This window comes from Schistocerca gregaria, chromosome 2, assembly GCF_023897955.1.
Source record: "Schistocerca gregaria isolate iqSchGreg1 chromosome 2, iqSchGreg1.2, whole genome shotgun sequence".
NCBI classification, from domain to species: Eukaryota; Metazoa; Arthropoda; class Insecta; order Orthoptera; family Acrididae; genus Schistocerca; species Schistocerca gregaria.
The window spans coordinates 250,208,776-250,280,864 of record NC_064921.1 but is presented as its reverse complement, the minus strand read 5'-3'; the positions used below and the strand labels follow the sequence as shown (position 1 = coordinate 250,280,864).

Below are 72,089 nucleotides of genomic sequence, written 5' to 3'. Positions count from 1 at the left end.
CTCTTCCCAACGCAATGAGTACTACAGTCATGCTGATGGCCAATGTGTGGTCCTTTCATAATTTCTGGAGTGGAGCGAAGCTGACCGTGTGTATCCTAGTGCCTTTCCTAAACAGTGTCCAACACCACGACGAGCTGCAGTCTGAGAAATGTAAGCTTGAGATGTCTGACAGCTGCTGAATGTTACTTAAAGGAAATAAAGGAGCTGAGTGTAATGGGCTGAACCTCTTATACAGCATCCCCTCCTGAAGCAATAACCACATAAATATCCTAGATGTTATTTGAGCTAATGAAACATCTAACCACCATCAAAACGTTCTCAGGCAGAAATATCCAATCATGAACATACACCTCAGGACAGTACAGCCTTAGCAAAGTGTAACACAAACAGGGTAAGTTCAATATATCTTTACTGATGTAAATTAGATTGTTAATACTTAGACAAAATAACAGTCGAGACAGCACTGAAAATACTTGAATAAAGAATGTTAAATAAATAACTGAAATGCACAGAATCCTCCGCTTCAACTGATGATTGCAGACGACTGCGAGAAGTAATTCTCAGTATTTAGCATTCCAAAAACTTCATCAGTTGTTCACTTATGATTTTGTTTTAGTCTATGGTTAGTTACCAATGATATATTCTCTCAAACTTGATAGCTTTTTAACCCTTTGATTCTACTTCTACTTGAGTAGTTGTAAAGTTCACAAATGATGACACAGCTCAGGACTACATAGCCTCCATGTGGCTGCGACAAAGTCTGCGATGCTAACACAAAATAGACTATCTACCAACAAAGCTTTAAACAGCAGATAAAATTCAGCATGTTGGAGTTCTATGCTGCCAATACATCATTCGATATTATGAAAATCTTAATAACTTAGTACACACATAAATCATTACTGGCTATAAACAAATGCATCACAGCACACACAGGTGGAGAGTGTCATTGATTACTAAATGAGAGTGTCTCTGACCTGTGCCTCAAGTAAACAAAGCTTTTAACTTTTCTGATGAAATGTTTGTCAGAGGAGAAACAATTTCAAGCGACTTCATTTTTCGAATGTTAATTCCCAATATTAAGGAGAAATAACGTTTGAGACATTCGGGATATCTGGCCAAATTACCAGCACAATTTGTGATTCTTCTGCCATGGAAACATTACGTTAGCATGATGGAGACACCTGGAAGTGAAAGATTGACAGTCTAGAGCAACTGACTGTGACGTGTGTCCCAACACACATTGCGCTCTGTGAAAGAGCTTGGAATCATATGCTAATGAAATGGTTAGCAAAGAAAACGTTAAGTTAGCTGACGAAATTATCCACCACATTCGTACTATGACATGGGATACCCGAAGAGGAAATACTATTTTATGAGATCGGTTAATGAGCTACTGCGGAGACTGTGTGATGAGCTGTTTGCTGACAGTATTTCCACAGCGTAAAAATATTACGATCGCAAACAGTATTTGACAACAAATTCTGAATACCTGCTGTTAATTCGTAACACAGACTGGACTGAACGCATTTGTTTCACACTTTTAAAATTAAACGATGGCACATCGCATTTCTTAGAGTTTGTGGTATGTCAGCAGTCAATGTATATATACACAAACTGAAAAAACATTCCAGCTGCGTATGAGGTAGTGCACTCCCATTCATCAAAGCAGACCAGCGAAAAAAAAATCCTCATGCAAGTATTTACATTAGATTATTAACGTATGTGTATGTTTAAGATCATAGGTCGTCGTGGTCAGGTAACATAATTGTGTATTGATTGTTTAAGCTCTCAGTGTCATTGTTCAACGCAACGAACGCTTTGAATGTCAGTGAGCACAAACGAGATATTGTGAGGATTACGAAAGAATGGAAGTTCAGCCCGGTACAAATATTCGTAATTTCTCGATACTATAGCAATAAAGTGACATTATCTACCAATGAGTGGCTTCATCTGTGCAGCAATTCGATGCTTATCGCAGCCTCTGCAGGTCGTGCTCTCGCGGTCGCGTTCTCGCTTCCCGAGCACCGGGCCCCGGGTTCGATTCCTGGCGGGGTCAGGGATTTTCACCTGCCTCGAGATGTCTGGGTGTGTGTGTTGTCCTTATCATTTCATTCTCATTCATGAAAGTGGCAAGATTGGGCTGAGTAAAGGTTGGTAATTTGTACGGGCGCTGATAACCACGCAGTTGAGCGCCTCCCCCCCCCCCGCCACCCCCCTCCCCAAACCAAACATAATCTTATCGCAGCAATAATCAGCAGAATTATTCAGACTGCTGCAGTATTATTAGATGAGCGTACAAGCTTTTAAAATACGTAATAATGCAAATGACAGTCGGTGTATGCACTTACAACAACATAACATTTATCATTTTATGCAGTCTATGCAATCCAGTGCGCTGTTGATGAATGCGTCATCTGGCAGCTACACATATATAACTTCTATGAGAAGTTATGGAAGCATTTGATGAAGCTTGCCCTTCAGAATCTATAGCCGACAGAAGAGATTGTCGCTAACCATTTTATGCATGTCGTTCTTCGTGAAAATATACCTGAGTCTGCCACACAAGATGTAGGCACCGAAATAACCAAGTCTATATTTCTAGATAAATACAAAATCTTCTGATGTACCATGTGCAGCAAATAAAACAACATAAAAAAGTGAAAGTTGTGTATTTTTTCTATAAAACCGACCACTTGTTAAGAAGTCAGATATTAATATGGCTCAGTAATTGAAACAACTTCTTCATAATAAACGTGTAGTAGATGACTGGACAGGCTGTGATAATACTTTGGCAATGGAAAGGCGGGATGGACTGCTATTGCCGGTAAATATAAGAGTGATTGTGGTGAATAATTCAAATTGCAGTAAGATGAACATTGACATGTCGTTACTTACACAAACTGATGGAGTTTGCGTTGGACATGTATAGGTATTTTCAAAAACATTATTTCAGTTGAAGTACTAGCTACTACAAGGCATATTTTCATAAACTGCCGCGCGGAGTGTAAGCGCGGTTTGAAGCGCCAAGTCACGGGTTGTGCGGCCTCTCCCGCCGGAGGTTCGAGTCCTCCCTCGGGCATGCCTAGGTGTGTTGTTTTTAGCATAAGTTAAAGTTAGTTTCAGTAAGCAAAAGTTAGTTTAAGTAGTGTGTAACTCTAGGGACCCATGACCTCAGGACTGTGGTCCCTTCGGAATTCACTGACATTTGAACATTCCAGAAACTGACGATGCAACATACCACACATTCCATTTAACTTATACGTACAACACCAGACCAGGCAGTAATTTGTCGGATATCACTACTGAAAATAAGCAGCAGTTACATAACTATTTCTGTCTGACCTCCTCATGAGTATTTGACTCTAACGAATTCTAGAATTCCAAAGCAGGTGGAGTAGGATAACACACGTCACATCACTTTCAAACAATATAACATGAATTTAAAACATGTGCATAAGGCAGACATAGGAACATACTTGATGTTCAACGAATTTAGATGCAGATTGCTGGAACCACACACAAGACGGGTTTTTGGTCATAGCTAAAAGACAACATTTGAAGAAAAGACAGTACTATCGAAAATTCAAGGAGTTTTTCTTAATAAAATGCAATGGAACAACATATAAAAGCACTAGTACATAAAAAATACAGCTGTGTGACCAAGGCTCACAAGGGAATGCACATAACTCTTAGAGCTGAAATAAAACTGCAGGGACGGATTCATCACTGGAAATAGAGGAGTTGATGTCAGGAACGTGTGTCCGCAAATGCGTCATTGCCACAGAAGATGATGTTAGCGACCACATACCGCGTGTTCCTTGTGCGTTGCAGGCTGTGCAATTGACGCAGCGTACTGTGAGTAGCAGAAAGTTCCGGTATTCGCGCCGGGAACAAGTCGAGATGGTTTTTGTTTATGGCCAAGCAGATGGAAGCGGCCGAGAGGCAACACGGTTATACCAAAACAAGTCTCTCAGAGACACCAACCACATCACCCAACATTTCGAGGGCTTTCTGGGCGTTTTCTGATCATGGTTCCCTTCAGACGGGATAAAGTGCAGGAAAGCGGCGGTCTGTATGCACACTAGATTCAGAAGACCGTATTCTAGAGGATATTACGTCGAACCCTGGTACAAGCTCGAGGGAAGGGACCCGCCAACACGGTGTAACCCAAAGAGGGCTTACGTGTATCTGGCATGTGACCGCTACTATCACCATCTCCTGCAGTCCATGGAGACCATTTGAACTCCGTTTGCAACTTGGATGCGCTGAAACACTTGCTGTTTTCCAGAACAATTTGTTGTTGTCAGACGCACAACGACCACTCCTGGACACATTGTTTAGGACCTTTTTTCCTCCATTTCCAGTCAGAAATCCGTCCTTGCAATTTGTCGGTTTTATTAATGTTCGCCCTGTACATACACTCCTGGAAATGGAAAAAAGAAAACATTGACACCGGTGTGTCAGACCCACCATACTTGCTCCGGACACTGCGAGAGGGCTGTACAAGCAATGATCACACGCACGGCACAGCGGACACACCAGGAACCGCGGTGTTGGCCGTCGAATGGCGCTAGCTGCGCAGCATTTGTGCACCGCCGCCGTCAGTGTCAGCCAGTTTGCCGTGGCATACGGAGCTCCATCGCAGTCTTTAATACTGGTGGCATGCCGCGACAGCGTGGACGTGAACCGTATGTGCAGTTGACGGACTTTGAGCGAGGGCGTATAGTGGGCATGCGGGAGTGAGGCCGGGTGGACGTACCGCCGAATTGCTCAACACGTGGGGCGTGAGGTCTCCACAGTACATCGATGTTGTCGCCAGTGGTCGGCGGAAGGTGCACGTGCCCGTCGACCTGGGACCGGACCGCAGCGACGCACGGATGCACGCCAAGACCGTAGGATCCTACGCAGTGCCGTAGGGGACCGCACCGCCACTTCCCAGCAAATTAGGGACACTGTTGCTCCTGGGGTATCGGCGAGGACCATTCGCAACCGTCTCCATGAACCTGGGATACGGTCCCGCACACCGTTAGGCCGTCTTCCGCTCACGCCCCAACATCGTGCAACCCATCTCCAGTGGTGTCGCGACAGGCGTGAATGGAGGAACGAATGGAGACGTGTCGTCTTCAGCGATGAGAGTCGCTTCTGCCTTGGTGCCAATGATGGTCGTATGCGTGTTTGGCGCCGTGCAGGTGAGCGCCACAATCAGGACTGCATACGACCGAGGCACACACGGCCAACACCCGGCACCATGGTGTGGGGAGCGATCTCCTACACTGGCCGTACACCTCTGGTGATCGTCGAGGGGACACTGAATAGTGCACGGTACATCCAAACCGTCATCGAACCCATCGTTCTACCATTCTTAGACCGGCAAGGGATCTTGCTGTTCCAACAGGACAATGCACGTCCGCATGTATCCCGTGCCACCCAATGTGCTGTAGAAGGTGTAAGTCAACTACCCCGGCCAGCAAGATCTCCGGATCTGTCCCCCATTGAGCATGTTTGGGACTGGATGAAGCGTCGTCTCACGCGGTCTGCACGTCCAGCACGAACGCTGATCCAACCGAGGCGCCAGGTGGAAATGGCATGTCAAGCCGCTCCACAGGACTACATCCAGCATCACTACGATCGTCTCCATGGGAGAATAGCAGCCTGCATTGCTGCGAAAGGTGGATATACACTGTACCAGTGTTGACATTGTGCATGCTCTGTTGCCTGTGTCTATGTGCCTGTGGTTCTGTCAGTGTGATCATGTGATGTATCTGACCCCAGGAATGTGTCAATAAAGTTTCGCCTTCCTGGGACAATGAATTCACGGTGTTCTTATTTCAATTTCCAGGAGTATACATGAAAACAGATGACAATAAGCTAGTTTTTAAATACACGCAGAAGGACAATATTTGCGATTATTACTTGAACACAGATGACAATAAATGAAGATTTTAAAAAAGCACGTTGGTGTACAATATTAATGATTTTTATAACCTGAAAGATGACTTTATATTGCACTTAAATATCATCAGTAGGGATAGTGTGAATGCCGCTATTGTGCAATAGTGATGTTTGAGAATGGTCATGGTCATGATGCAGGTGTAATGAGGAGTTTACTATGGGGCCCTGTCAGATGGCAAGCAGCAACTAAGGGTCAATAAGAAGGGGGAAGGAGAAAGATAGAACGCTTGTGCGATGTGGAGCATGGCGACTAGGTTTGGAACGAATGGTATGTCTCGGGACAGAATTTGTTATTGGGATGTGCGAGTTCGTTGCTGTTCTGGCAGCAGAAGATTGATAAGGCATAAAGGGCATAAAGGTGCAGGAATGCTGTAAAACGTTGGATTGGTGGTTGGTGGGTGGATATTGGGTGCTGGGTCTGGTTTTTGCGATTAATCTATTGGATCCAAAGGTGCTGCAGCTAGAGGACAAGGTGTTTGAAGTTGATGAGTTGGCATTGGATGTGAGTTATGGAAAGTAGGCGGAAATGGAAGACAAAGGGGTTGCATGCCTTTCCAGAATACAAGGGACACTGATAAGTTAGGGGACGAGGAGATCCAGGCAACGTTAACATAGATGATGAGGAAGCGAATGAGGGGTTCGTAGATGAGGATAATGGTAGAAGAATACAGACCTAGTGTGTGGCCCATTAGTAGCTTCAATCGGTTGCAAGTTCTGTGTTGGCTGGTAAGGAGGTGTGCATTCCATGTCGGTTTTCTGTCGAGTCATAGTCGTTAATACTATGTTAGTAAGAAGGGTGAGTTAGTTGTAGCTGGAGAGATGAAAGTCTGGGCGGTGGACACGGCGATCCGACTAAAGGTTGTGGCTTACCTTTTCTGTGGATTTAATTGGAGTTTCCACGTTTTACACCATTCGACATGGAGATTCTTGTCGCGTTGGAGGGAGACTTGGTAGAACCGAAGGGTGTGGTGAATTGTTAGATGGACAATGTCGTCAAAATATTGCAGGAGGTAGGTTGGGGCTTGTGGTTTTGTAATAAGTGCAGAGATGTAAAGGAGGAGGGACAGCACAGAGCATGTGTGAGCAGGTGTGGTTGATTGTGACAGACGAAGGAGTGTAGTGAAGGAAGGATGCTTTAAGGGGAACATCCTAGACACTCATAGGTCTGTAGCCTGAAGAGAGTCCACAATACCATACTCTATCAAGGACTTTTCAGATATCAAGGAAGACAAATATGGTGGTTTATGTTTATTTAGTTGATAGTAGATAATGTATGTAAAATAAAGGGTTTGGTCATCAATAAAATACTGGGTTCAAAAACCACAATAGCTGTTGGGGGTGGGTAGGTTGGTTGCAAGGTACTAATGGATCAATTAGGAAAGCATGGTTCCAAAGATTGTTGAAACTGACATGAGGCTGATAGGTTGATAGCGTGAGATTCGTGAGAGTGGTTTATTGAATTTCAGAGAAAGGAGGATTGTGGATGTTTTACACTGTGTAAAGGATGGTGTTGTAATGGTGGCAACACTTTCGTCATAGACTCTGGGACATTCCTGGAGATGGCGGTAGATAATAGTATTGTGACAAGGTGTTAAATGAACAATTCTTACATTCAAGTGTTTCAAAGTGATTTTTTGTTAAATTAAAAGGAGAATTAAAAGTTAAATTAAAACCATAAAAGTGAAGTTGATAGGATTTTCCTAAATTACGCTTAGTTTATTGCAAAGTATAGTTTTTCAGGAATATAGTGCCAGATTGTGTAAATGTTATTGTCCAAAATACCTGCTTAACAGGCGATAAAAAAAGGAAAATAAGTTAAGCTCATTTTAAAAGAGGTGTGGTCTTGATTTCTATCATGGATGGGTTCTTTTTCCTGGTTAATTTAGCTCAGTGTTGAATTTTATTGTCTTGCAAAGTAAACTATGAACTATTGAAAGTGACCTAAAGATTAGCTTGGTTTGAATTAGTCTTTTCCACTGAAATAATTATAGAGCTTGACCAGTGGCACTATATTAGTTAATGGGCCCCCATCATATTCTCCATATATTAGAAAGAAAATTAAACTAATACTGCTGGTAAGGAAAACTTATATATGTAGAGGAGTTTACAAAGTGTATTTATGGTATTGTTTATCTTTATTTGTGTTCTTTCATGTCAGTTAAGATAGAAGCCCCTCGCCGGTCGGTGTGGCCGAGCGGTTCTCGGCGCTTGAGTCTAAAACCGCGCGACCGCTACGGTCGCAGGTTCGAATCCTGCCTCAGGCATGGATGTGTGTGATGTCCTTAGGTTAGTTAGGTTTAAGTAGTTCTAAGTTGTAGGGGACTGATGACCTCAGACGTTAAGACCCATAGTGCTCAGATCCATTTGAACCATTTAGAAGTCCCTCATGTTCAAATTTAGTTCTGCACTTCATGCAGTAACATTTCAGTATTAGTTTAAGTAATAATCTTTAGTGTGGCTGTTATTAATGTGAGTTTGGTGCAAATTTGCATTCTATGATTGCTGGTGTGTGCATTATTGGTAACTGCTGCTAAACACAATGCAGAGTGCCCTGTGTCACTAGGAATCCTGTGTGTTAATCAAAGGGAAATATTAATGAAAGTAACTTCAACAAGCGCATATCTGTGGAAAATCGTAAGGGATTTATCATATACTGGGTGACCAAAAAGTCAGTATAAATTTGAAAACTGAATACATCGCGGAATAATGTAGATACAGAGGTAAAAATTGACACACATGCTTGGAATGACATGGGGTTTTGTTAGAACCAAGAAAATACAAAAGTTCGAAAAATGTCCGACAGATGGCGCTTCATCTGATCAGAATAGCAATAATTAGCATAACAAAGTATGACAAAGCAAAGATGATGTTCTTTACAGGAAAAGATCAACAATAGCTGTAGTCGAGGAATAATGTTGTAAACAGCACTGTAAAGCATGCCCGGAGTTATGGCGAGGCATTGGCGTCGGATGTTGTCTTTCAGCATCCCTAGAGATGTCGGTCGATAACGATACACGACTTCAGGTAACCGCAAAGCCAATAATCGCACGGACTTAGGTACGGGGATCTGGGAGCCCAAGCATGACGAAAGTGGCGGCTGAGCACTGAATCATTACCAAACGACGCGCGCAAGAGATCTTTCAAGTGTCTAGCAATATGGGGTGGGCGCCATCCTACATAAACATCGTACGTTCCAGCAGGTGTTTATCAGACAGGCTGGGGATGATGCAATTCTGTAAATCATGTAAATCCAAGTATGTGTGTCAATTTTTACCTCTGTATCTACATTATTCCGTGGTTTATTAAGTTTTCAAATATATACTGACTTTTTGATCACCCGGGATTTCCAAATTAATGTGCCTAATTGGGCTGGTGACCGTTCCTTTTTGCATTCACTTATGAATTTTACCACTTTCATTAACTCCTAAGGTTAAAGTCCGTTTAGTTTTTCTGTTAATTTCATCATATTCAGAATTATAGTCCGATACCTTCATCCATTAAATACAAGCGCGGTCAAAATTCGGAATCCTCACAGAGGGTAATATTAGCTTGTTTCACGGGAAGTTTATTACAACAGCCCAGAAAGTTGCAGTTGATGACGAGCACCAAGGACAGCGAATCTACAACCACTGGAGTGGCAATCCATCCTCTAGGAAAGTTACAGTGCATGACAAAAGAAACGATTTCAGTGTATGTGCAAACACTGAACACGTGCAAAGAAAATACATTTTTGAACATGCACACGCAAGTGTACATAATTTCATTATTGTTTCGTTTGTCGCTGTTTTTTTCTGCTGTCTTCGACGTCATGTCTGTCTAGTTCATTGAGTAGCGTTAGTGAAGCTTGCTATGCCTGAGCTAGAGTTCTTGGTGAACTGCGTATCATATCCGTGCCACTGTCTCCCCTACTGCGTGATAATACGAATTGATCTGCTCTTTGTGGCACATTTTTATGACCTCCATCAATCCTGTATGGTAAGGAGCACGCACTGAACAGCAGAATTTTAGCAGAGGACAGACAAGGGTAGTGTGGCGGTCTTTTTGGTGGATTTGTTGCATCTTCTGTTTGTCATTCCAATAAAATGCAATCCTTGCTTCGCGTTCCATACGACCTTATCTAATAGACCAATAGAAGCCAAGGGTTATACGTGACAACCTTCAATTTTCGAGGTAAGTTCAAATTTCCATAGTTAAAACAGACACAAATCTGCATGCCCAGTGGAAGTAACAATCTGTGTGGTGCTGACATCTGGTGGCTAAGTGCTAAGACAATTTCATATTTTCTTTGGAAGTCATATGGTGTAAGTGCACTTGTATCCCTTAACTACCAAGTGACTCCTTATCTTCCTAGCTGACTCTTCAACAGAAGCTATTTGATTTAAAACAATTATATTGGTTCTTTGTAATTTATTGTTATTATTTTACTTCATACACAATTTTAGAGACTTTTTGGAATAAAAAAACAAGTACACATCTGTGGAAAATGGCAAGGGATTTATCATTCTTATTAAATATTTTATTATTAATTACTGTACAAATTTATCATTGAATACGTTAGGCACATATATTAACATCTGTCACTCGCCATTTTATAAGTGTGTGATTCCATTTGGAATACAGTATACTCTCTGGATGAGATAATGTTTAAGAATGAAGGATGCATAATACTGTTCACTTCTTTTGCAGACACTGGTGAAGATAAAACATTTAGACCTGATGTAGAATCTGCTGAATCTATTGGAAATGAGTAGCGACGTCAAGAGGGAAGGAAGAGATTAAGAAAACAAGAGAATAGGGAAAGAAATAAATGATGTAGCCCTCGAAATGAAGGAAAACAACTCACAAATCTGTAAGGGAAAGTACATGAACACAAGAGGCTAATGCCGTATGTTCACAACTGCAAATTTAAATGTAATGAAAATATTAATTAAGATGAAAGAGAACAAATTTTTGATGAATATTGCAATCTAGAAAGCTGCAGTCTCCAAACATCATTCATTTTCAGTACAAGAGCCAATGTGGCACAATGAGGTGCTATGAATACAAAAAAATTAAGCAGCACTTAAAAATCTGGAAAGATTCAAATACTTTTTCTTGCTGATGTTGGGTGTAAGTAACAAACGTATTGCAAATGTTTTGTCTAAGAAATCTTCCACTGAAGTTCCACCGAAAGACTCAAGAGGACATAAAAAAAACAGGAAAAAATTCTTGATTACCATGTTCAGATTGAGTTGATTTCTTCATGGAGACGCAAACACTGTTAAGGCACTGAATCTCGAAAGGGAATTACATTTGCGTAAGGAATAAGCAGCTAAAGAAGCAAAACGCAGGGCAAAATGTCCAGAATATGACAGTTTGCAAATAGCAATAGGTTTTGACTTAACAGAAGACATTCCATACACCTGTGCTTGCATGCAGCAGAGCGTGTTAAGCAAAACAACTGTGGCCCTTCAGTTTTTGAATACACGATTTATTATTTGAAGTTGCAACAATGTTCATTATGTACGAGAGCCAAGCTGCTCGTGGATCCCAAAAAATTGCCCCTTGTCTCTTACACTATATAAGCAGGTTGCCAGCAGCAGTTAAACACATTACGGCTTTTAGTGACAACGTTGGAGTTAAAATAGGTATAAGTAAATAGAAGTCACAAAATCATGATTTCTAGTCAGTCCTGTATGAAATGTGATCAAGATTTTGGAATTGAGTAGGTTTCGAGGAAAACTCGTTCCATTTTTGTACCTGATGAGTAGGAATTGCTTATTTACAAGGTCAGCAGGAGGTGCAAGGTAGAAAAACTCTGTGATTCCATTTCGAAAGAAGTCACACTTTATCTTGTTTTGCAAAGAATCTCTCAGTGAAGAGGTGAAAGATTTTCAAATTGTTAATAACAAGAAAGCACATCGTTGCGCACAAATATCAGTGTCTTCCCTAATACAGAAATATATCCTGAAAAGTTGATGATAACCATTAACCCGAACGATTATCTCTCACTCATAATTAATTTTAAACATTGAGTGGGGTAGCACTGAAAAAAAAAGAAAAACCCTTTCTCTTTTTCAGTATCTTCGCTTTAGTGTTCTCCATGTGTAAACTGAAATTCAGCAATCAGCTTGAGTTTATAAGTCTAGCGGTAACGTATATTATTTGGTACAGACAGCGAAATCGGTTGCCTGTTTCATCGCGTGTTTCGCATTACATGTAATAATTAAGTCGAATACTCCACGTGTTTCTAGGTATTGCGTATTTTCCTTTCAATTGATTTATCAGATTTTTTAAATTCATAGCGTTTCTATTACATGCGTGAATTCGTTAGTTTTCAACTATAGCATGAAACGACTTTCTAAGAGGAGTAAGACGTCTTCAGTTATTGCGTGCAATAGGTGAAGAGAATAATAGGAATGACGATAACTTTTTTGACGATTCTGACGCTGATTCTCATTTTGTGGTAGCTAGAATCACCATTAAACAGTGTGTCATACTAGTGAAAAAAACGCTTAATTGGACCAGAGCCAGTTGAGATCTGTACCACAGATAATTATTCACCGCGAAGATGGTCTATCGCAAATATAATCTCAAGTGGGTAAGTTCAAAGTCTATTGGACTAAGAAAAACACCTCAACAGAGAATTCTGAAAGGATGAATGTACTAAAAGCAAAAATCGAAATTTGACGCAAACGCCTACCAAATCTCGAATATAGGAGAATTATTTGATGCCATGTTACAGTTATACCAACTGCTCGGCTACAAAAAAAGAAGACGTGTATGAAGCGTCCTGCGTCAAAGAAAAGGAAAAGGGCATATAATCAGTGATACAAGTGCACCAAATGTGGTTAGCTAATTTGCATAAAATGTGGTAGGAAGATGTGTGTCTAGTGTGCAAAAACTCTGCGAATTCATATGTTCATTTCATTTAACTATTAACATCGTTTACATTTTCTGATTTTTTTTAAATTTATACTCATAAATATCATGACTGGTGTAACAACACTAACAGAAAGTCCAAGAAGTGTACTACATGACTACATATACCCACTATGTTTTGTGATCATTTTAAATAGCGTAATCAACGAAGTCTGTGGAAGAGCTGATTAGTATTTCATTTGCTTATAATATGAGATACTCTGTAATTATATGATTAAAAATATTAAGAGGTCCCCGAGAGCGCATGTTTCTAGTTACTCATATTTAAGAGATTTTTAGGGTTAAGGGTTAAAATATCTGAAGTATGGAGACCAGCGCAGGATGAATTTTAGCAGAAACTTCCACACCATGAAGCAGTAAGTACACCAAAACCACTTAAACAAAACTATGAAGTAGTTAGTCAGAAAGTGAACACGACAGGATTTCAGGAACACTCTCATTCGAATCATAATCATGTTTAACTGAAATATCAAGTTATTGATTGCCATTAAAGTGTTCATGTTAATGACACTGTGATCAATTACTTATATTAATACAGAATTACTTACCGAAAAATATTCAGCATCAATTGCTCCATATGTCGTAGGCAATGAAAATTAAAAGTGCAAGTAATTATTGTTTCTGTAAGTTTTTATGGAATTTTCTGGACTGTCTCAACTTTGAACGTCATGTACTCAAAACTAACATTTTGCTAGTAATACTTCTTGGCTTCTAAGGATTACATCCCAATTTAAGAAAGCCTTCGATTCAGTTATAAAACTGGCGTGATTTTCCGTATTTTGCTCATGTACCTTTCGCTTCCCGTTTCTTTGAACTCTGTTAACGTTCGTTTCTGTAGAGTCAAACATTGTAATTATAAATAGTAGTTTAACACGGTCCTCTTCTTTATTAAGGGCAGTATGGATAGCGCAAATGATCTACTTACTAAGGTATTGGTATAGTTTTTACATCGAACGAGGCGCTCAGGCTGCATGGCACAAACCAGTGACAGGTTTATGGAGATAAACAGCACTAATTGTTTCCGAAATTCACGTAGCTTGCTGGCGCAGTGCGGTATTCCAACAGAATGGACGGTAACCTCCAAGAGATTGGGATGCTCATCACACGGTTCTCGGAATATTCTTGTAGAAGATCTTTGTTAAATTGCACACAACGCAGCAATAGTTCCGTAAAGTATGCAACATTTGTGGGAATTATTTCTACGTATCTGACTTGCATATATTACAAAAGTCCTTACCGTTTTAGAAAACGAATGACTGTTAAGTTTTTAAACTCCTTTCCAGCTTCTAGGTGCATACTAAAGTGTTCAAATACAGCTTGTTCGTTTGGTAAATTACTAGTACCACCATAGAGCTATAAATCACAGCTCAAACCATCTTTGTTAGTCATGAGTACCTATATCAACTCTTTTTATAAGTTTGTTAAGACGTCGATGTCACATCGTTTTATCTGTAAACATTTCGCTATGGGTTACCACAGCTGTGTGTATTAGGACGTGCATGCAGACTAGAGTAGTTTATTTAGTATCGGGGTATCACCTTATGTATTTGGGTGGTTTATTACAATCAAGCAAGTCTACAGACCGCTGAGAAATATGCGTGATCACTATATGGAGTGCCACACCTGCAGGCACATCACACAGAGTTGCGATGTGTCGCCTATCCCTGCGCCGATGGCAGCCACCGTATAAGAAGTCAACCCTCCTGCGAGAGTGCAATTTTGTGCTGGACGTCTAGGCTGACGTTAGCATCGACAGAATCACCACGGCAGATACCTCTATTTTATTTAATTTATTTATTTATTGTTCCGTGGGACCAAATTAAGGAGAAGTCTCCATGGCCAAGGAACGAGTCAATACATAAAATTATAACACGATATTAGAAATAGATAAAATGAAATATAAAAAAACATATTCAGGTGACATGTCGTAAGTTTATATAAAGAAAATCAACAATGTGTAAGTAGGCTGTTTAGGTTTTCTTATTGGCAACGCCGCTTAGCGCTTGGTATGAAAAATCACTGGCTGTGCTGTGCGCAGTCTGTGTTTAGTTTGCATTGTTGTCTGCCATTGTAGTGTTGGGCAGCGGCAGCTGGATGATAACAGCGCGTATCGTTGCTCAGTTGGAGGTGAGCCGCCAGCAGTGGTGGACGTGGGGAGAGAGATGGCGGAGTTTTGAAATTTGTAAGAATTGGTGTCATGAACTGCTATATATATTATGACTAGTGAGGTTTTGAAATTATTGGAGGAAGCTACGACGATTTTGAGAGTTGACAGAGGTGTTATGACGTTATTATTACGATGACTATGTGTATTATGGTGTTGTGGTATGTTTATGATCAATAATCTGATGCTATATGAGTTATTTGATTATGCTACGTATCGGTTATGATGAAATATTGAAGAAGTGTCGACGAATAAGGTAAGGAATAATGAGTAGTGCTTAGGGACTCTGGTTTGTGTAAAAGGATGTTGGAAACCGAGAATCGTACTTTAAGTGTTATGAACTGTGTGTATATGCGTGAATGTATCACTATGCTGGCGAAAATTTTTTGGCCACTATTATATTTAATGGATTTTGTTTCTACAGATTTTTAACGCAAATTCTCAACCTGTGAAAATATTTTTATATGAGACTGTCACTGTAGCGGAAACTGCTGTCGTAATTTTTTCAGTAAGAAAGGTAAGCGACCACCTGCACGTAATGCGTCGTTTGCACCCAGTTGTGCGACAGCCACCTGGAAACAAGCCATTAGTGTGTGCCTTTCAGTGGCACAGGTAGAAAAAAAAGGGAGGCCATTATCCTCTCTACTGACATTCCTTTCTAGAAAGCACCGCAAATACGACACGCTCATTACTGAGAAAGATACTTACATCTGACACCTGATTATAACAAACGTCTTTCTACGAAAGTTGAGAGAATTCTACTAACTTATAAAATGTCACATGACTATTGAATGATACTTTTATGCTTTGTCCATAGTTGCTTATTTTATTTGATATCTGTTTTCCAGCTGTGTTGCAGCTTTGGTTTTATAAAATTAAATGCATTTGTTAATGTGAACAATTTCTGTCGACAGATCTATTAAATAATTATTTTATGATCCACATTCTGCGAAAAAGGAGCTCTTGGAATGGAAAGAGCAATAAGAAGCGACTAATAACAGTAACTGTATATATATAATTTTCTTTTCAAGTACTTGGTAATTTATTTCATTGAATAAGTAGTGGTGCACCATTTTAATTATATAGACATTAAGATGTGAATATACATTTCCCTTATCTGCATTGTTGTCTTTAGCGTAATATTTTTTCTGCTTGAGCTTTGTCATGTTTAGGTATAATTTATAGCATTTGCTGCTGCTGCTATGTGCCAGGCATAGTGCTACTGAATGTCACTTTGTATTACTAGGTTAAACCAATTTTATTACTGATTTATTTTTCTTGTTTGCTGCGCATTGCCTTATATTAGATGTAATATTGCTGCCTTTTTTTTGCCAATTTCCATTTTTTAACATTGCTGTTTGTGTAAATTGTTTTGTGCTGCTGCATTGCCTCATCCCTTAGTTAATCATCTGAGCTCAGTCGATTTAAGTTAGCTTAAGAGGGGGTAGCCTATATAAGAGAATGATTTGCGATGGATTGGAAGAAATGCATTGAGAAGTTATACGAAAAAAGTACAGAAATCAGGTATAGATAGGACTTTTTGGAAATAATGAAGAAGGAAGGGAGATCTCCGAGAAGTAAAGAAAGTTTTGTTTGCAATATACTGCAGTAAAACAAACCCTGTCCTTTCCTTGTGTTATCCCACTATGTGTTTGTGTACCCTTGTGTATTTATGTTCTTCCTGTCTTTATATGTTTATCTGATAAGACTTATGTTGCAGAATGTTTCTAATACTAAGCTCCATTCACTATGATGAGGAATACTGTTATCCTCAAATATAATTTGCATTAATAACATGTTATTTACTTTGTAAAGATGTTGACACATTATTTATTCTGTTTTGTTCTAATGCTCATGTGTGAAGTTGATGTTTCAAAAGTTATTCTGATCTTTTATGTATGTACTTATGTCGTAATTTTCGTAACACTGATGTATTTGCTATTTCGATTCTTTTGTAAAGCCTGTACTACTACAAATGTTATCTGTATTGTTATGTTCTTTAATGATATATTTTGTACCTTTGTTATTGTATTCTTATGTTATAAAATTGTAATTGACACCAGTTCATCAAATTAAGTAACTTGTAAATTACATTTCACTGCACACGTTTCTGTTGGTCATAGTATATGGACAATATGTGAGAAGTAGGGACTGATAGTGTTTGCACATGTGTTAATAACTCAGTAAGGGACTGGATAACAGCATTGCTGGTTCTAAGGACATTTCAAAAACAATTTTTGTGAGTGCACAAGTGGTGGTTATGGACTTTCTATATTATCTGCAAGACTCTTCAATGGTGATTGTGCGCCTGCACAGCCAAACAGATGGCAGCTGGCCATCTCTACAAGGACTACAGTGGGTCTACACCTTTGATGACCCACCAATACCATTATTTCTGCAAGGACTGCAGTGGGTCTACACTTCTGGTGGCCCACCAATACCGCAATCTGTACCAGGACTACAATGGGTCTACTCTGTGACGACCTACGTACCAATATTCTTTAAAACTTCGACTGACTCTGCCGTGGGTTTCCTCTGTTGTGGCCCATTACCTGTCTGCATGTCAAGAGTCAGCACTGTCTTTCCATTGGAAGGACAACACTACTTCTTCAAGATTGCTTAGAAATCCACTACTGCCAAGTGCAATTTCTTTTATTGCTCAGACTTTGAGAAAAACACTGCAATTTTACTGTGATGAACGATCAGGACTGTCTTTATGGACTGTGAGAAAATTTTAGCTTTTGACCAACTTTGTAACAATAAGTGTGTGCATTTGATATCTTTGTTACTGTAATGATAAAAAATTTTATCAAATCATTATTGGCCAGTGCCCAAAACAATTTGTAAAATTTTTTTGTGGGGCAATGTAAGTAGGCTGTTTAGGTTTTCTTAATGGCAACGCCGCTTAGCGCTCGGTATGAAAAATCACTGGCTGTGCTGTGCGCAGTCTGTGTTTAGTTTGCATTGTTGCCTGCCATTGTAGTGTTGGGCAGCGGCAGCTGGATACTAACAGCGCATAGCGTTGCTCAGTTGGAGGTGAGCCGCCAGCAGTGGTGGACATGGGGAGAGAGATGGCGGAGTTTTGAAATTTGTAAGAATTGGTGTCATGAACTGCTATATATATTATGACTAGTGAGCTGGCAGTAGTGGCGCTCGCTGTATTGCAGTAGCTTGAGTAACGAAGATTTTCGTGAGGTAAGTGATATGTGAAACGTATAGGTTAATGCTAGTCAGGGCCATTCTTTTGTAGGGATTTTTGGAAGTCAGATTGCGTAGCGGTAAAGATATTGTGTGTCAGTTTAAGCACAGTCGTGTATAATTGTTCAAAGAGGACGTTTCACATAGACCAGTCTTATATAATTGTTCTAAGGGGACGTTTCAAATGTAACGCTGGGATTTGCTTAATTTTTTAGCTCTTCCAGGAGCTCCTCGACAGAATAGGAGTGAGCCATGAGGAAACTCTTCAGTTTAGACTTAAAAGAGTTTGGGCTACTGCTAAGATTTTTGAGTTCTTGTGGTAGCTTATTGAAAATGGATGCAGCTGAATACTGCACTCCTTTCTGCACAAGAGTCAAGGAAGTGCATTCCACATGCAGATTGGATTTCTGCCTAGCACTTTCTGAGTGAAAGCTGCTAACTCTTGGGAATAGGCTAATATTGCTAACAACAAACGACATTAAAGAAAATATATACTGCGAGGGCTATGTCAGAATTCCCAGTCTATTGAATAGGGGTCGACAAGAGGTTCTCGAACTTACACAACATATAGCTCGAACAGCCCGTTTTTGAACCAAAAACACCCTTTTTGAATCAGAAGAATTACCCCAAAAAATAATACCATACGACATAAACGTATGAAAATATGCGAAGTAGACTATTTTTCGTGTTGAAGTGTCACTTATTTCAGATACTGTTCTAATGGTAAATAAAGCAGCATTTAGTTTCTGAACAAGATCCTGGACATGGGCTTTCCACAACAGCTTACTATCTATCCGAACGCCTAGGAACTTGAACTGTTCCGTCTCGCTTATAATATGCCCTTTCTGTCTGATCAAAATATCGGTTCTTGTTGAATTGTGAGTTAGAAACTGTAAAAACTGAGTCTTCCTGTGATTTAGCATCAAATTATTTTCCACAAGCCACGAACTTATTTCATGGACTACATTATTTGATACTGTTTCAATGTTACACATAAGATCCTTCACTATCAATCTGGTGTCATCAGCAAACAGAAATATTTTTGAATCACCTGTTATACCAGAAGACATATCATTTAAATAAATAAGAAACAGCAGTGGCCCCAGCACCGACCCCTGGGGAATGCCCCACTTAACAGTGCCCCATTGGGACTGAACATCACTACCACTCTCAATATTGCGGAGAATTACCTTCTGCTTTCTGTTCTTAAAGTAAGAGGTGAACCAATTGTAAGCTACTCCCCTTACTCCATAATGGTCCAAATTCTGCAGTAATATTTTGTGGTCAACACAGTCAAAAGCCTTCGTTAAATCAAAGAAGACACCTAGCGTTCGCAACCTTTTCTTTAATCCATCCAGAACCTCACAGAGAAAAGAGAATATAGCATTTTAAGTTGTTAAACCATTTCTAGAACCAAACTGAACATTTTACAGCAAATTATGTGAATTTAAATGCTCCAGTAACCTTGTATATACGACCTTCTCGATAAGTTTAGCAAGCACCGATGGCATGGAAATAAGTCTAAAATTGTCAACATTGTCAATGTCTCCCTTTTTATAAAGATGCCCCATCATATCCATGAGAGTTCTTGGTCTTTAGTGATTTAATTATAAACTCCATATTGGGTGGAACGCATAGCTATGGCCAAATTTTAGAAAGCGACGCAATCTGAGGCACTCTTCCCAGTACAACACACACATTTCTAAAGGTGAAGGCTTTAGACTTACCCGTGCTTCAGTTTTAGAACTGGACAGCAGCCTACTGTGCTGGAAGGAATGTGAAGTAATGGCAGTGAGAGCTATTTCCAGCAATACGCACTAGCAGGACAACGCATCTAACTTACGCTGTTCATAGTGCACCAACATTCCACTTCCGTTAAGGCCTGATCTCCTTTCACATTTGGAATGCTGTCCACTATTAATTCTAAGAGCGGTTGTCCACTTATCAGTAAAATAGAATTTCGAGAACATAGACCCTATATAAGGGAGAAAAAAAACATAAGATAGAGTATGAAGTACCCAAATGCAAATGGCGACCTTCTTTGCAGAATACAGCAGTAGTTTCGAAAATTTTACCTAATTCACATACAGAACGTTTCTGCTACCACTTTTGGAGTATTGCTCCAGTGTTTTGACTCTACATCAAGGAAGTACAACAAGATATAAAAAAATGGAATTCTCTGGAAGAATAACCATGTAGTTCTTATGAAACCGTGCTGGTTAAAAGGACGCGAACATCAAGATGGAGGAAAGACACCTCCAGTAAGAGAGACTGCAGTCACCCTAAATGAAATGCTCATACGAAGTGTAGTGAATACATACAATGAATTTCATGATACATTTATGAAATTTAAATTTTTTCTTGTGTAATTGCAATGCTATCACGCAGCAGAACACAGAGGACCGGCGAAAATGGCTATTGTCAATATGTACACTGACAGAAAGAAACCGCACCACCATGAAGGAGTTGTCAGACATGAACGAAAGTTGGCAGGTGTGTTTCAACGTCGGAAAGATGATATCTAGTAAAATTTCGTCCCAATCTCATAAGAGCTAGTCACCTTTGAGATGGGACGTGGTAACTTGATGATAGTTAAGAATGCCCTTAAGACGACAAAGATGTCATTATCAATATCTCATTGAGTTCAAACGAGGGCGGGAAATAGGGTTAAGAGAACTTCTATGTCCATTCTACGTTACTGCAGAGAACGTGACTAGAATATAGCCACTGTACATGTTTGTTGGCAGCGGTGGTCACGAGAAGGTACGGTCACAATAAGATCGGACTCCAGACGGTCACGTTCTACTTCTGAGAGGAAAGATTATCACGTTCGCATGACTGCGCATCGTGCATTCCACTGACCTTGAACCACCGGCGGTTTCGGCTGCATAGTGTCAAGCGAGAGCTCATTGGACGGCAAGGTGGAGGTCTGTTGTGTATTCTGTTGAAAGCTAGTTCTTCTTTGACGCCAATGATGGGCGTGTATTGATTAGGAGGAGGCCAGTTGAGGCCCCACAACCAACCTTTCTGCATACTAGACACAAAATCTACACCTGGTGGTATGATCTGAACTGCAATTTCCTATGACTGCTGGAGAACTCTAAAGGTTATCCCATGCACTTTGACTGCAAAACTGAATAGCATTCTAAGGGGTAAAGGGCACGACAAGATTGCGGGATTAGTACCCTAATGTTCAACCTATTCATCAAAGATGAACCAAGAGCTAGTGCTGAATTCCAGACAGTTATCCCAACGGAACACATATTTTAACGTTAGTCGGTTTCGTTTCATATGGCGCAGTCACAGGGTTTGTAGATTTTCCTTGCCAATTTTTACTCTGTACTCTACCTGCTGTAACACTGTTGTTCCTATGTAGGTGAAACTGTGTTTCCACCTTGACTCTGTCTCTCACAGACATGAACTCGAAGAATTTACCACGTTGAGTGCACGTCACGCAGTTCCTTAATTAACACGACAGACAATCCCTTCTCTGACTTTCCCATGAGACTCCACATGATATAAATTTTAACCACCATAACAGTGTCACAAAACGTTTTTGTGGTGTACATACGAACATTTAATTCTTCTTGCCGCTAAGCAGCACATTATTTCTGATGTGATTTATGCTGTCAGTGTCAGTAAACCACAACTGCAAATCAAAATGTATGTCGGTTGAACTCATCCTCCTACTAAAAAACTCTGGGCTATTGAGCATTTTAGAGTAGGTATTAACAGATGAACCATACAAGGTGTCTGTGGGAGGAGTGCGGTGGAGAACTTATAAACTCTAGCAATCTCGGACCGCCATTGCATATTAGGTGTAGAAGCATAAGGACACATCTAGAGAGGAACTTTACAGTCCAAGTTGTTGTTATGCTGAGAGGATTTAGCACATTTTTCGTGAGATAAAACTTAACGAATCAAGTGCTACAATGTTAGAGATGGGCTTAACGTTTCATTAATTTTCGGTTGTTCTTGCTATGTTAGAGAGAAACATAGCGTATTCAGCTGTTGCTGGACATAGCAATTCATTATTATGAGAGACGAAATGTGTCTGGAATATGGTAGCTCAAAAGTTAGCGGTTGTACAGGTGAACCATGCAAGATGTCTGTTGAAGGGAGGGAAGGAGACTCCCTCCTCACAAGTGCCATCCTATTCCACACCACGCAAGGTACTGCGTGTGGATGTGATGCATTCTAAGCTGATAATGTGGCGCTGGTCTGTTTAGAGTGGTACCTTAGAAGACAAAGGGGCTGGATAGGGACTTGGAGTTGTTGCTTGTGTGTGCGAAATCTTATGGGACTTAATTGCTAAGGTCATCAGTCCCTAAGCTTACACACTGCTTAACCTAAATTATCCCAAGGACAAACACACACATACACATGCCCGAGGGAGGACTCGAACCTCCGCCGGGACAAGCCGTACAGTCCATGTGTGCAGCGCCTGAGACCGCTCGGCTAATCCCGCGCGGCGAGTTGTTGCCTATGTGGGACCATGTATCGTTATGCGATGAGCCATGAGTGATACTGGCGCTTAGTTCCATGTGATCAAACTGCCTGGGCAGATGCCTTGGGTGCATGAAAAGAAGCAGAGGCTACAGAATTACGAGTCATGGTGCATGATCAGGTGTTGGCAGTAGCAGGTGGGCTGCTGCGGAGACAAACATCTTTTCTCTTAAGTGAGTGTCGTCTTGGAAAAACACAGTGCTCTTCTTGGATTGTACGCGTATCACAAGTACCTATTTTTGTTCACATTGAAATGGACCATATTCTATTTCCTGCCAATCTATACTTACTACAACACCCCTACTTCCGCAGTGTATCATACGAGTAGGGGGGGTGGGGGGTGAAAGACCACTATCACTACTGGTCAGTTTGGTGGTACCTGCTATTTTATACAGAGGGAAATTTGGCCTATTGGGAGAAATCTCACAACAATGTATGACGTCATAGTGTATTGGGAACCTAATGACATCACCAATAATGTAATAGAGGAAGTGGGTGGTGGCATTCTTTGTTCCAAAATTCTCCTAGACAACCTACTCTTGGCTTCTTTCATGAATCGAGCGTCGCCTTTCGACAGCCAAAGAGTTTAGAGTTCAGGTTAAGGTAGAGTAGTTGTAGAAAATGTACTTTGAGATGAATAATTTTCATCTGTTGTGAACAAACTGGAGGAAGTCAGGCGGAGGTTGAAGAGAATGAAAATGATGACAGATGTGGCACAGCTAGTTGCTGGGGTTTGTCACCTCTTTGTACGGCATTTATGACTACAGTGTATCGATAACAGAAAATGTCTACTGTCTACAGAGAATGTGCTTTCTTGTGGTCAATAATTTGTCATTTGACCTTCCATATGCTGTAATTATCCATCTGGGACAGTACTCTAACTATATCAAAGTCTGTTGGCCGAAGAATGGTTGCGACTTGGAGGAAAAGCCTGTTTTTGTGACATTTAGTGCTTGGTACATTATATGGCATGATTCTTATATCCCAACCAGTAGTGGACATTACAACTGAAAAGCCTGTTTTTGTGATATTTAGTGCTTGGTACATTATATGGCATGATTCTTATATCCCAACCAGTAGTGGACATTACAACTATGCCTGTCCATTTAGGTTTCGTGAAATCTCCTGAACTAGGTTCAAACTAGTCACTCATTCGTTGTTTGGGACCAAGTATGGCACTCACATGTTGGTGAGTTTCTTCTGCATTATGACCCTATGTTTGAATAAAAAAAAATAAAAGTCCTCACCAAGTTTTCCACGCAATGTAAAAAAGACATACGTCCTAGAGGGGCCGTCTCAATCATGCAGAGTCTGCTGTAGAATTATGAAGCTCATTTTATGCTAGCCTGTTATGAGCTCTTTGTGTTATGAATATCATTATAGGAGTTGACTTGTTTTCCATAGACAGAGATCTCGTGAAAAATAAGATAGCTGTGTTCGTCCATAAGGTCAAGGGGATGCAAATAACAATGCCATGTTTCTTGGCTTTTACCCTGTTACTTAGGCAACAAAATACCAGCTTACCGAGTATTGACCAACTTAATAAATATCCAGGAGATACAAAGTATAAACTTCTTTTTAATTGGACAAAATCGTCAGATGTAACAGGAGATTATTTTAATAGGTTTTACTGCAGTGCAGGAGTGGATGAGTGGTTCTCTGCTGGAGGCTGGCGGTGAAGCGGCGAAGGAGGCAGCCGATCAGTTGATAGAAAACTTTATTGATGAACACAGACAGACATGGTTCAGCATATCTGGAACAGAGAGCCTGCAGAAGTCGGGAGGTGATCCTCAAACCATAGCCCTGAGGTACGGGCGTGTCGATGCAGGTATCTCCCTAGGACAATAGCGGCGGCCCGGCTACCACAGCATTCTGGCGGATGGTGCCTAATGGCTGCAGGGTGGCGAGGCTATGTCTCTGTGCCCTGGTTGGACAATCTAACCAGCTACTCTGCCACCAACACAGACGTCATAGCTGTGACGATTACCGACAGACAGGTCATCGTTGTTTGAATCATGTTTCACCTGCTGACAGTTGAAAAAGACCCCCGGTATCGAGGCCACTTCGAAACATTTGAATCGGGATGATGCCTTAATGTAGCGTAGCTCACGGGACAGGAGTCGCGTGATATGCCCCACGTGGAAGCGCTTGTTGAGGAAGCCATGTCTGCTGATAATACTAAGATGGTAAGGGTTTAGCTGGTAACTCCGGCCTAGTTTTGGTTGCTTGGCTGCAGTCCCGGCTCCTTGTGTCTTGGCTGTTACATTATAGAGGTCTCCCAGGGTTGAAAAATTTCGTTTTATAAATAAATAGTGTGCTGTATTGTATTGGAATTCCCAGGATGCTTTTCGTGGGAGATTCTGTTTTCCAAGGCGAACCACGTCCCCACAGACAGATTACTCAATGTCCTTCAAGGAAATAATGTGCATTTTTCGGTACAAGGATCCGTGGACTGCTGAGGCCCCTGACAGACTAATAATAGAACTGTTGACAAAATTAATTTCTTTCTGGCAAAATGATCTTCAGAACAGTTTAAAAGAACTGTAATGTGTAATCATCAAAACCTTCAACACCAAAAGCTGATTTATATAGAACGCACAGATAAGCCGAAAGTACAGCGATAGGGTTGTCGTTGCTGTCAGGAGCGCTCGGCATAGTGGTGTGCTGTGTCAAGTGGCACATTTGTTTTGCCTGTGGCCTGAGAGTTTTCGCGGATTTTCTTGGCAGTGTGCAGTCAGAGGGCAGACTGTCTGCGCAGATATTTATATGAGAGCTGCTGGGGTAGAGGTGCGAAGACAGAGGACTCAATGGTATTAGCTGAGTAGACGGCGAAGGAGCACAGAGCCTGCTACAAAGCTGGCGTGCCAAAAGCCGGGACTGGGTCTCCACTAACGGTTGACGTTAGGTTCTTTGCAGAGCCAGGGCAGGAGGGCAGTTGGTGTCTTTTTCCAGCTGAGAGAGCAGCCATTCCTGAAGATACTAGAACAGGGGCTCCCATACTACACGACAGGCCTTAACAGAGCGCTTTGGTGACTGACGGTGGAATATTAGACGGATAAGTTGACTCAAGCAATTTTAGTGCACAGTAAAGGTTACAAGCGGTATGCACTGAATGTAACAAATTACGAGCCATGTTCCACACAGAAGGACTCTGTGCAAACTGGGATCTTGAGGTCGCTGTGTTTTCTTGCAGGCTGGGTTTGTTCCTTTTCCTGAAATGGAGCTATGTTCATCTCGTCCGTTATTACTAGACTGTGAGTGTAACCAGAGTTGCATATGCTATTGAACGAAGAATAGTTTACTAGATTTATGGCAATGGTAGGAGCATGCAAAAAAATGCAAGCATTGCTAGCTCCTAAAACGTTAGAAACTCCACTGGAGAAATTGTGTATCGATTTAATGGGTCCATTTCCCAGGTCAAGGAGAGGAAATACGTGGATACTGGCTGAAGAGAATTTTCGGTATCTCTGGTCGTTGCGCAGTGTTAGTTTCTGCCGCAGAATTTACCTCCAAAGTATTCAAGGTGCCTGTTCTTGGATTGGGAATCAGATATTCTATAGCATGGGGTATAACCTAAGCCCATAGTCTGTGGGAAGAGCGAACCAAAATTAAAGGGTGATCATGATTGCTTATCATCATTCTGACCAAACACGTTGGGACAAACCTCATGTTAATATTTGCTTTAACGCAGCCAGGCACGAAACTCGCAATAACTGCTGGCGGCATTAATGTTTTCATTCAGAACTAGCTCCCCATTGTCTATGTTGTGGTCGGTTGAGGATTTATCGCACAGTAATTTATCCCCTAAAGAGATCAAGGAAAGGTATGTAGGGCCTGAAAAAATATATTGGCGGCCCATTAGCAGGGCTAATGATTACGATCGCAGAATACGCCCTAAACCGTTTAGTGCGGGGGACTGGGTATATGCGAGGAAGGTGCAGCTGATGGGAAAGCTCCTGCCTTTTTAAATTATTCCGTCTCTCTTTTTATTAAGCACACTTTTATGGCAGGGAATGTAGGGCACAGAGCTCACGACTTAAAGCGGAGTGTATTATGTAATTTATGTTGCAATTTGTGTGGGCTTGTGATATTTCCATGGATTGTTTATGTAGTTTGTTCTGTTTCAATATATGGGTGCTCCCTTCTGCCAATTGGTGTACTAGAACACAAGAGTTGCGGAAGACAAATGGCATGATAATGACTCTCCTGGGTGAGTGAATGACGATTCCATGGTAGAAGTGGACAGGTGCTGTTATATTACAAGAGGAGTACTAATGGTGTGCTTTCGCGACTAGCTGTGGAATTCTGATTCATATGCTGTTCATATATTACTTAGTGCAGGGTGAGTGGCGCATTCGATGGGCATAGAGTGTAACGATTTGTCAGGCATTCGGCACACAGGACACTGTGTACAGTATGTTGTCGAAGTTACAATATTTGCTTAGAGACTGGGTGAGAGTCTCTCTCGAAGCGATAGCTATGTTAATCTCTTATTATTATTATTATTATTATTATTGTATGTGGTATTGTACAAAATGGAAATAAGCGTTTGGCGCCATGGTCAAGAGGCGGGGCAGGTCCAGCCGCCTTGGTGCAGGTCTTATTGCATTCGACACCACATTGGGCGACCTGCGCGCCGGATGGTGATGAAATGATGATGAAGACAGCACAACACCCAGTCCCTCAGCGGAGAAAATCTCCGACGCATCCGGGAATCGAACCTTTGCGCGTAGGACGGCAATCCGTCACGCTGAACACTTATCTATCGGGGCGGAAATGGTATTGTACAGAGAGTAGTATAGTAGTTATGTGTAGGTAGAATTTTAGTTGGTTAGTGTTGCTAATAGTGAGGAACTGGTGAAGGTAGCTAGTATTTAGTTTAAATGTAAATAAATGACCCCTTGCAGATTAAAAGTTCGTGCCGGACCGAGACTATAACTCGTGACCTTCGCCTTTCGCAGTTAAGTGCTCTCCCAATATCCTTCCTTCCTGGGGTGCTAGTTCTGCAAGTTTTACAGGGGACCATCTATGAAGTTTGGAAGATAGGAGTCAGGTACTGGTGGAAGTAAAGCTGTAAGACGGGTCGTGAATCGTGATTTTGAGAGCTGATTTTCAGATTTATTGTTTATAGTAGGGTTCCTATTTGCAAGCTATTTTCATTTTGTGGTTGTTGTGTATTGTGACCTGTTTGTCTTCTTTTTCTTACCCCATATTTAGCGTTACTGAGGCGCTGTTAATTTCATATTTTTTATTATTCTGAAAAATTCGTTTATTGTGTCGTTCTGATGCCCATATTTCAGGAACTATAGGTGGATCACATATTTAAGTACAGTTTGTGAAACTGCTATGTTGTGAAACGTGTTGTCGGTTTCATAAATATTGTTTGTCACAGGAAGCCCGTACCTGTACAACCCCCATCTGAATCCCACTTCCCCTTTCACTCCAAACTTATGCTGCAGTGGTATTGTGTTCCTCCTCCGATGCATTCAATGAAACCATACACGAGGCCAATTCCAAGTCAATAACCCTATCCATAGCGTTGCGTATAGTTGTTAATATCTAACTATCACCAATGCGAAAGCAAAACCGAGACAAGACCGAGTAGTACTGAATGCAGGTAGAGGGCGAAGATTAAAGTGAGTCACTGTTGTCAACAGAGAATACCGCGAGTGAATTGATCTGGTGCCTTCCGTGGGTACTATTCCATATTACAGAAATATGAAGTGTAAGTGGTGCATCATGTGTGACTCTAAAATTACTTGCATATGCATTAAGAGATGACAGAGAATGGACGGAGTGATCGGTTGAAATGGGATTGTAATAAGGTAGGATTTAATGGTAGACTGATGATGCATTCTAGAGAGAGAGGGAGGGGCATGTTGCTGCAGGTCATTTGACCATTTGTTCCCTTGTTGTGTCGGGATGCATCGGTTGTGTGGCATTACCTGCGTCCGACTCGTATACAACCGCATGTTCTATGTGTTATTTACAGAACTGTCTACCTGAGATCGTTAAGAGTAAACTTCTCGGTCATCAGAGGACTTCCATCGTTTTTCGATACATTTCTCTTGACGAACGAAGATTTATGCGACGCACTCTATTCCCCTGTCGCATCATGGATATAAAATCGTGTCTTTAGTTTCATAACTACGGTGATTCTAAGTTAGCGATAGGTATTTATGAGGTATTGCAATGACCGTGTACAGATCTGCTTCACAGATGTCGTGTTTGCGGAGTTAATGGCGGCATGACGTGTAATTTCACATGTCTAACAGCGCTGCTATGCGTTTGTCTCTTTCTTTGTAAGAGGCAGTCTCCGTTACTAACGACCATTTTGTATAGGACTGATGCGAGTGTAGTATAATTTCTGAACCGTAATCGTATGTGAATAGTGGGGGATATACACCTCTTGAGAGCTATATTGTACATGTATCACAAGGAATCGGTGTTTTAAGGAAGCAGTTTTTCATTTTACCGTTTATCACCGTAGTTTATCATAGAGAAACCTGTAAGGAGAATGTATGTCATGCGATGGAAATATGTCTCTTACATTCGGATAGTAACAGTGTTGCATTCCATACGACTAATAGGTTGGAGACCGCTACCATCTAACGTTACAGCGCGTTGTAAGTGCAGACTTAGGAGTGCACATGTTTATGTTCTCTCTTACCAATACCTTGTTGGTAATGACGCAAGACACTAGAACAATACTTTAGAATGGATGGAGCACTTGATTTCCATAAAATGTTGCAAACTCTGTCCATCTGGAGCTCCATCATGCATAAGATCCACCAGTTTCTTGTTCTTAACCGTCTGTTACATCATCACAACAGTTTCATATCTACTATACAACGAGAAGGAGTGGTAGGCCACTTGACATTCGAGCACCTTGAGAAATCTCGTGCTTTTGGATGGGTGCAAAACAGCAGTTACAGCCTCAGTTCGCACTGTCCCTACACGAAACGTGGAATATAGCGATCTACTTCTGGTCAGCTGCAGATTAAATCGGTGCCAGTGCTGCAGGGAGCGTTGGTCAAGTCATTGGTCGGTGTTGAAATTACAATAAAACTTCTGAAATTGATCACACTGTCATCTGTGGTGCTTACTACTACAGTAAATCGTCGGTGTCTTTTCCACCCTATCTGTCCACTGGTACACTGTTGATGACCACATAATGATTGATTGAAATCGCTTGTTTGAGATGGAGAGAGTGTCTTGGTGGGAGGGGGCAAAACTTTCTGGGGATGGCTAACAACGAAACAGTGATCGCGTGCATGGCAGCAATGTGAGGAATCAATCAAATGGAACACAGCCCCATCGGCTACCACATCACTGTGAATGATGAGTTTAAATGTAAAGGTCGTCAGTCAGCTTCGGACAGCAGTTTAGAAATGCTCCACAATGCCTCAAAACTCTTCCAGTTTCCTTATTTTGTGACTGTCTTTTCTTTCAAGCACTGAGTGTGTATGTGTCGTGGGAGCAGCAGCAACAACATGATTTATACCGTACGATATCTAGTTTTCTGTGAGAGACAGTGGATCAAAACGTGTTAATGTCAGTTTAGAACCTGACACGCACCTCGATGTTGTGGCAGAAAAAACAAAGTCCTGTGGCAGTGTACAAAGCGTGCTACAGCACAGAAAGCGGTGTATCAAGCAACAAGACAGGGACCCTCTTTTGCGACTGATGATAATCTGTGGGAGATGGTCCTCGTACAGTACAGGTGATGAAACTTTACACTTATCTGTGCAAGCGACGTCGATCACTAGCCGCCTGCCGTAATCGATAAATGCCTGTATGTTTGATAGTATCGATACATATGGTCGATGCTGGCATCAGACTGGTGGCATTTGTTTTCGATATAACAGAAGAGAGAGGTGTGGTAAAAATCCATCGGATGAAGTTAGCGAAGCTTTTATTATTCGTAATTTTGCTCTGTTGGATGGTACAGGATAACAGCGATAGAATGTTTGGGGGATAGATGAAAATGGATCGCCGGCCGCGGTGGTCTCGCGGTTCTAGGCGCGCAGTCCGGAACCGTGCGACTGCTACGGTCGCAGGTTCGAATCCTGCCTCGGGCATGGATGTGTGTGATGTCCTTAGGTTAGTTAGGTTTAATTAGTTCTAAGTTCTAGGGGACTGATGACCTAAGCAGTTGAGTCCCATAGTGCTCAGAGCCATTTGAACCATTTTTATGAGAATGGATCCTGAGGGACTCGGATCTGCTGTATGATGTTGACTCTTCCTAATTATCGCAATAAGAAACACCACCATAACTGTTCGTACTATCTACCTCGTGTTGCATGAACAGGCTTCGTTTCGCGCTGACCTTACACATCGTACATGGTTGGCGGAGCTGCGACAACATGTTCCCGTTTCCACCCGTCATTAACTCAGCTATCTTTGTTTCTACACAGGTTGCAGAATGTGGTAGATACAGCTCTCTCCGACTTCTTGGTTAAATTTATCTCAGTATCAACTGCGGTGTGTATTACAGTACAACTGATATCAGTGGTGTTTTTCCCATCGAGATCGTTCACTGGGTATGCTGATGATTACCGCATAATGACTGACTGACACCACTCAGTTGGGATGAAGGGAGCCTTGGTGGAACGCCAGTTATCTGCTACTTGTCGCTGGGATTAAATATAGAGGTCATCACCTTCTTACATTTGTCTTGTAGCGTTCATCAATGCTACAGACTCGTTCTATTTCCATATGTTGCGATGCCCTCCACATTTCTTTACTTTTATAATTTTTTTCACCTATAAGATAACAGCACATCTTTTTATTTGTACTACCTCAAGCGTGTTGTGAGCAGCACATTCTGACAATGGTCAACAGCGGAACAGTAATCATGTACATGACAGCATAATGAAGGAAAAATGCGTTTCGAATTGGAAAACCGGGACATCCGCTGCCCTGTCGATGGGGAAGTTAATATTAACTGTACAGGTCATCACACTCGCAGTTGACCGCCCATAAACCAATTATCACAGGTCATCACCCTCGAAAAGCTGTTGGAAGCGCTCCACAATACCTCAAACTCTTCCAGTTCCCATATGTTGCGATGTGTTCCACATTATTCGTCAATGAGAAACATCGCCTCTGTGTTTTATTTCTACCAGCCTGTGTTGTGGTAGTTGTAAGTTCATACCATGCAATGTTCAGTTTTCTGTGAGAGCCAGAGGATCAAAATGTGTTAATGCCAGTTTAGCAGCAGCTGACAGGGACCTCTAATTCATGGTAGAAAAAAACAAAGTGTATGGCGGTTAGCACTGATTGGGTGTGTTACAGCCGAAAAAACAATGTATTGGGTTCAAATGGGTGTGACACCTTATGCGACTTAACTGCCAAGGTCATCGGTCCCTAACCTTACACACTACTTAACCTAAATTATCCTAAGGACAAACAATCACACCCAGGCCCGAGGGAGGACTCGAACCTCCGCCGGGACTGCAGTGCCTGAGACCGCTCGGCTAATCCCGCGCGGCAAACAATGTATTAAACTGCTTATGAAGGAACAACACAGGAACCCTCTTGTGTGTGATTGATAGTCTGTTGGATATGGTCCTCCTACAGTACAGGTAATGAAACTTTACACTGGTCTGCAGAAGCAACTTCGATCACGATCTACCGGCTCCAGTGAACCAACACCTGTATAATTAATAAGATCGCCACTTATGGTCAATGCCGGAGAGCAGACTGTATTTGTTTCAGATATATCAGAAGACAGGGACCTGATAATATCTTATCGAGTTCTCTAACAGATGATGTTAGCAAAGTTTTTATAGTTCACAGGTTTCTCTGTCAGATGGTAACAAATACTGAGGTGGGAGAGAATGTTTAGGTGATAAACACGAATGCACCTTGAGAGACGCAGATCTCCTTCGCACTGCAGTACCTGTATGTGATTTAGAGATTTGTTGCAATGCAGTAGCAAAATCCTCGTCCTTGCTCCATGCTATATACGATGTGGAGTCTTCCTAAATTTCCCAACAAGAAACACCACCTTAACTGCTCGTACTATCTGTTCTGCTTCGTCGTATTGCAGTGGAAAGCTCCGTTTGGCTGTGGCATTACACGTTGTACATATTCGGTTGAGCTACGACAGCACGTTCCCATTTCCATCAAGTAGTCAAAACGCTCTCCTGTCGCATTATCTTAGCTTGTCCTGTTTCTCCACGAGATGCAGAAGGTCTTAGAGACAGCGCTCTCTGACTTCCATTCAGGTCCGACTTAATTGGGATGAAGTTGCAGGAATGTCGGGGTAGAGACTAGGGAGCAGCTACAAGATGCGGAGGGGCTGTCTAAGAAACATTGCTGGAGTTTTCACTGAATGGGATCGTTAGCAGATAGGTTCGAAAAAGGTTTCGAGACATGAAAGTGGCATATACATGATTCACCAGAGGTCATAATCACTAAAAGACGTCTCTACAGAATCCAACGCAAGTGTGTATCACAATGGATAGACTTGATTTCAAATCTCAGACAGCATTTCTACCCGATAGCATAACGCTATCAGCGACTTATGTGTGTGGCTTAGAGCCGCGCGGTATAAGCCGAGTGGTCTAGGGTGCTCCAGTCATGGACTGTGCCGCTGATCCCGGCGGAGGTTCGAGTCCTCCCTCGTGCATGGTGTGTGTGTGTGTGTGTGTGTGTGTGTGTGTGTGTGTGTGTGTGTGTGTGTGTGTGTGTGTGTGTGTGTGTGTGTGTTCTTAGGATAATTTAGGTTCAGTAGTGTGTAAGCTTAGGGACTGATAACCTTAGCAATCAAGTCCCATAAGATTTCACACCCATGTTTTGTGTGCCTGAGACTCAAGATCGCTTTTTATGCAGGGTGACAGTAACATAGTTGCTACGATCGTGTTTTTAATAGTGCATTCCTCACGTGAAATAAATGGTGTGGGCTGTAGAGTGACTCTGCGGGCAGCTTCAAATGTAGGTTGTCAGTAGTATTCCTTGAAAAGAACATCGTCTTTGCTCCACGGATTCCCATTTGACCTACCTGATGAGCGTAATCCAATTACCGAAAAAAAATTGTCACCTCGCAAACTGACTCATGAGCAATCTAATTACTTAGCCTATCAAACTGATATCAATGCCATGCCACCTGGTGGGTGGAGGAGATGGCTACGGTATCACAGAATGATTCTTGACATACATTTCTTTTTTTCGTTGTGGCTATACCTGTTAACGAAATTTCAATCTCCAACATACACAGGACGAGACAGGCTCTCACGATTTTTTTCGTAAATGCTAGTATGATATAGCATTGCATTGATAAAACGGGACCTGACAGAGTGTACAAAACAGCTACATCCTCTTGAGTTATAGCATGTTGTTGTCGAATGTGAAATGAATGTCTTTTTTTCAGACATGTGAGCCAATGGCATGAAAGATTGAAATGTTTGTAATACACACGTGCATGACAGTTTACTTACAGACACTGAACACGAGAGATGCTCTCAGGCTGTGCGATTTGTTCTACAACCTGAAAGAAATTACTTAATATAGATTTTTTTCTTTTACTTTGTGGTTTAGATTTTCGCTTTTTCTTTACTCTGGCGATGGTTGCGGGATAACGAGGACATTCTGCGGTGATCAGTAATTTTTGCAGCGAAATAGTCTAAGTACTTTTTTCTGATTTTACACGGGGTGGACATGTCTCTGCTGATCATTTGTGATCGAAGGCAGTGCATTTCGTTAAACGTCACAAAACAATGAGACGTTAATTGTATGCCGCAGTCGAACATAAAAACTATACCTTTTTTGCTCATAAAACTATAAGTAAATGTACTGCCTATTTTCTTGGAAAAAGGATATTTTTATCAGACTGTTGTGCTTCCCTCTTTTAATAGTTGCTTTATTATAGGAGCCGTGTTGATGATACAGTCCAGTGCTTGGAACAGCGTGGTGGGAGTTCTCTAAGAGGTCGCGGCTGGCCCTTTAGACAAACAACGTATGGTCGGGATAGCCTTCGCTTATCACAGTTTTCTTCTGAGGGGCCTTCATTGTGCTCTATTGTATGTGTAGCTGACTGCCTGCAGTGTGCTCGCCAGAGCAGATTGTACTGAAGACACTGCGGTATCAGGCTGTGGTCGCTTTAGGCGGAAGGCTTCCTCTTTTGCAAGCAGCTGACTTTTGAAAAATCCATCTGGAGTGTTCTCCTGGTTGGTGTGGTGGCGCTACTAAATTTCTCTTTTGTGTTAGCTAAGGCCATCGCGTCAAGGCAGGGTGTGTGCCACTAGCGGCTGTGGACGGTAGCGGAGGGCCTGGTGAGGCCAGCGGGTGCAGAAGCATGGCTGTTGACCGCACAAAAGCTATGAGACGCTCGGCAATGCAGCTGGCTGTTTGGAAAAGCCTGTGTCCTCACTGAAGATGGACGAAGGCAGGGAGGTTGGGGGTGGGGAGAGGGAGGTGTGAGGAAAAGGGCCTCGATTTTCGGCAGTTTGTGATTGAATCCATACATCGAGGAGAATGCACATTCAACTAGCACTCCACTGCAGTCCTTTAGGAAGAGATGTCTCTGTCCAACACCAGCATCATGACAGTTGAACATATTTCCAGCCAAAAAGAATAAAGATTGTACCTTACACCCCTGCCTTTTTCCCACCAGCGTGTAGGCGCAGGGTAGAATTTAAATGTGACTGTCACTAGTTTCGAGCGCTATTGTGAAATTTTTTTCCAGCAGCAGAATAACACCAGTAGTATGGTATCGTCAGTTTTTGAGTTGTGTTGCTATTTTTGGTCGTCCTTGTGTATCGCTATGCATTAGTTGTTTAATTGGGACCAATCTTTATTATTAATTATGTAATTAGGACCTATCTTTACTTCATTTTCTCGGCCAAAATAAATAAAGTACATTAACCTAAGCTTCCTCTCCTGCATCTGGGCAGTTTTCATGTGTTGGGAGGAGCGCTTGGACCTTCCATCCAGTAGAACCAAAGCTCAAGTCTTGGAAAGGGCATCGCCAATTTTAATTTCCCATCAATTCCAAGTGCCTCTGGTGGTATAATTGTGTTACAGGCGTACACTTGGGCTTTCTGTCCAGGAGGACTGGGGTTCAAGTCCGGGAAAGGGCACTGCCAAAATCTAATTTCCCACCAATTCCTGGATAGGGGATGGGGTAGGACGTCAGCACAGCCCTGGGACAAAGAAATTCCCAGCAAATTGTGGTCGGTGATGGGGGTGGACGTGGGCGTGGTCGGGGCTGGGGTGATAAATTGATCAGTTTAATTAACTTTCATATCAATTTGATATCAAAATTGGTGTGGTAACCCCACTATCATATTACTGTCATTAGCCCACCTGGCTCGAACCTAGTGAAGCTCAATGCCTGTAGTTAGTTACCTACAATTTTATTAATTTTTCCGTCTGCTCTCACTGCGACACTATGCTGACGATTCTTTACTGTTTTGAATATGTATCGGTGAGGAGTACAAACTTCCTTTCTGTCTGGAAGTACTCATCTTTTCCTCCGTCAACATTGATTATCAGAGTACGGTGCCTAACACTTTTTTTGTTGAGAATATTGATTTGATAACTGAATTTGTCAGTGACGAATAACTATATGTATTTTGTCTTTTGCCAATAATACAAGGTGTAATGAGTACAAGTGCATACATTTTGTTTGTAGTAGTTTATTATGTACACACAATAGTGTGTTGATTGTATTTTGCATGCATCTACGAATCTTTCCACAAACATGTCACTTTATGATCTGATGTTTTCTACATAGTCGTAACTGCACCACGAAATGGATTACACCTGCCTAAACAGACTAACCATTTAGCGTCCATGATCCACACTGCAGTGCCTGAACTGCTGCCCAAGAAAAATTAAGCATTAATGGCTTGCTCTTGCCACATGCACATGGAGGTATTGACCAAACTGAAAACGTACAACTTGTAGTAGCTATAACTGTTAGTCTGAAAATCACGTAAATTTGGATTCAGTGCTGTTCAGTACCCGTTATTAGTCATCAACAGAAATATCTGCACCTGCAACCACTAAGTTACAGCCAGCATATTCCATTTTACACGATGACAAACTGTCGAATATATTTGCACTGCCAGTCTCGGTGACTTTCTCCACAAAACTTTTCATAGGTCCGTCATACGTTCTGCATATTGAATTCCTTACATTTCATCCTTTTACCAGGATGTTTACAGTTCAGCATCAGTGGAAACCCTTTCGGTTGCTACCTAAAGATAGATGAAAATGAAATGATATACAACAGACACTAGTTATATGTCAAAGCAATCAAAGGTTGAATGTTCTGGAGCACGCTGAACTAACGAGGAATATTTTCGAAGGGAGACTTATATTTTAGATATGCAGAAGCTACCCAGCCACGAAGAAGCTAAGAACATGTTAATTTATGTGAATAGGTCATTAATTCCAACAGTATGAAACGTGTAACTTACAAATATTTGATTACTGCTATAAGAAGTGGTCTTCCTTATCTCTCCTTTTCCTCGACAATTGGTTACATTTCTCTGTATTTCTTCGTCTTTTCCTGGAACCACAATTTAACGTGACGTCTTCCCTCTCATCATTAATACTACTCTCAGCACTGTTTTCGGCGGGCTTCTCGACATGTTCTGCAACAGCAGATGTTTACTTTTTACTATCCTCGTCCATTTCGAACTGTCCTACAATAAAATTGACCAGAAAGTGCTTCTAAAATCAACAATGGAACGAGGGCGCTGGCCGGTCATTTTATTATAAAACAGCGCGTTCTCGTACTTTCGTGCCTACATGAGTGTAATAGAACAAAAAACATACGAGATTCTCTCCAGTATGCCAACCTAAACATTTCAGTCATAGGCTACCCAACAGTGGATCTTTTATAATGTTAACGTGTGGCAAGATGACATGACCAATTTTGCATCCATACTCTTTGCGGCCGTTATTATTCCTTTCAGACTCGTCCTCTTTTGCAACCGATTAGGATTTGATCGGTGTTGCAACCGAACACGTTGAAGACACGGCCACCTTTGCACCCGCACGCTAGATTCCCATCTCATTATAAACGTCTTTGCAGCCTGGTGGATACAGCACTAGATATCCAATAATAAACCGTACAAGAGCGAGGCCGTAACGCGGTTTTGTTTTTTGGTCACATAGCCGTGTTCGCACAAGGGACACTCACTTGGTATCTGATGATGGCCTTGGAAGCAAATTAGTTAAAGATGAAACTTAGACGGAAGTTGTAATAAAAGATACAGATTTATACTCCAATAATTGAAGTAACAGTACAACAAAGGAAAATGTAAAGATGAGCCCCTGTTACGAACGGTATTGCAGCAGCTGACTGATCCAATATCATAATAACTACTTATTGATATTAGAGCTCGGGTTAGCGTGGCACTCTACAAATGTAATGAGAGGATGAGTAGAAAAACAAATAAGATAGCATGTGAAAGATAAAAAAGGTACCGCCTCGACCGTACTCTAGATAAAGCCGCTCACATCAAGGACTTACAAAATATTGTGAAAGGTATTGCATGTAACTCCACTGTCTGATATATTAAAATCAGATTGATCACCGTTTTTTGTGTAAAATCTAGTAAGCTAAACTTGACCCTGGTCGTTGGTCGTATTTCCGGGACTGGGCCAAGTCAGAAATGTATTGCGAGGAAAGGTGCATGAATTCAACGTTCTTCTGGCCTCAAGGGATGAACTTAGAAGGAAAATTAAACAGCTGGAAAAGCTAGGAAAAGGCTAAATAAACATTGCATGGAGATTAGTGAAGTGAGTCGTTAGACACTAAATATTCGTCCTCGAAACAGTAAATTACAACGCCGTAAACTGAAGACGAAAAGGAGTGAAAAGCAGATATAAACACGAATTATATTAGTATAAGGTGCTTTGTAACACAACTGTTCTCGTGGGAGCCATGACCGCACCGTGTAGGATGTCCAAAGACAATGTAGTTAAAGGTAGAGAAAATATACCGTTGTCAAGGAATCGAATAGCTATTAAAATACTATAAAATTTGTATCTGGGAAAGTGGGTTAGATATTGTTTCTTTGATCAACAAGCATACAGACTGTTGAATGCAACTGTCAATTGCTGTTGGTATTCAGCTCCCTTCTTCATTTCAGCGTAACTGCTGCATCGCACACCAAAAATGGTTCAAATGGCTATGGGACTTAACATCTGAGGTCATCAGTCCCCTAGAACTTAGAACTACTTAAGCCTAACTAACCTGAGAACATCACACACATCCATGCCCGAGGCGGGATTCGAATCTGCGACCGTAGCGGTCGCGCGGCGCCAAACTAAAGCGCTTAGAACCGCTCATCACAGCGGCCGGCCATCGCACGTCACGAATCTGCCTTATATTGTCTGTTCAAACAAAAGCCCCGCTTATTCTTTTAGGAGACAGTACGGGTCAAAATTGGAAAAAACGCATCAGCGGAGAATATATCCGGAAACAACACCTGCTGAAACGCAATGCACTCTACTTGTGCCCAGAGCGGCATGTACTCGTTAAACGCCCTTCTGCTTTCTTATACGATATGAAGGTCAGTGTTCGGATATTTGCTTCACAACGGAGTGAGAAGCCATTTTCAAAAGAACTCATATATTAAACATAAATCCGTTGACACGGATATCTCGGAAGAAATTTTCTTTCAATTCTGCATCTGTTAACAAATAGAAATGTTAATTAATACATAGGAATAGCAAATTTTCATTACGATAACGTCTATTGATTTTTAGTTAGCTACTAATCGTGGAATGGTAGGGACTTTTGATCAGGGAGTGATAAAATGCTGAGTCAACACTTAAAAAAATAATAATAAATTTGCATTTTAAAGATTTAAAAAAACGAGTCACAAGACGTGTTGTAACAGCCACTATAAAATGGGTAGCAATTACGACAATGACAATGAGAACATTTACCAAAATCTATGAAGTTTGTAGACAACCCCTTCATATAAGAAAACCAATGCTGGCGAGGAATCTTGAATTTAAATAATTACTGTAGCTTTTAAAGGAAAACCAACGATGGGAAACGTATGGCAGTCTTAACTCTTCAGGTGTAAAATTAAAGCACGTTAATTCAAAAAGTTAGTTTTTTGTAAATGGATGAATACAGAAATGACAATTTTACAGAACGCTCAACATTAAAATATAAAATTCCGTTTGCCCTTTGCAAAAAGGTTCACATTTTTTACAGTTAGGCTTAAAATACTCTGCCATGAACTATTAACACCGAATGTTGATCCACATAAAAATCTGCGGGAAATTAAACCCTCAACGGAGAAAGGTAAGCAGCGTTAAACGCGAGAACTCAAATTGAATTTTGATCACTGAAGATGACATTTCATGAATGGCAACAGCCTTTTACGTTCTTTAGCTACGCGTAACAAAGCTGCTCATCGTTTTCTCGCTACATCTATGTTTAGATGCAAGTTCATCACAAAAGCACTGCATCCACAACAGAGGTAGCAAAAATGTAAGATAAAAGTAATACGCACGCTCCGTAGGGACAAACGCACGACCGTGAAGGAAGATGGAAGCAATGACTCTTCACCCGTCGCATGGACACTGTTTCCTTTGTACGCCCATCCTTAGCTGCATATAAATAATTGCGCAGCAGCATCCACAAGCAAGGCAGTAAAAACGAGAAGCGTGCCGTTTTCAAAGTCGCAAACTCGCGATTGTATAAGCTGAAGGAAGCAATAATTCTGCGACTGTCGGATGCAGTCTTTTTCCACAGCCACCGATAACACGACGGATTGGACCTCCGTATTCGGTGAGCCATCACAGTTTCTAAACAGAATGCCCGACCCACATTGAGCAGGAAGGACGCGTGTTGTTAAGTAAGATCGGCGAGCGACTCCGCACCCTCTGGTGATACGCCGAGCAAACTGTCTCTTGGAAACGCCTAGCAAAGAAGTTTCATGTTCGAGAAGAATAGATTCCAACACGATAATAAATTACACGATAATAAATTACAATTTGATAGACGTACAAAATACTTTATTGAGAAAAATTAAAAATTTGTATACTTCAGTAACACTTATCAATCTCCAAAAATACCTCAAGCATCACATGACACTGATGCAGAAATGTGTGGGTTACGGGGAGGTGTTCTGCCACTGTACTCCATTCTCTGTAACTCCGTACGTACAGTCATTGTGCTAGCTGGATTCATGGTAGCGTTTTGGAACCCACGAAAGGATCCTTCAGCTGATTTCATGCGATTTTTTACAACCACCTTCAGTACTGCTCAGCGGTCCCTGTCCATCTAAACATGAGGTTTTGCCTGGTCTTGGTTTAGCTGTCTGGTATTCCTTCGAGTTATCACTTCAATCACACTACCAATAGTCAACTTGGGCAGCTTTAGAGGGGTTAAACTGTCTCTGATGGCTTTATTACCCATGTGAAATCCAGTAACTAATTCACTTTCGATGTGACTGAGTTCTGCTGGCCGATCAATTCTGCTTCCCTGTTGACAACACAACACTCCCCTCCTCCTTTCATACTGGCGGGTCTAGCTCTCATGACATCCAGTGGGCAGTTTTTCGTTGATGGTGGTGTCCGTATTCTTTTGATCATGTAGCATAGTATTGTATGCTATGACGTTAATCGACTGCACGCCGGATGACACCCTGAGGTTCAGAGGTTGAACCAGCGACTTGCTGATCATGGTAGACCTCGAATAGTTCGCAAGGTTGCGGAGCGACTGTTGCAACAGGCTGAAGATGATCTTGAAACAAGCTTGCGGTGTTTTGGTACTGTTCAAGGCATAAACCGCGCTCTTGTGTGGCCCTTTCTGCACAAAGAGTTAATTTATTGATATCGGTTACAAAGTTTTCGGGCGTCTAGGCTACAAAACCATTACGGTAGATTACAATTCTGTCAATGTACTGTAAGAAGAAGGGATGGACAACCTCCGGTGGCGGTGGTCTAGCGGTTCTATGCGCTCAGTCCGGAACCGCGCGACTGCCACGGTCGCAGGTTCGAATCCTGCCTCGGACATGGATGTGTGTGATGTCATTAGGTTAGTTAGGTTTAAGTAGTTCTAAGTTCTAGGGGACTGATGACCACAGATGTTAAGTCCCATAGTGCTCAGACCCATTTGAACCACTTTTTTTTTAATGAACAACCAGTACAAAGCTGATATTTTGCATATGAGGTGGATTTCGCACAGAGTGGAGCATCACACTTGCACAAAAGCCACATGTAGTCACATAATAATCCCCTTGCGATAATGGAAGCAAGACACCACCTTCCCTTTACTATCAATGTCTGTACATTAATTGTGTCTTTGCAGAAAGAGAAGTTGTGTAGTTTATTCACGACTGGGTAGTAATCCAATTTATAAGCCTCGTAGACGGTACCCGCAACGAACGGTTAAGGAGTTGTAGATATCTCGAGAATTTCCACTAGCATGAACTTCCTAAAACATCCGAGCTTGCTAATAGGGCTAAGACTTTAAGGGATGTGACGTAAGAGAACTTTTAACATTGTAGTGCGTCAGCAATCGTGAATAATTTAATGATTAGAACGAATCCGCCTCGATTGCAAACTGAAACCGCTTGTTGACCTAAGTTTCGGCGCAGGTAATCACGCCTTCTTCGGAACACACTAAAACTACAAACTACCCAAAGAGGCATCGTCCAACATTAATACAGAACGCCCAAAAGGACAAAAGACTTGCATAAAATGTAAAATAATTTGGGGGTTATTTTACATTTTATGCAAGTCGTTTGTCCTTTTGGGCGTTCTGTATTAATGTTGGACCATGCCCTTTTTAGGCAGTTTGTAGTTTTAGTGTGTTCCGAAGAAGGTGTGGTTACCCGCGCCGAAACCTAGATCAACATCCGGTTTCAATTTGCAATCGAGGCGGATTCTTTATAATCATTACAGTGACGTATTCCACTTCCAATGACGACAACATGTACACGTTACCGGAGCGTGTTGCCCCGAGTATATCGAACAGAATCTGAGACCAGCCAGATTGTAAGCTTTCTATGACAATTATATGCGACTGAAATACTGAATATTGTTTTTGAAAAACTTTCTACTTGTTTGCCACATCCTTAAGATATCGCATTCAGCTGCTGAGCAACACTGACTGTTGGGTGACCCTGTATTTCCTTAGCGATCAGCGACCTGAAACAAAACTTTAATCATAGTAATGCTGAATCTGAAATAATGACAATCAGTGTAATTAAATCTCAAAATAAACTAATCGTGTATTCAGTGAACATTATTTAACTCAAACTTAATATCGAAATACGTTATGAAAGCGTCTGATTTGAAATATCCTCAAAATAAAATAGTGCTCAGCTTGATAGAAAAAAACTCTTTAAGACTACCTACACAGTTCACCGTAAATTAATCTCCTTAATTAGCAAAACACCTGAAAATTCTACTTACTGTTTGCACATAAGAATGCAAAGTGAGATCTGCCCTGAAAAAAAAGTGACTTGCCCCATGATCATCCTGCTGTTTTGTGCCTAGTGTACTGACGTTCTGGAAAGCAAAGTGAAATCTGCGAATGTATCTACTCACTAGTAAATTTTTCTTTTCTTGTCAAAAACAGCCGGAGCTGCGTGTGGCGTAAAGTGCAATGCACACACGTCAAAATATTTAAAACTTTAATAAGAACGACGGAGAAGGGTTTACTTTAAAGAAAAGCATTCGTGAAAAGTTACACTCTCATTGTTGCCCAAAAAGACTCTGCAACAGTTTCAAAATTCACACATAACAAGAATTACAGACATTTGTCTTATTTGTGTCCGCAGCTCGTGGTCGTGCGGTAGCGTTCTCGCTTCCCACGCCCGGGTTCACGCGTTCCATTCCCGGCGGGGTCAGGGATTTTCTCTGCCTCGTGATGACTGGGTGTTGTGTGATGTCCTTAGGTTCGTTAGGTTTAAGTACTAAGTTCTAGGGGACTGATGACCATAGATGTTAAGTCCCATAGTGCTCAGAGCCATTTGAACCATTTTTTATTTGTGACAGAATGAAAACAAAGTGATCAAATTAGCACTAATCATGAATATTATTGGTTATTTAAGGGACAAAGATTTCCTTCAGTCAATAGTTCCGACAAACAAATATTTAATTGTTACGTGTGAATTGGTTACCTTGAGATATTACTCCAAAAATCTTCTCTATCCATACAGTCAAGAAAAGAGCTTTACAAACAAGTTTTCAATTCCATAATAATGTATTGAAGACAATTTCCCCCAGACTCACGAATACCAGATCTTATTCTCTAAAACTCATCTGTTCGATACTGTGCCAGTAATAAGAATGTCCTTACAACAGACTAGATACAAAGCGACATTGAACACAGAGTCAAGGATGTTATCCATTATCCATGCAGTGCACTCATGCGTGTTTCTCGCACTACAGTAGAGGGGACATATTTACAACAGCACAAAATGTATGGAATTCTCACTAGGCGTTTTCATGCGAATTCGAGGTACTTTGATATAGCGAGCTGCAGGATGTTTGCACCACGTGTAGTGTGAATAGAAGGTTATTATAGGACAGAATGGCCCATTCAACAAGCATTGCTTTCGAGTCTCACATTTACAGGACTTTTGTTCTCATTTTGGATATTACACTACAAAAATTGTTAATTTTTTGTTTTATTTCCTAATAGAAAATAGGCAAAATAAGTACCAGAAGAATACTGGGTTTGGCAGCTAGTAAGATATGCAAGTTTATCATAGATTTAGTTTACAAAGAAACTATTGATCACACGGAAGAAGCTTGCTAACCTGTACAAATAACTGAACGCCGTAACTCGTGTAGTTCCCAAGAGCAATTACTTTGTCGATAAAGACAGATGATGCAAACTTCAGCTATTGTGTCAGGCCGCGGTACCAATGGACTTCGCACCTGTCCTATCTTACTACCTGCTCAAGTGACGGCGGCGTTATCTGCTGTAGTGGGAGCCGTAGTGGTTGAAGCGTCTGCTCTCCGCCCCCACCACTATAAATAGCACCCGTTGATGCTGGGGCAGACACTCAGCACCAGACGGCGGCAGCAGTAGACAGCAGCATCAGACATGGGCATCGAGAAGTACGCTGGCCGCGTGGCCCTGGTTACTGGCGCCAGTTCCGGCATGGGCGCCGCTATCGTTCAGGAGCTGCTCAAGCACGGCATCCACGTGGTCGGCCTCGCCAGGAGAGTGGAACTGATCAAGGTCTGTCTGTGGAACACTCCTAACTAGATTTAGGACCTTCCTCAAGAAAAGAATACGAGGGACGGTTCAGCAAATCCTTTCGGAAGGCATTCTCACATATTTTTGTATAGGAGAGGCTATTACTGTATAGATATATTTTCGTATATCGTCACGATAAATCCACAGCTAATTCTTCAGCGTTTCAGCAAGAGACGTGACAGTTCATCACTCTCGAGAATCGTGTAGCACGCACTTTACACGGAGTCGACAGTAATGGATGATCACCCTCCGCAAGGTCCAGAAAATGTGTGACATGCTGTATGTGACAGTTTTCCAACATCCCTAGAGAGGACCAGTTAATGTTTATATTATTACTGCCTTAACTTAGTAGGAGGAAAGCTGTGCTAATGAGTTGCAGAATGCGCTCTTCCACAATTCCACTGTAGATGATGTTGTTACTGATAACCCAGGCAAATTTACACGCGTTATCACCATAAAGCGCTATTTATTCCTTTACCTATTCGGCAACAGACTCTGCAATTCATTATTCCTGGGACTTGTATGGAAAATAAGAGCGCGCTGTCCTCGGCACTGAACGATCGCCGAATCTCGCCTGTGTTGTCGTGTCGTATCTACCTAGTGTTCTAGTTTCCCGAGAGATGCCCATTTATCTAAATGTTTGTATTTACAGTACCTTACATTTCTCACATGAAAAGAAATAAAATTTATCTATGCTGTGTAGTCAAAGAAAATAAACTTAAGCTTTTATAAACTTACTGTAACATTAGTTTCAATTCCTTGAAAATAACGTTTTCAGTTTCCATTTACAAGCAAGATTAAATAACCGCTTGCATACACCCACTCTTCAGCAAGCAACTTAAATCTACCTGGGGGAGTAACAGGGCGGTCTCTAATCCACTCTTCTTGAGCATCCAAAATGTACACCAGATCCCAGAAAATCAGGCTACTAATCTTAACAACCATGTATTGGCGGGGAGAAATTGCTCCCACAATTCGTGTTACACTAACTGCTGACTACACTCAGGTTATCACTTAATGTAAATTTTCGACATGCAACTGGCGAGGAACTTCAAAACTACAACGTTTATTGGACCGTCAGCTGTTTAAATTGTGTATAAATGATCTGCTAGAAAGCGTCAAATGCAATTCAAGACTATTCGCAGACGATTTGATTGTCTATAAAAAAAGCTGTAGCGCCAGAGAACAGTAGCGATTTGCAGAATGACTTGCACAGGACTGGTCGACGGTGCAGGCTCCGGCAGTTGACCCCGAACATAAATAAATGTAACACTTCGCGCATACATAGGAAAAGAAAGCAACTAACGTACAACTACACTATTGATGAGAAACTGCTAGAAAAAGTATGTACCGTAAAGTAACTAGGAGTAACTATCCAGAGCGACGTTTAGTACAATGATAGAATAAAATAAATAGAAGATTCATAGGAAGCATCTTAACGAAATATAGCTCGTCCACGAAGGAAATGGCTTATGAGGCACATCTGCGATATATTCTTGAGCATTGTTCATCAATGTGGGGTCCTTACCAAGTAGGACTGATAGAAGACATCGAGATGATGGAACAGAGAGCTGCCGGTTTCGTCGTGGGATCGTTAAGTCGTCGCGAGATGGCTACTGGAAAGCTCAACAGTTGGTAGACGTTAGAAGAGAGGTGTTACGAATTACGGAGAAGTTCAGGTTGAAATTTAGAGAAAGCGCTTTCCGGGAAGACTTGGACAACATATACATCTCGCATGATGACCACGGTGAGAAAATTCCAGAAATTAGAGCCAATTCAGAGACTTACGGACAACCATTCTTCCCTCGCGCCATTCGCGGCAGCAGAATGTGAGTTGATTAACGGACACAGGACAGTTACTTCCTCAGGTTTCTGTCTGAAATCGTGAACAGCTCAGAGGCCACTGCCACAGCCGTACGGACAACTAAACAGCGCAACGATTTTCCCTTTCGTCTTTCAAAGGCCGCTCCTCTCTCGCCTACTTCATTCTCAGTAAAAACCGGTACTCCACCTGCCACAGTATCCACACAAAGGGCCGAAGATTCACGCAGCTGCAGACAGAATACAGTGGTACAGATTCCCTCACAACAGCGGACCAACGCTCGCGCCGTACATGAAACAACCTGTCTAACCATTATGTGATAGAGCAACTTTTCAGTGTTGAGTATTATATCGCTGGTGACATTATTATCTTATGAAGCACTTAAAAGCAATCTTTCTGTTTTTCCTTAGGCTCTTGAAGTGAAGGGGTCGCCGGGCAAACTGTACGCTCTTCAGGGAGACGTGGGAAAAGAAGAAAGCATCCTCTCAGCTTTCAAATGGATTAGGGAGAACCTCAAAGGAGTCGACATCCTCGTCAACAGCGCCGGCGTCGACTACGACACTGATTTTATATGTAAGTATACAAACGGGAAAACAAATATCTCACACTTTAATGAATTTACGTATGAATGATCAGAAATGTGAAGGAATGCATTACGGAACGTTCTGGAAGACAAAACCGTGCTGGATCAAGACTCGAAGTCGGTACCTTCGCCTCTCCCGCACAAGTGCTCTACAGACTGTGCTACCATACATTTACCTACGATACTCTATCTTGGGTAACTCATTGGCAAGGCACTTGCCCCCGAAAAGCGAAGGTCCCGGTTTCGAACCCTAGTCGGGCACGTAGTTTTAGCCCGCCAGGTTGTTTCATATTAGCCCACATACAACTACAGGGTGAAAATTCTTTCTGAATTTATCATCAGCTAGAGTAAAAATTTACTAAAATTACAGCACATCTATACATTTTGTTGTTAAAAATGAAATACAGCGAAATACTTCAAGACAAAGTAGCCGAGTTACACTTGCGTCGGTACTGCAACCAGAATTAATGCCTACGGGTCCGGCACTGTGGCTGTGGTGAGTGCAGCCTGAAGGTCACTCGCCCACACGCATATTGAAGATGGTGGGCTGCCTTTCTGAGCTGTTATTCCACTGTAACACAATGGACGTTTAATACAATTTACATGATTAACAGGACAATATCCTCTATTGCGATGTTTGACACCTGTGGCGACAATGACATTCTGATACGTATTTGAAATAAAAGTGGCTGGCGAGTTACACAATTGTAAATGGGAGGTTGAGCATCCTTAATGATGTCTACCAAAGATGGCACAAAGGCCAAAAAGAAGATAGGACTCTGTTACTCTCAGGAGATTACTGCACGTTGACATCAAACATTGGAGGTGGTCACTGCAATGTGACTGGACCGTGTATAAATGTCAAGTTTTTACCTTCGTTACAGTGTCAATATAATTTATTATGTCGTCATAAAATAAAAATAGCGTAAGCAGTTGAATATCCTTTCCTTAAGCCCATTTGTTCTTCAGTAACGATTATTTACCTACAGTCTGCGGTGTGTAGCCCTGGTGTACAGCATTTAAGGTGTGTCACTTAACTTGTTCCCGTGTAGTTTTGTTATAGAGTAACTTTACTTTCGCATTTTCTCAGAAATGAGTATTCTCTGTGCTTCTAGCAGAGATTTAAAATATGAAGTAACGTTACCCCCTAGTTAATTATACATTAATTCCATCCGTAACAATTTATTTCCACTTTATGCGACATATATCGGTCGTAAATTCTCCATTATTAATTGTATTCAGTCATTTTGATTCCCCATACGTTTTCCTTTCAATCACTTGTACGTTTTCATCATGCCGTAAAGAAGCACCCTAATGAACCGAAACATTATGGCCACTGGCCACAGCATGACTGAATGCAGCCCCGTGGGGTTGCGAGGATGAAGGAGAGTAAATAAGTGGAGGGGCGGAGATTGCAGAATCGTTCTAGCGACGAGACAGGCCGCAAATATAGAAACTAACACTGTGAGGTGGGGCAGTTTGCTCTGGTAAGCCGACTGGGAATGAGCTTCTCGGAAAAGGTGGAACTGGTAGGCTGCTGGTGTGCTGCTGTCGTGTGAGCACCTGTGGAATGCGGCTAGAGGTCGGCGAAACCACGAGCAGGCGACGGGGTTCACGCCTCGTCACAGGCCGCGGACGTCGGCGGTTTGCTCGCTCCGAATACACAGGCGGCGATCTGCAGAAGTTCTGACAACAGAGTACAGTGCTGGTCTGGAACAAGTGTTTTGTAATACACCATTCATGGTACATTTCTGAACATGACGCTTCACAGCAGGCGCCCCATACAGATTCCCATTCACCTAAAGACATTGTCAGTTTGGACTACAGTGGACACAGGAACTCCGAGAGTCGATCGTGAGTCTCTGGAAACGTGACACCTGGCCAGACGATTCACACTTCTTGTCGCACCAAATCCATGTTCATGTTAAGTTAAAGTCGCCATCTAGGCGTACGTCAGCTCGAGAGCTATGTAGGTAATGTAAGACACAGTGACAGCTGGACTACGCAAACGTTATTGAACATCATCTGCATCCGTTCATGCTTGATGCCTTCTTTTAAGGCGAAGGCGTTTTCCAGCAGGATAACAGTCCACATAAAAAGACCAGATTCTTACTACAGTGGTTCGAGGAGCCTAGGATTGAAGTAAAGTACTGCAAGAGTTATTTAGTGCTATAAAATTTACAATGAATATTTATACAACGCTTAAATAATTGTAATAATAAATGAACAATAATTGTAAAAATAAGTGAGCAATTTCAGAAGATTTGGACCTTAAATCACGGTTTAAATGTAGGGTCGCAGGGACTCCACTTACGATGTACGTTAGAGGAAGGTTGCCTCGTGAGTTAAGGGCTAATTTTATTACATTTACGTTGTCGAAAATTCTATCAAAAATGTAGATATTGAGTAAAAAATATGCTATCATTCGTATTAACGAAATCGCCTTTTTTGTTTACAGTTACAAAGCGAAACTGTAGTTAATATACAGTATACATTTCATATTGCTGTCCTGTAACGAATCATGATCAACATAAAATCAAAGTGGGCACGACACGTACCAGGTCTGCTCTTAATTTTCTTGATCGACTTATTTTTAAGCATAAATCCCAATATTGTCGCCTGTGAAGTGTGAAATGCATTTTTACCTTCTTCTTTCTCTAATATTGTTGCGTCAAAACTGCAATTTAAGTTATGTAGCCAAATTTAGGTAACTGACTGATGCTCAACTGTGTTGCCTTGTACAGCCGGTAAAACAGAACACTGGAGACAGATGTTTGAGGTGAACGAGCTTGGGCTGGCCATCTGCAGCAGGGAGGCGGTCCAGGACATGATGAGGAGGGGCGTCGACGACGGCTTCGTCATCCACATCAGCAGGTAGGGGCCAGCGCTTACGTGACCAGGCTCGTAACACACACACACACACACACACACACACACACACGCACACACACACGCACGCACACATGTACAAACTTCTGTGAATAATTCGGTAAGTAGGTACTGCAGTAGTGATTGTTGCGGAACTGACTCTATTAGTGACTCATCTGTCACTCCATCAGTCCTTTACGTCGTTGTTGACATTTAGACATGTACTATTTCTCTTTTTCGACTCACGTTTATTTATTGAGGTCAAATTTAATTGCTTTCGATTTCAGTGCCAAGTGGTTCGAACTTTAGACTCCTTACACGGATGAAAAAACTGTCGCAGGCTCGAAGACTTGTTACCCACACGACGATTACATTAGAAAAAGTAGTTACCACGACTTGCTGATCGCTCGAACAACATTTTAGGCCGCGTAGATCTGCTGTTATTTCCTGGATTTATTCTTCGTTTCCAGGAGGTAAAAATACACTGTTTGACAATAGCTAAGGAACAACCTCACTTGCTAAGAAACAACTGTCTGTTGCTACGAAACAACCGACCAATGACAGTAAAAGGAAATATGGACGTGTAAACTGTAGCGAGGTCTGTGTATGAACGCTCTGTAATCATTCGACAGTTCTTGTGGAGAAGGTTTTTCGGGAAACGATTAGTGCGACATTCCGTGGTACGGCAACGTATCTGCAGGACATCATTTGAGTATTTACGATCGTGAACGAACAGTTGGACAGCTCGAAACCTGTCAGAGTTTTGGGTGTGTACTATAGTAATGGGTGTGTCCAAAAGTGTCATCCCGCAATTAAAAAACTGGCCAAGTGGAAGAAGGTCTCGCACACTGAGGCTTCCGTTCGACCTTAATTAAGTATATAGACAGTCCATCAATTCCGTGAATCGAGAATCTCTACCATTTTTGCCTGTTATCGACATTGCTATTGGCAGGATATCCGTGGCAGATATTCGGGAATGTTTTAAGTTCAATAATATGGATGTCACCTAGAGTCACGCGACAGGCAGACGACCGTTACTGTAATAATCAGTAGTTCTCCGTTCAGGCTGACTGCGTCGCATTTATAAATGTTAGATATCAGGCTAGGAATGACTTTACTGCTCGTATAACGCCTTTCGGCATTTATCCGTCATCAGATATTCTGGAGCGATTACTACCCGCAGATACAGCGTTTCAAATTGTATGTGGAAGAAATATTCGTAGAGTAGCCAGAAATCTTCAAAAATGGACATAGTCCCAGGGTCCTTGAGAGTTTACCTACATATTTTGGGTTTGGGTGAGCCCCTCTTTTAACCATAATATACCGCAAATCTCTCCAACCAATAACTTTGACCAGTGACTGGGTTAAAGGAGAGATGATACACAAAACTAGTGTCCAACATCAGTGATATCCATGTGTTGCAGAATATGAGAGTATATTTAGCACATCACTGTGTTTCTATTATAGTAGTTATAAAGCTGTATTTCAGAGTATGAACTTTATTTATGTGTCACAATTACCTATTAACTTTTCAACCATTTTGCTTACAAAATAAGGGAAATGTTAGTCAGTCTTCCTTCTTCTTCTTCTTCTTCTTCTTCTTCGATCCTCATTGTTAGAATGTTATGTCATTCTGGTATCATGATTTCTGTTTTAAGTCATTTACAACTTTATTTTGATAGATTAGTGCACTACCCCGTCATTTAAATATTTCATATAATTTTTGGCATTTTAAATTAGTTGAGGGGGGGGGGGGGGGTAGTCGGTTTGATGACGCAATAATCACTCGCCGTAAGCGCGCTATTGTTTTCACATTTCGACATTTGTATGTTGAACCTGCAGACTATACTTTTAACGAAGTCTAAATGTAATTATTATTATCATTCCTACTACTGTAGAGCCTACTGCTTTCCATTGACAACAATGAAAAGGTCTTGTGGTGAGGACTTTTGGGATTATAGCAAAACCCGCTTGAGTAAAGAATTAATATTTTGCAAATTCATTTTATACCTCAAAAACAATGTAAGCTTCAATACCTTCTTCGCAATTTTTATAACAGTACGTTTTCATTTCTTGTTGGCAATTTGATTTGTCTTTCCATCTTCAACATTGTACCTTCTTATTTAAATTTAGTATCATAACAATCCGCACTGTAGGGAAAGGATATATTACAGTCCTGAGACCAAGCGTTACGAGGTATCAAGAACAGAATGACTTCCTCCGTTCTAATCATCATGCACTCCTGAACATCGGTCATGAGAACCCAGCTCGCACTTTGGTCATACGACATCGCGGAAATTATGGATCGAGATGACGATAGGGATGATATTTTTATTGCCTTCTAGAATGTATTTCACTTTGTATCACACCACGCTTATTAAAGGAAGGACGATAATATGGAGTATCGAAAGGTATGTGTTTGTATTTAGAATATTTAGGTAAGGAGGTTCAACATGTTGGGCAGAGAGTCATCGACAGATTTCAGTAACTTCAGATCTGCCCATAATAGTGTATTAAGATCCTTGCTATTCGTGTTTTTTATTGATGATCTGGGAGACATTATGATAAACAAGTATTTTCTGCAGATGAGGCAGTTATCTGCAATGAAGTACTATCTGAAAAGAAACTGCAGAAATGTCCAAACAGATATCGATAAGGTTTCAAAGAGATATCACGAATGGTTACTTGCCTTAAATCTTCAAAAATATGAAACTGTGCGCTATATAAAACGCCAAAACAAAGAATCCTATGAGTACAATTACTACGAGTCACAGCTGGAAATGTCAACTCATACAAATAGTTTGACTTAGCAATTTGTCGTGACATGAAAAGGAATGCTCACATAGATTCAGTAGCAGATAAAGCACGTGACAGAGTTCAGTTTTTTGGTAGGACGATGAAACAGCCTAATTGTCTGGCACGCAGACTATCGCGCAAAGCCTTGCTACAATATTTCAAGAGCCAATGTTGAGGAGTCTAGGAATACACTAACACCCTCTACGTATTGTTCCCTTAGGGTCTGCTAGGACAAGGTTCAATTAATTACAGCTCGTGTAGATACAGTTTATTAGTCAATCTTGCCGTCCGCCTTTGCTCTGCCATTAATTTCACAGTAGTCTGCAGAATGGGAACTTGATACGGAGCAACCTGAGCTTCGGCGACGCTGTATGAGTGACTTTCCTTTGCAGTACTGGGGCCCATATACCGATGTACGTTGATGGCCTCGGGATGCACTCAGCCAACAAAACAGCCGTGAGGGTCATGGCTGAAGGACTCAGGAAGGACCTCGTCGCAAAAAAGAGCAACATTCGTGTTGGGGTAAGACAACATATCTCATCCTGTCAGTGACATATACGTATGTAGAAATCCTTTGATTAATATGTTGTTACTGTGGTTTTCAGTCCGAGGACTGGTTCTGTGCAGTTATCCACACTAAGCTATCCTGAGCACTTCTCTGAATAACTACTGCAACCAGCATCCATTTGAGGACTATTGTTGCAATCACTCTTTGTTCTCCCACTACAATTTTACACACACTTTCCTCCATAATGCGTCTAAGGATGTTTCCGATCAATCATTCCGTTCTTTTAGTCAACCTATGTCATACATTTCGTTTGTCCCCAATTCGACGGACTCGTTACTTCCTTATTAGTTATCCGATCCATCCATGTAATTTTCAACATACTACCGTATCACCACATCTAAAAAGCGTCGTTCTTACTGTTTAATATACACATATCGCTTCCATAAAGAGCCACATTCCAGAAACGCCTTCCTTACTTTTGGCAATCCGCATTTTGCATCCTCTCTACTTCGGTAATCGTCATCATTTCGGGGCTCAAATAACAAAACTCATCTACTGCTTCCAGTATCTCATTTCCTAACCCAATTCCTTCAACATCGCGTGATATAATTTGACAACATTAAATGTCTTTGTTTTAATTTTCCGCACTGTTTCTGACAGAATTACGATGTCATCGCCAAACGTCAAAGTTTTTATTCCTTTACTCTGAAGTTCGACTTCATTTCTTTCACAGACCCTTTTTAACTTCTACTTTCCTTTCGTGTTCTTCGACTCTTATAACTGCAGTCTGGCTTCTGCACAAGTTGTAAATAACCTTTTGCTACTTGTATTTTATCCCTACTACTCTCAGTGTTTCAAACAGTGTATTCCAGTAAATATGGTCAAAATAGTTGCCTAATTCTACGAATGCTATATCAGTAGACTTGTCTTTCTTCAGGTTATCTCGTAGGATATGTCGTAGGGTCAGTAGTACCACGCTTGTTACTCTATCTTCCCGGAACTCAAACTGACCTTCCAGGACGGTGGCGTCTACCAGGTTTTGCATTCTCCTGCAAATAATTTGGACCCGCATTTTGCAACCATGACTTATTGAACTGATGGTTCGGTAATCTTTGCTTCTGTAAGTTACTCCTTTCTTTGGATTTGGAATCACTGCATTATTATGGAAGGCTGAGGGTATTCCGCTTGCCTCATAGGTCTATGTCTACCGTACTAGATGCAATAGTTTTGTTATATTCTCACAAAGACCTCATTAATTATTATGAGGGAGTATTTTCTTCGCCAGGTGCCTTGTTTTGACTTCGGTCTTTCAATGCTCTGTTCAATTATTCTCACAATGTGGCATCACCCTTCATCTACTTTCTTTTCCCTTTCTAAAATATTGTCTTCAAGTTCGTCTCCCAGCTATATATTTTAGCCTTCCGTTCTTTGCTTAGTAATGGCTTGCCGTCTTAATTTTTGATATCCATACAGCTGCTTCTCTTTTCTCCAAAGGTCTCTTTAATTTTACAACAGGAGGCATACATATTTCATATAGTTATGCATGATACTACAGCTTTTCATCTCTCCTCCAGCCATTCTTGCCTTGCCATACTGCATTTCATGTCATGCTTATTTTTTTAGACTTCCGTATCCCCTTTGTCTGTTTGATTTGCTATATTTTTATATTTTCTCCTTCTGACAACAGAATTCAATAGCTCGTGTGTTATGCAAGAAGTTCGAACTGGGACTTAGGCTGTATGAGTCTCTACTGCCGTCACTATTTCATGTATGATTGCTACTCATTCATCTTCCTTTCGCTTGTTTCAGTCGATTGTCGCCTAATGCTACCTTTGAAACTCTCAACACGCAATAGTTCTTTTCATTATGCAGGCTTTCATTATGGAGGCTTTCATTATGCAGGCTCTTCTTTTTAATTCCCTACCTTTGTTTAATTTATTACTTTATTCTGGAATTCATGGCCAATAAATTAAGGTCATAATCCACAAACACCTCTAGTTTCAAAATAACTGTCTTATCATTACATATCCTGTACTCTATTGTCAAGTAATATATCGGATGTAAAATAAATAACACAATTTTAAAAATTGGAAGTTTTGCAGACGACTTTACAATCGAACAATGACAAATGTATTTTTACAGTAGTAGACAAGTATATATGTAACAAAACTGTGTACTATATTGAGACTCTAAGCCACATATTTACCTTCCCATGGGAAAGGCGACTTGCAGTCTCCGTCTCAGATTTAATTTCGTAAAAATAACTAAGCACAGATATTACTCTGGTTTAGAAGAAAATTGTTCAGTTCAAGAATACGTGCGTTTAGTAAGAAGGTAAATTTCTACGGTAGGTATAATAACAAACCATATTCTTGCCCTGAGACCAAATTAGGTTGGCTCGAATTTTAAAAAGTTTGCAATATTTTGTAACAACAAATAACAAAATTCGTACGTATACAAAACAGAATTACAAACATCATCTTATCACTGTACATATATGGAAAACTAAGAATTCATTCCTCTGTTCCAGCAAATTTCTCCTGGGGTCGTGTTAACCAATGCGATGAATCAGTCTGAAAGGTGGGCAGAGAATTTAAAGTCATTGCCTTACTTGGAAGCGGAAGACATAGCAAAAGCCGTGGTCTATATGCTTTCCCAGCACCCAAGGGTTCAGGTAAGTTTTCTTCTTCTACCCCTAGTTACCTTATTCCAGGGATATTCGAAAATTTTCGTTTAAATTTTATTAACAGTGCAGGTATGTGTAGTTTAAAGATTGCTCAGGAAACAGGTAGTTACGGAGATGGTAATCGTCCACAACTGCAAATATATTTACCCAACAAGTAAACGAATTCACTGTCTGCCAAGGAAAATCGACAGTGATTTACCGACAACAGTGTGAGAAGAGGCGACACATTCTCTTGCCACTTCAGTTTTATACCAGATTATGAGCGACTGCGAGATGGCCGTCGCCCTTTTAATTCCCCAAACCTCTCCTTCATGGAAACTCCCTGAATCTACGTCAGTTAATGTGTTGTAAAATCAACAGCCTGATTCACTACTTTTAATGCACGTATGATATCTAAAATCTTGCTGCACCATTAGCTATGGACTAAAATTCTAAGCAGGACTGAAACTTTACACCTTATTTTACGTGCATTAGTTTGCCAAAAATTCTAGATGTTTTGTTGCAGTGCTAAAAATCAGTTCATAACCTCTGTGCTATAGCTTATTATGGTAAATATGTAGATGATACCATCTTCTGATAGGATTTTTCCTCCTCTTTCCTTTGCACTAGTTAGAATTATGATATGTATAAAAGTTACTAACTTACAGGTGAAACTATGCAAATTAATAAACAGAAAATTAAAAAAAATACGTATCTTACGGACTAAATGTTGGACGTAGTGTGTCATTATGTCCACCAATACATACCGCCTTGCTAATGGTGTATTATCTTGCATTAAATTATCTCCAAATTTCAATTAAAGTTCAATTAATCAGTTATGATATGTTTAGTTCAATTGAGTTACACTAAGAGCCACACTCATTAGCAACTTTTATGACACGCTGAAGTTCAGGCACATAAATCTTCTCTGAGCTGTATTTTCCCATGTATAGTAATCACAAATCTTGGTTGCATACTGCCAGAATCACTTTGATCTCCTCTTTAATTTGACGTAGAGTAAGTCAGTGTTAGTCAACCTGGTCGTTCTAGCATTCTTGGTGGATAGTAGGCGGATTGGTTGTCAAAAGTATTTTCGTTAGGTTTTCACAAAAATTTCACATAAAATAATTGGTAAGTAACAATAATTTTGCGTTTTTACTTGCTGTAACGACGGTTTATGATTTTCGTGAAGTAACGCTAATTCGCTATTTTATAAATCATCATTACTGTGCGACCGGTGGGCAGTTATAAAATTTTGTTGCTATTAGAGAAACGAAAGTGGGAAGTAACTTAAAAAAGCATGACTACTCCTTCTCGAAGACAATGAAAGAAACACGCGGTATGGAAACCGAATGTATTAGCATGTTCTGTTGTTATGTTCTTCCCCACTTCCCCTCTTAACTAACGTGTTTAACTTGTTTCAGGTTCACGACATCATTATCCGACCAACAGGAGAATACTACGGGTGATTTTGCACTGAATGTTGCCATCAGTGTATTGTAATTTTTGATTTTAAGCTTAATAAAACATCTAGTTGAAAACTGCATGTGTACTAATTGCTTAATATACGTATGCTGTCAAAGAAGCCAAAGATAACTTTCATCTCTCCTGGCCTATTACGCAATTCCTAGGTCAATGTGTTCTGCTCTCTTCCCAACGCAATGAGTACTACAGTCATGCTGATGGCCAATGTGTGGTCCTTTCATAATTTCTGGAGTGGAGCGAAGCTGACCGTGTGTGTCCTAGTGCCTTTCCTAAACAGTGTCCAACACCACGACGAGCTGCAGTCTGAGAAATGTAAGCTTGAGATGTCTGACAACTGCTGAATGTTACTTAAAGGAAATAAAGGAGCTGAGTGTAATGGGCTGAACCTCTCATACAGCATCCCCTCCTGAAGCAATAACCACATAAATATCCTAGATGTTATTTGAGCTAATGAAACATCAACCACCATCAAAACGTTCTCAGGCAGAAATATCCAATCACGAACATACACCTCAGGACAGTACAGCCTTAGCAAAGTGTAACACAAACAGGGTAAGTTCAATATATCTTTACTGATGTAAATTAGATTGTTAATACTTAGACAAAATAACAGTCGAGACAGCACTGAAAATACATGAATAAAGAATGTTAAATAAATAACTGAAATGCACAGAATCCTCCGCTTCAACTGATGATTGCAGACGACTGCGATAAGTAATTCTCAGTATTTAGCATTCCAAAAACTTCATCAGTTGTTCACTTATGATTTTGTTTTCGTCTATGGTTAGTTACCAATGATATATTCTCTCAAACTTGATAGCTTTTTAACCCTTTGATTCTACTTCTACTTCTACTTCAAATGATGACACAGCTCAGGACTACATAGCCTCCATGTGGCTGCGACAAAGTCTGCGATGCTAACACAAAATAGACTATCTACCAACAAAGCTTTAAACAGCAGATAAAATTCAGCATGTTGGAGTTCTATGCTGCCAATACATCATTCGATATTATGAAAATCTTAATAACTTAGTACACACATAAATCATTACTGGCTATAAACAAATGCATCACAGCACACACACGTGGAGAGTGTCATTGATTACTAAATGAGAGTGTCTCTGACCTGTGCCTCTAGTAAACAAAGCTTTTAACTTTTCTGATGAAATGTTTGTCAGAGGAGAAACAATTTCAAACGACTTCATTTTTCGAATGTTAATTCCCGATATTAAGGAGAAATAACGTTTGAGACATTCAGGATATCTGGCCAAATTACCAGCACAATTAGTGATTCTTCTGCCATGGAAACATTACGTTAGCATGATGGAGACACCTGGAAGTGAAAGATTGACAGTCTAGAGCAACTGACTGTGACGTGTGTCCCAACACACATTGCGCTCTGTGTAAGAGCTTGGAATCATATGCTAATGAAATGGTTAGCAAAGGAAACGTTAAGTTAGCTGACGAAATTATCCACCACATTCGTACTATGACATGGGATACCCGAAGAGGAAATACTATTTTATGAGATCGGTTAATGAGCTACTGCGGAGACTGTGTGATGAGCTGTTTGCTGACAGTATTTCCACAGCGTAAAAATATTACGATCGCAAACAGTATTTGACAGAAAATTCTGAATACCTGCTGTTAATTCGCAACACAGACTGGACTGAACGCATTTGTTTCACACTTTTAAAATTAAACGATGGCACATCGCATTTCTTAGAATTTGTGGTATGTCAGCAGTCAATGTATATATACACAAACTGAAAAAACATTCCAGCTGCGTATGAGGTAGTGCACTCCCATTCATCAAAGCAGACCAGTGAAAAAAAAATCCTCATGCAAGTATTTACATTAGATTATTAACGTATGTGTATGTTTAAGATCATAGGTCGTCGTGGTCAGGTAACATAATTGTGTATTGATTGTTTAAGCTCTCAGTGTCATTGTTCAACGCAACGAACGCTTTGAATGTCAGTGAGCACAAACGAGATATTGTGAGGATTACGAAAGAATGGAAGTTCAGCCCGGTACAAATATTCGTAATTTCTCGATACTATAGCAATAAAGTGACATTATCTACCAATGAGTGGCTTCATCTGTGCAGAAATTCGATGCTTATCGCAGTGTCCGCAGGTCGTGCTCTCGCGGTCGCGTTCTCGCTTCCCGAGCACGGGGTCCCGGGTTCGATTCCCGGCGGGGTCAGGGATTTTCACCTGCCTCGAGATGACTGGGTGTGTGTGTTGTCCTTATCATTTCATTCTCATTCATGAAAGTGGCGAGATTGGGCTGAGTAAAGGTTGGGAATTTGTACGGGCGCTGATAACCACGCAGTTGAGCGCCCCCCCTCCCCGAACCAAACATCATCTTATCGCATCAATAATCAGCAGAATTATTCAGACTGCTGAAGTATTATTAGATGAGCGTACAAGCTTTTAAAATACGTAATAATGCAAATGACAGTCGGTGTATGCACTTACAACAACATAACATTTATCATTTTATTCAGTCTATGTAAGCCAGTGCGCTGTTGATGAATGCGTCATCTGGCAGCTACACAGATATAACTTCTATGAGAAATTATGGAAGCATTTGATGAAGCTTGCCCTTCAGAATCTATAGCCGACAGAAGAGATTGTCGCTAACCATTTTATGCATGTCGTTCTTCGTGAAAATATACCTGAGTCTGCCATACAAGATGTAGGCACCGAACTAAGCAAGTCTATATTTCTAGATAAATACAAAATCTTCTGATGTACCATGTGCAGCAAATAAAACAACATAAAAAAGTGAAAGTTGTGTATTTTTTCTATAAAACCGACCACTTGTTAAGAAGTCAGATAGTTATTAATATGGCTCAGTAATTGAAACAACTTCTTCATAATAAACGTGTAGTAGATGACTGGACAGGCTGTGATAATACTTTGGCAATGGAAAGGCGGGATGACTGCTATTGCCGGTAAATATAAGAGTGATTGTGGTGAATAATTCAAATTGCAGTAAGATGAACATTGACATCTCATTACTTATACAAACTGATGGAGTTTACGTTGAACATGTATAGGTATTTTCAAAAACATTATTTCAGTTGAAGTACTAGCTACTACAAGGCATATTTTCATAAACTGCCGCGCGGAGTGTAAGCGCGGTTTGAAGCGCCAAGTCACGGGTTGTGCGGCCTCTCCCGCCGGAGGTTCGAGTCCTCCCTCGGGCATGCCTAGGTGTGTTGTTTTTAGCATAAGTTAAAGTTAGTTTCAGTAAGCAAAAGTTAGTTTAAGTAGTGTGTAACTCTAGGGACCCATGACCTCAGGACTGTGGTCCCTTCGGAATTCACTGACATTTGAACATTCCAGAAACTGACGATGCAACATACCGTACATTCCACTTAACTTATACGTACAACACCAGACCAGGCAGTAATTTGTCGGATATCACTACTGAAAATCAGCAGCAGTTACATAATTATTTCTGTCTGACCTCCTCATGAGTATTTGACTCTAACGAATTCTAGAATTCCAAAGCAGGTGGAGTAGGATAACACACGTCACATCACTTTCAAACAATATAACATGAATTTAAAACATGTGCATAAGGCAGACATAGGAACATACTTGATGTTCAACGAATTTAGATGCAGATTGCTGGAACCACACACAAGACGGGTTTTTGGTCATAGTTAAAAGACAACATTTGAAGAAAAGACAGTACTATCGAAAATTCAAGGAGTTTTTCTTAATAAAATGCAATGGAACAACATATAAAAGCACTAGTACATAAAAAATACAGCTGTGTGACCAAGGCTCACAAGGGAATGCACATAACTCTTAGAGCTGAAATAAAACTGCAGGGACGGATTCATCACTGGAAATAGAGGAGTTGATGTCATGAACGTGTGTCCGCAAATGCGTCATTGCCACAGAAGATGATGTTAGCGACCACATGCCGCGTGTTCCTTGTGCGTTGCAGGCTGTGCAATTGACGCAGCGTACTGTGAGTAGCAGAACGTTCCGGTATTCGCGCCGGGAACAAGTCGAGATGGTTTTTGTTTATGGCCAAGCAGATGGAAGCGACCGAGAGGCAACACGGTTATACCAAAACAAGTCTCTCAGAGACACCAACCACATCACCCAACATTTCGAGTGGTTTCTGGGCATTTTCTGATCATGGTTCCCTTCAGACGGGTTAAAGTGCAGGAAAGCGGCGGTCTGTATGCACACTAGATTCAGAAGACCGTATTCTAGAGGATATTACGTCGAACCCTGGTACAAGCTCGAGGGAAGGGACCCGCCAACACGGTGTAAGCCAAAGAGGGTTTACGTGTAACCGGCATGTGACCGCTACTATCCCCATCTCCATGGAGACCATTTGAACTCCGTTTGCAACTTGGATGCGCTGAAACACGTTGTTGTTTTCCGGAACAATTTGTTGTTGTCAGACGCACAACGACCACTCCTGGACACATTGTTTAGGACCTTTTCTTCCTTCATTTCCAGTCAGAAATCTGTCCTTGCAATTTGTCGGTTTTATTAATGTTCACCCTGTACATATGAAGCACCAAAGAGGGAAGGTGGAAATGAAATAAAACTTTGTGGGTAATAGTGCAGGTGGTGTACTTGCAGTGACTCCAACTTGGTCGTATGAGAATTTTTATCTCTGATACGGATTCATGCGTTGCTTCTTGCAGCTCATTTTTCACATCCCAGCTACAGGCCTGGTGTCCAAAGTGTCCCACACATTCTGTTGGGACTGATTTGGGTATCTCGGTGGCCCTGGAAATATTACATCATCATACAAACAGCTCATAGAGGTATGTGCCATGTCTGAATGAGCACTGTACTACTGCAAAATGGCAAATGAGAGGTAATCTGTAATGCACCATTGTGCCTTTGGAGCTTCCTCACTCATTATCACGCTAAACTTGAGGTCATAACAACAGTTTCCCACAGCATGACGCTAGCAATAACACTTCTATATCCGTCCAAAGTATTCGAAGAATGGGATCTCTCCTCAGGCCACCACCATATTCTTTTATGGTAGCAATCTGGGGTAATGCAGAGCCACAAATCATCGATAAAGACAACAACTCCGTTTACTGTCGTGGCAATACTCCAAACGCAACTGTTTGTGTTGTGGTGTTAGCAGTAGCCTCATGTGTAGGACGGGAATTCTATAGTCCATCTACTGCTAGTCTCCAGCCAATGAAGAATGAGTCCATAACGTTTTGTCAGACCACAGGTGCACGTGTGAAAGGATTACGATGCGTGTGGTACACAATGCGGCGATCCTCCCTTGGGTAGTCAGATGTGATCGATGGGAACCTTGACTACGAGAATGCCTACCTCCACGTTCCTCTGCAGTCCAACATAGAGCTACTGCGACGTACGAATGCCCCATAAATCTAGTTACTGGACGACTTGACCAGCTGACCAAATGGAGACTAGTAATGTGGCACCTTTCAAGCTCCGTCGGGTGCCGATAGCGTGTCTCCCACAAATACATTGTAAATCCATGTACTTAACAGTAATGACACAACATCTGGCGCCATTCCTATCTCTTGTGTACCCTGCCAGCCCCGCTAACAACCCTAAACACGAACAGTACTAAAGCACTGGGTGGCCATTCTGCCTGTCACAAGGAATTCAGCTCTAAACATTTACATGCCTACCAGTGGTGTACAAGACTTCTGACCATGTCTTCTGAACGCTCTTTTTTTTTTTTTTTTTTTTTTTTTTTTTTTTTTTTTTTTTTGACAGGCATAATATATACTGTCTGAGCACTCAGCATGGCGGTTATATACTTATTCCAATCTTCTATTAATCCATCTCGTCCTCCCCTTTCTCCCTGTTCATCTTCTCCTCTTTCCTCTCTTTGACCATCTTCTCCTCTCCCGGCTCTCCGTTCATTTCCCTCCCCCTATCCAATCTTACCAATGTTCATGTCTTCCTTCCCTCTCTCTCTAGCTATACACCCCCTCCTCTCGCCTTCTCTCTCCACGTTATCATCCGCACCTCCAACAGGAATCTGACGGTTCTAACGCCCACAGTATTTCTTTCCAGATCGTAATTGACGTGTGTACAAACTTTCGTTGAAATCGTTCCAGAGGTTTAGGATGGACTTTCTACACGTAGATTTGCAGCGTAGGCTAATGTCGAATTTACTTCACATGTTCTTAACGTATTTCGCACGTATTCGTACACATATTTCACATGAAGCTCTTGCGAATTTCGCTGCGTAGTTTTATTTTCACACAGTCCAGTGTTTATGTCGTCGTATCTCCTGAAATGTGGTCGTACAATAATATAATTTTGTAGCTATATTTACTGACATATATGGATACTGTCTGCGAAATGTGTTGCGAATATTGTTAGTACTAACGAAGTAATAAATTAACCCGCCATGCATGCTGTGGTAGTTATTGAAGCACTGCATTACTTATGGCATTATTTCTGATGAACCGTATGTCGTACAACGATATACTTTGGATGTACATTTAGCAGAATCTGCCGATACTGTCTGCGAATTCATTTTTGCGAATAGAGTTAGCAACAGAAAAATAATAAATTTGAACGCCACGCATGAGATGCTGCAGTACTTCACATATCTCAGTGTTTACGACCTCATATTTCCTGAACTGTGTGTCGTACAATAATGTTTTGCAAGTACATTCGGTGGTATGTCTGAATACTGTATACGGAATGGGTCGTCAATTAAGTTAGGAATAAAGAAGCAATAATTTAATGTGCCGCGCTTAATGCAGCACATTTACTGCATGAACAGATATATGCAATCAGTGATGAACTTTTTTCCTTTCATAATTTTATCGGGATTGCCAGCGAGGAACAGTTTCACATAGTTTGAAATTACCTCCAAAATTTGTTACAAGTCATTAAATGCTCTCATTCTCAAGTACCGGATGAAGAATGTTTACAAACTCGCACGTCGTGAGCTGTACTACTTTCTCATCACCACCCCGCCCCTTTGATACGTACAGGGATCTTGGCTGAAAGCGATTCTCTCCAAACAGTGATATGTCTGCCAAGTTCAGTTGAAATTGGTTCAGTGGTTTAGGAGCAGATGTGAAACATACACTCCTGGAAATTGAAATAAGAACACCGTGAATTCATTGTCCCAGGGAGGGGAAACTTTATTGACACATTCCTGGGGTCAGATACATCACATGATCACACTGACAGAACCACACGCACATAGACACAGGCAACAGAGCATGCACAATGTCGGCACTAGTACAGTGTATATCCACCTTTCGCAGCAATGCAGGCTGCTATTCTCCCATGGAGACGATCGTAGAGATGCTCGATGTAGTCCTATGGAACGGCTTGCCATGCCATTTCCACCTGGCGCCTCAGTTGGACCAGCGTTCGTGCTGGACGTGCAGACCGCGTGAGACGACGCTTCATCCAGTCCCAAACATGCTCAATGGGGGACAGATCCGGAGATCTTGCTGGCCAGGGTAGTTGACTTACACCTTCTAGAGCACGTTGGGTGGCACGGGATACATACGGACGTGCATTGTCCTGTTGGAACAGCAAGTTCCCTTGCCGGTCTAGGAATGGTAGAACGATGGGTTCGATCACGGTTTGGATGTACCGTGCACTATTCAGTGTCCCCTCGACGATCACCAGAGGTGTACGGCCAGTGTAGGAGATCGCTCCCCACACCGTGATGCCGGGTGTTGGCCCTGTGTGCCTCGGTCGTATGCAGTCCTGATTGTGGCGCTCACCTGCACGGCGCCAAACACGCATACGACCATCATTGGCACCAAGGCAGAAGCGACTCTCATCGCTGAAGACGACACATCTCCATTCGTCCCTCCATTCACGCCTGTCGCGACACCACTGGAGGCGGGCTGCACGATGTTGGGGCGTGAGCGGAAGACGGCCTAACGGTGTGCGGGACCGTAGCCCAGCTTCATGGAGACGGTTGCGAATGGTCCTCGCCGATACCCCAGGAGCAACAGTGTCCCTAATTTGCTGGGAAGTGGCCGTGCGGTCCCCTACGGCACTGCGTAGGATCCTACGGTCTTGGCGTGCATCCGTGCGTCGCTGCGGTCCGGTCCCAGGTCGACGCGCACGTGCACCCTCCGCCGTCCACTGGCGACAACATCGATGTACTGTGGAGACTTCACGCCCCACGTGTTGAGCAATTCGGCGGTACGTCCACCCGGCCTCCTGCATGCCCACTATACGCCCTCGCTCAAAATCCGTCAACTGCACATACGGTTCACGTCCACGCTGTCGCGGCATGCTACCAGTGTTAAAGACTGCGATGGAGCTCCGTATGCCACGGCAAACTGGCTGACACTGACGGCGACGGTGCACAAATGCTGCGCAGCTAGCGCCATTCGACGGCCAACACCGCGGTTCCTGGTGTGTCCGCTGTGACGTGCGTGTGATCATTGCTTGTACAGCCCTCTCGCAGTGACCGGAGCAAGTATGGTGGGTCTGACACACCGGTGTCAATGTGTTCTTTTTTCCATTTCCAGGAGTGTATATGCAATCAGCGATGAACTTTTTGCCTTTCATAATTTTATCATGGTTGCCAGCGAGGAACAGTTTCACATAGTTTGAAATTACCTGCAAAACTTGTTGCAAGTCATTAAATGCTCTCATTCTCAAATACGGATGAAGAAAGTCTGCAAACTCGCACGTCGTGAGCTGTACTACTTTCTCATCACCACCCCGCTCCTTTGATATGTACAAGGATCTTAGCCTGAAAGCGATTCTCTCCAAACAGTGACATGTCTGCCAAGTTCAGTTGAAATTGATTCAGTGGTTTAGGAGCAGATGTGAAACATACATACATACACATATAAGATACACTGTCTCATCAAAGGCATCGAGAGACAACTGTGAATTACAGAATTGATCACTAGCTGTCATGAGCAGCAGCCCTGTCAGTAGAAAAGGAGGTGGGCAGTGTCGTGTTGTCAGTAGAGAGACGGTAACAGCAAAATGCGTAGGTCGATAGAGCTTTGTTACTACGATTGTGGACTAGTTGTGGGACCTCACCTGAGTGAAAGGTCATCGCGGACATTTCACCCTTTCTACATCTACCCGAGTCTACTGCAGGTGATGTGTCTGTGAAGTGGAAATGCGAAGGGACAAACCTCAGCAAAACCACGACCAGGCAGACGATCCGGGACCGCCGAGTATTCCGGATGGTGGTTATAAAAATCATACGACATTAGCGAAAGGAAACAGCAGCCCACCCATCACAACATCAGTGCATTGGGAGCTAAATATATCGGGGCTGAATATTCTAGTAACTCCTCTTAAGCCACACTGTTTTGAGATCAGAGCTAAACGACGCATGAAGGGGCGTACAGAGCGAGACCACTGGGCAACGGATGATCGGAAATGAGCCTTTCGAAGTGATAATCACGCTATGCCTTGTGGCAATCCGATGGAAGTGTTTGGGCTTGGAAGTTGCCTGGAGAACGCTCTGGACAACGTTAACTGTCACAGTCTATAGTACCAACAGTAAAGTACAGAGGAGGTGGGTGGTTTTACGGTATGTTGGTGTTTCTTGCCGTTAGTGTGTGGTCACCATACTGCGCATACGAAAACGGTAAATGCCGAAGGATATCAACACATTTTGCAAGACTACGCTCTCTGTCCAGTACTGGAACAGTTCGGAGGTAATGACTGTATAACTGTGTACCTTTTCATAAAGGCCTGGCATGGACTGGACTGCTCTGAGGCTCGATCTCAACACCTTTTGGATGAATTAGAACGACGACTTTACCGCAAACCTCAGCATCCTACGTGACTACTGTCTTAGGTCTGTTGGTTGATGCTGGAACGACGGGGCTGGGAGGCAGCCCAACAGCTAACATAAAGAGTGTGAACCGGCGTGAAATTTACGTGATGAGAAAAAAATGATTCAAATGGCTCTGAAAACTATGGGACTTGACTTCTAAGGCCATCAGTCCCCTAGAGCTTAGAACTACTTAAACCTAACTAACCTAAGGACATCACACACATCCATGCCCGAGGCAGGATTCGAACCTGCGACCGTAGCGATCGCGCGGTTCCAGACTGTAGCGCCTAGAAACGCTCGGCCACCCCGGCCGGCTTACGTAATGAGAAATAATTACTACTTGCAGTACTAGAATTAAAGCATGAATTCTTTTTGAAACTAAATTGGCAACGTGAACAATCATCCTCGCCTACGTAAGAAAAAAGGTACGAGCTTGCTGGCGATTCTCAACAAAAAACTTCAAAACTTCTAATAAACATATGCCCTTTTCTTAACCGTCTCCAGGTAAACCAATGAAAACAGCTAGGAAAGGGAAAGGTGGAGATGACGGTAAATTAAGATATGTTATGGTCTGTTTACTTCTGTACGTTTCAAATGGTTCAAATGGCTCTGAGCACTATGCGACTTAACTTCTGAGGTCATCAATCGCCTAGAACAGAACTAATTAAACCTAACTAACCTGAGAACATCACACACATCCATGCCCGAGGCAGGATTCCAACGTGCGACCGTAGTGGTCGCTCTGTTCCAGACTGTAGCGCCTAGAACCGCACGGCCACTCCGGCCGTCCTGTACGTTTCCTCACAGAAGATGCTCAAACAGTCCACCGTCAACTTCAACGCATGTTGCTGCTCTTGTAGACAGGTGTTGTGTCGCCGATCGGAGCTCTGTTTTGCATGCCTTTACCCGGACACAAGCATGTAAAATACAAGCGAGAAGTTCCTCCCTTGTGTCCACTCTGCGCTTGTAGATGTCACTCTTCAGCCACACCCACAAACATTAATCCAATGGGGTAAGATCGGGTGACCTCGGTGGCCAAGCAATGACTCCACGGCGACGCATCCAACAACCAGGCTACGTTGTGCTGAGATACTGTGCCACTGGCCGTACAGAATGTGCAGGAGCTTCGTCATGCTGAAAGTACATACGCGCTCTTGTTGCCAACGGGATATCTTCCAAGTATTCTGGTAAGACATTTTGAAGGAACTCAAGATACTGTGTATCAGTAAGACGGTTATCTAAAAGAACTGGACCGATGAGTTGGTCATCAGTAATACAGCACCACACGTTGACTGAGAAACATCACTGAAAATTCGTTTCCACGGCAGCGTGCACATTTCCATTTGCCCATAGATGAGAGCTGCGCGTGTTATTGATTCCGTTGCAGGTAAACGTTGACCGATCAGTGAACAGAATACGTGGAATTAATTGCTCATTGGCAATAAACCATTGCCAGAATTCTTACCGAGGGGCACCATCTCCTTCATGCGTGTGTTGTACACTCTGCCGATGAAAGGGATACAGACCATGCTCGTGTAATGTGCGCATCACTTGTGTTTGTGGAATACAAAGTTGGGTAGCAAAAAAATGGTTCAAATGGCTCTGAGCACTATGGGACTTAACATATTAGGTCATCAGTCTCCTAGAACTTAGAACTACTTAAACCTAACTAACATAAGGACATCACACAACACCCAGCCATCACGAGGCAGAGAAAATCCCTGACCCCGCCGAGAATCGAACCCGGGAACCCGGGCGTGGGAAGCAAGAACGCTACCGCACGACCACGAGATGCGGGCAGTTGGGTAGCAATTCTCCTAGAGCTAGTAGTACGGTTTCGTTCCATTACTTGAAGAATGTTCTCAACTTCATTAAGAGTTTCCTGTACGGGACGTTCAGAGACAACATTTGCGGTTGGAATCGTACGACGCTCATGCAATGAGTGACACACCCTGCTAAACACCCTTCTATCTGGCACCCTGCGATTCGGAAATCGCTGCTGGTATTCTCGCACAGCGGCTCTGGAATTCCCATTGGACAAACCATAGACAAACACCATGTCGGCATACTCTGCATGTGTGAAGATCCGTGGCGCTTTCACTACACAAAACTGTATTCGTTGTTCACGTAATAACACTACGACAAGCACTGTCGGACTGAGAGAAGAGGTAAACAACTGCACCATGCGCAAGTGAACTGCATACTGACACGATTGGTGAGGACGACGCTACATGTTCCCCGTTCCTAGTTGTTTTCATTGGTTTACCCGGAAACGGTTAAGGAAAGGGCATGTGTTTATTAGGAGTTTTTTATTCAGAATCACCACTATTATCACCCCTCAAAACATATACCTTTCCTCCTGGCTCACCCTGTGTATATGATAGAAGTCACTATTAAGTTACACTGATATCATTAATTCACCTCTAATTTTTTGTGGGTGCCGATCATACAGTCCATCCACTAAATCTTGATGATTAGCACAGATTAAATTCCTTGAATACTCTTTCTACAGGTGATACCTCGGGGTAGAATCCTGATACTAAGATGTGTTTTATACCCTGTGATGTCATAAATTGTTTCCATTTCTGTCCTATAAAATATGAAGCATTATCAATATGTATTACTCGTGGCTTTCCTATCCTCCTCAAGTAATCTTCTTCGATTCTTTTCCCGATAGAGGTCGCTGTTACACTACGTACAGCGGACATCTTAATATGCTTTGTAAAAACATCATATAGTGCTACTGCGTATCTTAGTCCAGCCTTGCCTTTGGGATAGAGACCAGCCACATCCAGAGACACAGAATCTAGAGGTTTCTCAGTTAAAATCGGGTGAAGCTCGGTATGTTTAGAAGAGTCAGAATGTTCCGCCTTCTGACGCACTATACATTTTTGTAGAACTTGAAGTACCCGTCGTCTCAAATTTGGAAAATAGCAACGTTTACCTATCTTTTCGATACATTTACTTAACCCATAGTGTCCTCACACTTCATGAGTGTACGCTATGAATTCCTCCATGTACTTATCAGGAAGACAAATGCACCATTGTTGTGAGTCAGGGTGTTGGCGATGGAATAAAACACCGTTATATTCCCTGTACAACATTTTTAACTGTTCGTTGTTTCCATGTGGTAGTTTTTGTATGACCTTGCTCCATCTTAGGTCCTGTTGTTGCACGTTTTTCATTTCTCTACAAAACTTACTGTAGTCAGGCTGCGGTATTTTACTTTGCATAAGCAAATTTCTTATCTCAGAATCCTGTTCCAAAAATTCACTAAATTTATCTAGACATTGAGGTAACCTTAATAGACCATCGGCTATGATGTTCTGACTGCCCCTGATATAAATAATTTCGAAGTTAAATTCTTGCAGATATAGACACCAACTTGCCAAATCTCCTGTGCAGTAATCTGCACGCTGACAAAACTGAAATGGTTCGGTGATCACAATATCCTTATGTACTCTTACCCCATAAAAAGTACTAAGATTTTTTCTATGTCCAGACTACTGCCTAACTTTCTAATTCTGATACAGAGTATGATCTTTCTGCCTCAGTTAATGTGCGGCTAGCAAAACTAATTACCTTGGGAAATATCTTACCGTCTTCCTCTCTCATCTGGAACAGACATGCCCCCAGACCATGCGAGGAGGCGTCTGTGCCCAGACAGAAGTCCGCCATATAGGGGAGAATAAGTCTATTTGCATTCACTAATGCTTCTTTAATATTATCGAAATCATCTTGGTACTTGTCAATACAGTGAGTGTTTATAAATAATACAGTAGGAAATACAAACTGGACTGTCAAACTGTCACATCAAACCCCTCCATCTGCTTGGCCTTCTCGTCTGACGTTTTTATTAAATCGACAGAAAACACCTTTTCGTTTACACTGACGTAGCATTTACTACTTTCTACGTCAATATGCGTCTTTTAAGTCCTAAATGTGTCCATCCCAATCAAACAATTTATTATTAATATGTCAATTACGAGGAAATTACATTTGACAGTAAAGAACAAAGTATTCGTACAAGTTTTCCTGAACTTCCTCATCAAGTCAGTATAAATCATCTTTCATGTCGCCTTGTTCGTCGTATCACGAAAAACATGTGTTTATAAATGTATTGCTCCCACTCGCTACCGGTAAGCAGTGTGGGGCCTCACTGCGGCCGGTTGGAGTTTTCCGCTAGTGCAGGAGCACTGATCTCAGTGAACGGAGTAATTTCAGCGAGTTGTACAGTGTGTGTGGCGTTACGCCAATTCGTGTCATTGCCTGTCCGTGAACCATCTTCACGCGAATTCGTGTTGATAGTTGCGAAATTAAGCTTCACGCTATTGTGCTGTCCAAATGTTAGCTGCAGCACAGTGCGCAGAATTTGATTGTTACCGACCGCTTGCCACTGCATCTGCCGGCTGTTACCACTTAGGGGCGGCGGAAAGCCTGGCAGACCGTTGTTAGATTGTCTGTTGTAACTGTTCCTGTTGGTTTGATAACCTCGCTTTAATTATTGTTTTTCCCATTTCCATTACCATATCCATTCCCATTTTGTACGTACTGTGTCGCATATGGTTGCCATGTTTGTTGTGTAGTAACATTATTACACGACTGGCCATTAAAATTGCTACACCACGAAGATG

The 72,089-nt window shown here is 41.7% G+C and overlaps 1 protein-coding gene across 1 annotated transcript; it reads left to right on the top strand.

The window, feature by feature from the left end:
* The first annotated feature begins 44,746 nt into the window (after nucleotides 1-44,746).
* Nucleotides 44,747-57,728, top strand: LOC126336791 (dehydrogenase/reductase SDR family member 11-like). Its single transcript, XM_050000812.1, has 6 exons — nucleotides 44,747-44,927; nucleotides 47,178-47,340; nucleotides 50,095-50,224; nucleotides 53,407-53,536; nucleotides 56,053-56,196; nucleotides 57,612-57,728. Exons 1-6 carry the CDS (start codon nucleotides 44,790-44,792, stop codon nucleotides 57,654-57,656), a joined length of 750 nt encoding a protein of 249 aa, XP_049856769.1. The 5' UTR covers nucleotides 44,747-44,789; the 3' UTR covers nucleotides 57,657-57,728.
* Nucleotides 57,729-72,089: the final 14,361 nt, after the last annotated feature.

Excerpts from the sequence above, each read along its gene's own strand:
- LOC126336791 (XM_050000812.1), top strand. The coding sequence starts at position 44,790 with ATGGGCATCGAGAAGTACGCTGGCCGCGTGGCCCTGGTTACTGGCGCC. Across the intron at positions 44,928-47,177 it reads GGAGAGTGGAACTGATCAAG|GCTCTTGAAGTGAAGGGGTC; the intron begins GTCTGTCTGTGG and ends GTTTTTCCTTAG. Across the intron at positions 47,341-50,094 it reads CTACGACACTGATTTTATAT|CCGGTAAAACAGAACACTGG; the intron begins GTAAGTATACAA and ends TGCCTTGTACAG.